Source organism: Neolamprologus multifasciatus, chromosome 10 (assembly GCF_963576455.1).
Source record: "Neolamprologus multifasciatus chromosome 10, fNeoMul1.2, whole genome shotgun sequence".
Classification (NCBI taxonomy): Eukaryota; Metazoa; Chordata; class Actinopteri; order Cichliformes; family Cichlidae; genus Neolamprologus; species Neolamprologus multifasciatus.
In genome coordinates, this window is record NC_140448.1 from 18,605,789 (window position 1) to 18,677,877 (window position 72,089).

The following is a 72,089-nucleotide window of genomic DNA, read 5'->3' on the forward strand; positions in this document are numbered from 1 at the left end:
TATGACAACTTCTATCTATTAGTGTAGGAAAACCAGTCTCGTCTTTAAGTGATGATCTATGAACTCTGCTTCCAGGTTTAAACTACCCTGTGTTTATTAAGGCTGTTGTGCTTTCAACATGTTTTAATGCTTTGTATTTTGTTCTATTTAATCTGAACAAGGCCCTAAGAAAGCCAGTGATCACTATTGGCCTTTCTCAATTTTTATTTCCACTACTCAATATACCAATATACTAAGTATATTGGGTTTCACTGTATAGGGTTTTGTTTTTTTATTTTACAAAATGCAACTCTGAATGAACTAAATATTGAACAGAAAATATATTGTAACATTCTGCAATCTCAAATGCAATTTTCAAAAAGTAAATTCTTGAAGAACAGAAAAGATATTCATTATCAAAGATATAATTATATATTATAAAAATATTAATATATTGTGGAACTATGAGCAACTATGAGCAAAGTTGTGTACAGTATTGTGTACTTAGTGCTTTGATAATAGTGACAAACTTCAGGGGAGTTCATAATGACAAAAAGCTCCAAACACTGCTGTAAGTCAGGTTTCGTCTTTTGTTTTTGTGACCTCAGCATGCTGAGAGACTTAAAGCTGAAAAAGATTTTAAAAAATGATAATTTTAGGGAAGAAATTTCTCTTTCTATCTATTTAATCAAACATTTTATACCTCAGCTATCTCATTCTTTCTATAGCGTTCTGCAAACTGTGACTAACGTGAGGAGGCTTATTTTTGGCTGCAGGTATCCCTGTATCCTTCTCAGCAGCACACATGTGGGGACCATATAACAGTTTAATAATACTTCTCCCTGAGCTTTGCTTCCTCACAAGACCAAAGTTGTCATCCTTTGTTACACAGTCTTATCGTCGTCCACCTGGATGAAAAAGCATTTACACTAAACATTGTTTTTGTTTTCTGATTCTGCAAAAAGACTGAGATCAGCAAAGGCCAGAGAACACAAGATACACAAGATCCAACAAAAAAGATACTAGCAGGGAAATGGAAAATGCTGTCTTGGTCTTACTAGATGTTGTCTAACTGGATTTTCTCTCTGTGTTTGAGTTGAACAATCTAGTTTAGAAAGTATTATATATTTATAAGTGTAAATTGTAGATTTATCTGCCAGTGTTAATTACATTTAATTACTTATTTAATTAAACAATATTTTTGTTCAAGTGGAAATCTAAAATGGATGTTATAAATACATATTAACAAATGTACTTAAAAACAAAAAACAAATCTGTGCCGTATTTGTTTTCTTCAGGTCTTCTTCCGTCTTTTTTAAAACAGAAAATATGTCCCAAACTAAAATATTTTTTCAGAGTCTTTATTTAGGCTTTTGACATTAAAACAGAGGCAGTGATGTAAAAGATTAGCAACACATGATCTCTCACGATTAGAAATATAAATTTTAATTTGACCAAAATTGTATTGATATGCAATAAAGCAATAAAAGTAAAAGAAAACAACAACAACAACTCAAAAGAAAAGTATTCAAAGAGTAAAAGAAAATCACATTATCATCAATATGGAAGCAGTTTATAAGAAATATATTGAAATAGTTATCAGGCTTAGACTTAAACCACTGCATACACATTCTATAGGAATATTACACACACAGCGTAATAATTTCACATGGGGGGGGGGGGCGGGGGGGATAAAGAAAGAACTTAAGTTACACATTCATATTGATAACATTTTTTCTTACTTTCATTACATTTTAGGCTCTATTATTGTCATCACTGAAGGGAAAAACAGAAGTTCATAAGAGAAATGTTTTATGAAAACATTGGAAACAAACATTACTCTTGTTTTCAATGGGCTGGGGGGAAAAAAGCAAGCCTAACATAGCTGTGTTAATGAATACCTTTCTTTCAGTATAACAGTATCATTCCTGTCGGTACAGGAGCAGGCCTCCTGCCAGGAACAGAAGCCCAGTGGTGAACCAGCCAATGTAGAGTGAGGCTCCCAGCTTTATGCTGACATTACTGACATGTCTGAGCATGTAGGACTCACGAATGGTGATGTTGGCCATCCAGCAGACAGGTATGAGCACCAAGAAACCTGTAATGATGAAGACAACTCCAGAAGCAAAGCCCACTTTGCGTTTTTGCCCATCATCCAACATGAAGTTAATGCGCTTGTTCCCGGCCACACCAAGCAGGATTCCAAAGATCCCACTGAGGATTGCGATAATGACAAGTGCTCTGGTAGCTTTCATGGCGTCATCTACCAGGGGTGGAAAAACCTCATACCCAACGCATTCCATCTTGCCTGTGGTGTATATTGTACAGATTTTCCATAAACCATACCAAGCCCCATAAATGTCATCAAAAGTACTAATGAGGACTTTCCAGGCAGGGAGACCACAGATCATGATGGTCCCCAATACGCCGATGATGGCTAAAGCCAAACCCAAAATCTGTCTTCTACCAGCATCCATAATGAAGCTCTTTTGATCTCTTCAAAACAGGAAGTTGGTGTGTTCTTAAGAGCTGCAGTAATGTATCTGTTCAGTAAGTGCTAAGCAGGCATCTTAAATACTCAGCGCAAATGGGTTGTGGCTTTCTCACTCACTTGGGGGTGTGTCCATATGAAGCCTGTGTTGATGCCCCTTATCATTATTATTAAGAGCAGCAAAAATTAAGAAAAAAGCTAAAATAGAAGATAAAATAGAATAGTATACTATACAAAATACAGGGTGGGCCATTTATATGGATACACCGTAATAAAATGGGAATAGTTGGTGATATTAAAGTCCTGTTTGTGGCACATTAGTATATGTGAGGTGGCAAACTCCTCAAGATGGGTGGTGATCATGGTGGCCATTTAGAAGTCGGCCATCTTGGATACAACTTTTGTTTTTTCAGTAGGAAGAAGGTCATGTGACACATCAAACTTATTGGCAATGTCACAAGAAAAACAAAAACAAACAAACAAAAACAGTCCAAAATAGAAGAAGAAGAAGAGATTTTTAGGCCCTTATTATTTGAGGCCAAACTATTCAACTAAACCAAAACAAGAAACTGATATCCAAGTGGAGCCAGGTCATAATCTACTCAGCATACTACACTATCCAGCTGATTACATTGTGTGACCCACTCAGCAGCACAGAGCTACCAAAGCGAAAAGTCCGTTTAATTTGAAGGATTTTGAACTTTCTTTGACAGCAATTATTCTTTTAGTGAAATAAATAAGCTCTGATTATGGAAAATGACACCTGATATGACGGGCACTCTTTGTATGTATTTCTACTGTCATATTGCAAAATAGGAAGTTAGAACAAGTTATTTTTCCATTTTATTAATTCCTCATATTTACTAATACTAACAATGTGAACATTGTTTCTCAATCACCATCATCCCTAACTTATTCCAACATATTCCATTATGGGAATGGCCACCACTTAAGCTCTCTTCAAGAGCAATTCCAGCTGGACTTTTTCCATCAATTTAGCACTTTTGCAAGTTTAACAGTTCTCCAGGTCACAAAATAGGCTTGAATGATCCCCTCCACGATTGTCTGTGTGTGTGTGTGTGTGTGTGTGTGTGTGTGTGTGTGTGTGTGTGTGTGTGTGTGTGTATGTGTGTGTGTGTGTGTGTGTGTGTGTGTGTGTGTGTGTGTGTGTGTGTGTGTGTGAGTGTGGTTCTTCTGTTCAGCTTTATTGCTTTTTCAGCTATAGCCTTCATGGACGATACAGTCAGAGGTCTGTTTCTTCACTTTGTCAGTGAAGCCTTTATTGTTTTATGTGTGTCTTGAGGTTTGTAGCCTTGGTACATATCTCTCTTGACTTTATTTGCCAAACTGTTTTGTTTATTTTCAAGCACCATTAGTGTAACAGTGGTGGCTTGTTTACCAAGGATGAAATGGAACAGATGGTTACAGAGGTAACATTAGTTCTATGAATGAAGGTCAATGACCCTGTTGATGTGGTCACTCAACAGGCTGGTGTGGTCAAGGTGAAAAAAACTGAAAATGATCCCATGGTGGCACAGCTGTATATATGCTATATTAACAGGAGAGTGGTTAATTTGGTATTTTATTTCTCCTAAACAGCTCACACTAGGACAGGCTGACTCATACTGTGGCATTTTGTGCTTCATTTAAAAGAAAACCCTCACAGTAACCTCTGGAGTCATTGCTCCCTTCCTGATTTCCTTTTTGTGTATGTTTGGAACGCTTAACATTTCAGATCATCTAAAATATTAAAATATTACACAAACATAACAAAGATAAACACAAAATGCAGTTTCTAATTTAAGATGTTCATTATTTTGACCCACATCTTTGCAGTATTATTGTATTTCAGCCACACTGGAGAGAGCACCAGCTAATTGTAACTGATGTCCAAATACTTTTTGAAACATATTACACATACATTTTTAAGTAAAGAAAAGAAAAGATCTGTCTATTGTTATGTGGGTAACTAATATCACAGGTCTGTCAGTGTCTGATCTTTTTCTCCATATGTTTATCTTCAGCTTCTGTCACCTACATTTTCTCCCCATTAGGTTACAGCTGAACAATTAGTTTTAAAAATCAAATGTTCAATTAGGATTCCAGCATCATGTAACAAAAGTTCAAGTTGAGCAAAAGACAAGATGTCTGTGAAGGTTCTCAGTCATCCAGGTCATCGTACTCTAAGGAGCTTGGAAAGAAAAGCGTCTGGACTTCTTGTCACGGTTCTGGGTCGGTGACAAAGTGTTGAGTTTCTTGTGTCTCAGAGTTTTTGTATTATGATCTTAGTTCTCTTTGTTGCCCCAGTTTTCTATAGTCTAGTGTCTTAGATTGGCTTTCTTGTATTCAGTTTAGTTTTCCGAGTGTTTAGTAGCTGCCCTCTGTGTCTCGTTGTTGTTTTTGTTCTCTGTGTTTCTTAGTTGCTCTCTCTCCCCTAGTCAAGTCTGCGTCTGTGCTATTTCCTGTTTTACTTTGAAGGTCTGTGTCTCACGCAGGGTTTTAATAGTTTTGCAATTTTCATTAGTTTTTATTTTTATTTAGTTTTGACTTCAGATTTTCAATTTTATATCAGTTTTAATTAGTTTTTACCAATTGTTTGCTAGTTTAGTTTAGTTTTTATTTTTTTTGAAAATCCTTAGTTTCAGTTTAGTTTTGATTAGTTTCAGTTATAGTTTTAGTTGTGTTTGCAATAATTAAGTGTAACAAAATCCCAGTTTCATCATATCAGTCATTCTCTTCTGCTTATCCTTGGGTATGTTGCTATTCCAGCTACCATACCCTGCACCCTGGACAGGTCGCCTGTCTGTCGCAGGGCTAACATGCAGAGACAGACAACTCACATTCCCACCTATGGGTTCTTTAAATAAATAAATAAAGGCAGATGAACAACCATTGATACCAGGCAACTATAAAATGTATATCTTGGCCCCAATGAGACTATTAACTCTTGCAGCACCGGGTGTTCGTAATTGTGGTTCAAGTGAATTGATAAACTTTTTGAAGGTAATTGACTCACGCAGTTGTGTAGATATCCCCGTCCTGTTGTCTCGGGATGTATCACACTGCCTTGCCTGGGGTTAGCTTCTGTTTTCTGGGGATGAGGGTTGAGTGTGCTCCCTTACCTAAGGTAAGCTAGGTTAGCCTTCTTGTGTGAGCTTTTCAAGTGCACTTTAAGGTTTGTGGGATTTTTTTCCCTTTAGAAATGTCCCTCATAATTTGTCTGTTTCCACTGCAAGACACTTGCTTTATCCAAAACACAGTCATATTCAAAGTAATCCCAAATTGGACTCTGGCGCTTTCTTCCGACTTTTCCTGACATGATTCTGCGCGTGGATGGAGCAGCAACACAGACGACCCGACTAACGTACTTGCCACCTGCTGGCATAATGAGACACAGCAAGAAAAAAATCTGGAAACTAAACTTCATTTTCACCCTTGACTATTGTATGACACGCACACATCAATGAAAACTAAACACATTTTTGCTATAAATTCAGTTAATTTTAGTTAGTTTTGTGAACACTCATTATAGTTTTAGTTAGTTTTCCTTTTTTTGTTTTTATTTTTATTTCCGTTAACGAAAATGTTTTTTCACTTCTAGTTTTCGTTATTTCGTTAGTTTTCGTTAACGATAATAACCTTGGTCTCACGTGAGTGTATCCTACTTTGCTTCCTTGTCTCATCAGTTCTGATTTCCCTCATGCTGTGTGTGATTCTCCGTGTGTCTCCTGGTGTACATTATAATTCGTTTTTCTCAGTTTAGTTTTGTATTGCTTGTGATCTGTTTTCCAGCAATAAAGCTGTGTTTTTGTTTTTGTCCCCGTGAGTTTGCATTGGACCCAAATGCAAACTCATTCCTGCCTGCACATAGCCGGATCATGACACTTCTTTAAATTGCTTAAAGACGTTTCACCTCTCATCCAAGAAGCTTCTTCAGTTTTAAGGTCAAATGGTGGAGAGTCCCAGATTTAAACCCAGTGGGAGGTTCCCCCCCAAAGAGGGACAAAGGACCCCCTGATGATCCTCTACCTAATCACATGAGCCAAGGTGTGAAAAGGGGTGTGGGTCACAATCAGCCAAGGTTTTGGGTGAGCTCATTGTGAAACCTGGCCCCACCCTATCATGTGATTTCCTGAGGTCATATGGCCCAGGGTGTCAGTCGGCGTTAAGGCGTCTGGGAAGGGATCTCAAAACTGGATTATAGATAGCAGACAGTTGTCGTAAACCACCGCCTCTATTCAAAGAGGACCATCTGTCCTCTGTCCAAAATGTGAACATTGGCATCCTCGAAAGAGTGACCTTTAAGTTTTGAAAGAGGAGTGAAAGAAGCCATTTATGTCCACTGTGAGCTACCATCTTCGGCCCACCGAGCATTTGCCCGGTGGGCCAATTCAGGCTGCAGACCCTGAATTGGGATACAGCCTCAGTTTTGCTCTCCCTGTCTCGCTAATCAAATGTAGTTCACCTGTGGTCCCTGGTGTGCTCCATCTCCCTGATTACCTCATGTGTATGTAAGTCCTCAGTTTCCCCCTGTTCTTTGTCACATTGTTGTCTTACATACTCTTAATGCTGTGTGCATCCTGATCCTTATCCTAGCTATAGTACTTCTTAGATCGTATTTTATTCTCAAGTTCATAAGCCCCTGCAGAAAAGCTGTGTAAAATTCATGTTTTGCCTCCAGAGTCCTGCACTTGGTGTCCTCAGTATGGCTGGTACACAGCCAGTTCATGGCAACAACAAACAAACCTCCCCAACCCTATGAGATGACAAAACTTAGGGGAAAAAATTATACGAATAAATGCACAATTATTGCCCTCATCTGCGAGCTCATTTGTTGACATGCTTACATACAAGTTAAATGGCTGCCAAAACCTATAAAAACTTTGCTGCTTTTTTCCTTCAAAGTTGATTTCAGTTTTATAAGTATAGGAACTCTGTTACATGTTAATCCAATGAGTGTGGGGGGGGGCGATGTCTCTCATCTTTCCCTCTTATGACAACTTCTATCTATTAGCGTATGAAAACCAATCTGGTCTTTAAGTGATGATCTATGAACTCTGCTTCCAGGTTCAAACGACTCTGTGTTTATTAAGGCTGTTGTGCTTTCAACATGTTTTAATGCTTGATCTATTTAATCTGAACAAGGCCCTAAAAAAGGCAGTGATCACTATCGGCCTCTCTTGATTTTTATTACCACTATTCATTTGAAAGCTCAGTTTTTAAAACCTTACGATGTAACTACAGCCCAGCCCATGCAGCAGTACATTTCACAGACAGTGGTCACTACTGTGGACAGCTATTCAAAGGCTGTTTTCTTGTATTTGTGTCAGTGTTGACTTGCACATAAACCACTACATTGGACACTGCCACCTACTGGTCAACCAGTGGACATGTGTAAGTGGCTCTTTTAAAAGCACATGTTTTAAAAAATGAAGTTCAAAAATCTTTTTTTATGCCTAAAGATCAATAAAAATACTTGATTGAGGTTGTCATAATTCATGCATAAAAGGGTTAAACATTACAAACAGACAGGGGATTAAAAGACATATTGGTGTCTTCTAATCTCCTATTACATCCAGCATTTCACAGTTATTGCCAATGCACAGTGCAGCATCTCCTGATTGTGAACAAATACAGTATGACATCATTTTCAATTAATGTGTCAAAGTAATTTATCAAAAAATATTGGGTTTAACTATATGTTGTTGTTTTTTTTTTACAAAATGTAGCTCTGAAGGAACTACATATTGTACAGAACTTATTGCTTTGCTGATAATGACAAACTTCAGGGGAGTTCATGATGACAAAAAGCTCCAAACACTGCTGTAAAGTCGAGTTTCTCCTTTTGTTTTTGTGACCTCAGCAAGGTTGACTTGAAGCTGCAAAAGATTTAAAAAAAAAAAAAAAAAAGATAATTATAGGGAAGAAATTTCTCTTTTAATTTTCTTTCTATTTAATTCTTTAGTGTTCTGCTCAACCAATTGGTAGAGCACATTTTCAGGCCCTATATCTAACTGAGGCTTTCACTGCAATTTGCCTACCTTAATGAGTCTTTTCTACCAATTGGTTTACATCTGTAATGCCCCAAAAATCCACCAGAAGGCACTGTGAATGTAAAAGGTTGGCTCTTCTTATCCCTCTCCCAACCAGGAAGTCAGAAACCAAAAAACATCCAACATATTTTGAGTGTTTTTGATTAAACTAAGGTAGGAAGATATAATTTTTTGATATATGATAGTGTTAGAGGACTTGCTTAACAGATGTATGTCACTGGACAGCATTAAAAAAGTGAAATTAAGTGTTAAATAATTTTTTTAAAAAGTGGTCAACCACATGGTTGATTTGTCACTTTATGGTGGTACTGCTAACATAACCTAAATGTTATTAAAATTGATTATTTGCCATAAAATCAAACCACTAGACCCATTTTATTTATCCATTGCTTTTGATAAATCACAGTAAGTGTTAGCATCAGGGGTGGATCTAGAAGGGTGGCATGGGGACAGTTTTGCATATGACAGTGTTGTTTATTAAAGTAAGATAGCATTAACAGTTTGAGTTACAGTCAACAGTGAATATAAATGCTAAAACTGAATATATTGCATAGTGTCAAAGAGTCAAAAATTGTATTTCAGATCTTTTTACAGACCAAATTAAAATAACGTGCCGTTATACAACGTTCAGAAGATGGTCTGTGTATTCAAACCCACCTCTGGCGCTGGTGCCCTACCTTCATTTTTAAATGCATATAGACACTCAGAGTTTTCAGGAGGAGCCGGGCTGCTCTCTGGCAGGAAGCACCATGCCCTCCTGTGTTTTAAATGCACTTTGGAACAGCGCGCAGCAACACTACATATGAGCAGGTGGAGGGAGGTTTGGGGTCTTTACACCCCCCAGTTCTGTTAACCGTCAGGGCTGGGGGGTTGGGAGGAGGTGCTGGCCGTCGGATTGGGGTCTGGGATGCAGAGCCTCCCTGCTACTTCAGATAAGGAGGCGGTCTGCTTTCCTCCACCCCAGAGAGAAGAGTTGCATCTCTTGGGTCCGGGTGCGGTTTGCCCCTCTGGGGGCAGGGGTACCTGGACTTGGGCTATGGAGTATGTTTGGGGAGTGTGACTTTGTGTGCAGTGTATATTTGTGTCTGTCTCCACATCAGGTGAGTGCCGAGTATTTATTTGTGTATATGGGGGTGGGAATGCACGTTTGTGTCTGCGTGCGCCTGTTCGTCTGTGTCTATATGTCAGCTTGGGTCTTAGACTCCACCTCTCTGGGAACATCTCAGGCTCTCCGAGGAATGGAGGCCTATCTCCCCTCACCACACTCCCTGCCGGTGGTTGATGCCCTCAGACGTTGGTGTGTTGGTGATTCTTGGTGTCTGGGGCTGGGCGCTCATATGTACCGACTCACTCCTGGTGGCCGATTGGCGGGGCCTGGCGCCTGTGGCCTGGCTGGGCCCCTTCCGGGGGGTGAGGTGCCCTCTGGGCTCTGGGCCTGAGGCCCGGTCCTCTCTGGCACAGCTGGCTGCTGGCAGAGCCCGCGGGCACGCCACTGCAACCTCTCTGGCCTCTTTATGGCTGCTGGGTGACCTCTCGTTTGGGGCTCTCCTCAGCTCTTTCCAGGAGGGTGGCACAGTTGCCCCTTTGGTGGTCCTCCTTGGGTCCTCATACTCTGGGGCCCCTGGATGTCTGGACGACACAAAGGCAAATGTGTCCGACAGTTAAAGGTATAAGAATATGGAATTCTCTTCGAGATAATCTCAATCTCAAATATGCACAGTTTTAAAATGTGTTAGATACTTAAAATGATAAATCAATATGAAGAACACAAAAGTAATTTGGGCTAAATATGGAAGGAACAATATTTCTTTGCCATCTAGTAGTGTTGTATATTGTTGATTATACTGATTTATTGTTTAGTTTAACATGTCTTGATATGTAACGATGCAAGAGTGTTTTTGGGGTTGTTGGCACCCTCTTGTAAGGATAATTAGATTTCAGATAGGGGGCAGGTGCTAATAAGAATTTGTTCTTCTTCCTGTTCCTTTTTCACCCATGAGTGCAGTGTTATATTAATGGGAAAGAGGATTTGTATGTAGGAAATAAAATGCAGTTTAAAGTAATACAGTTACTTTTCCTAGTAATTAATTACTTTTATAATACTGTAACTCATTTACTAACTCAGTTACTTTTTTGAAGAACTAGAAACTGTAACATATTACTTTTGTTTTTACAACACATGTAAAAACAAACACACATTTAGTTTTGTTTTTTTTCAATTATACTGCACTACAATTATACTGCTAGATAGATAAATCTCATTCCTCTCAATGGCCTCAGAGCAGTGAAAGGCAGCTTATAACGGTAAATACCAGAGTTTCATCCACAATGCGCATGTGAAAACCATGGGGGGTTGCCCAGCTCAGTCAGTGTAATCGGGAGATGGACACGCCCACATTAAAGTGAGAGTCTGCCAGAGATTGACGTAATCAGTTTTAATCAACAATAGCAGACTGTGGCCACAAGATGGCAATAATGTAAAGGTTAGATGTATCTAAGGAGAAAGATTGCTATACTTTGGTCATTTCTTCTCTCTGCCCTTGAAGGAAATATTGTTTTTCCTACTTTGTTCTTCCTGTCTGGATGCGCACTGCACGCCTGGTTGCACACATTATTTCAGCAGTACTTTGAGCTTGAAGCGGAAAGGCAGCATGTTTTTTGGGAGGAAAGGTTTTATTCATTTGATAATATAGGAATCATAACACACACACACATACATTAAGCAATCAAATAAATCAGCAAATGAATCACTTTGGCTGCTTTATTTCTGCCTTGATTATGGGTGAGATTGTGTTATATTATGAAAATTAGGATATGACATGTAAAACTTAGTTATTTCATAGTATTTCCTTAACTCTTGAGCTACCATGATTTAATTGGCTCGGTTTGCATTTACCATACCTCTACTAATTCTTTAAAATTTGATAAAAATCTAGCTCCACGGTAATGAGCAGTAAGCATAGGGACCACTTAAGGACGTTGGGCATTCAAGTCCGTTTATGATCACTGTTTAAAGACATTCACATCAGTGACCTACTGGGGAAAATTATCTCCACCTCTGTCATTCCTGTTCCTCTTTACACAAAGGAGCAGATACTGGCCCTGCCGATGAGTTAAGGACCTTCTACAGCCCTGCCCAGCTTTCATAGAGTAACTGTCTATCTCCTTGAAACTCCACTATTTTCTTTAGGCTGTGCTGGGAGACACAGCAAACCTTTTGGCAATGGCACATATTGAAGTGGCATCCTGAAGGGGCTGGACTAACTGTGTAACCTCCTGTAGGCTCCAGGTATTCCTTCATGCTACCAGTAATGACACTGACCTAGCTGAATGCAAAACTAGTGAAAAAACAAACAAACGTAAAAGTTGAGGAAGGAAAAATATCAGAGGCCTCCACCTGAAAAACTGTTTGCTGTTTTAGGGTTGCGGCTTGAGGAGGAACAAATAGTGCAGCGGACGTCATCAAGTATTGACGCCATGCGTTTGCTATTTAGTTTAATTTAATAATGAAAAACACACTGTTAAGACAAGTAAAAGAAGCTTGATGCATACTGACACAGAATCAAATAGGGTCATTTGGCTTGTACTTCACAATAATCACTACAGTAACTGGATAGTGTTAATTACTGCATGTGTTATGTTTTCTATGTGTTAAAGTATACAAGCTTTGGCTTGGTTCAGAATAATTTAAATAATTTCATCAAAAGTTGAAACATGAGGCTTTGAGCAGATGTCCATGGGCCCGCCAGGGATTTTTTATTTTTTATTTTTTTGTGACACAGCACTACCATGCACCTACTTTGAATTGTTCAGGTAAACTCAAAGCAAAAATGAAAATAGTCCCTCCCTCTTCCCGCTCCACCACAACCACCCACACATGCGGGGCCTTGGGGTGCAAGTGTGTCACTAGGGTGCAGGGGAGGCACTCCCCCTCTGTCCCCTTCTGGCCGCTTGTGCCTCAATTTCATTCTGCAACCTAGACATCCACATTACTCCCACTATGATTACACATACATATAGGGCCTTGGGGGTGGGCACGTATATGGCGTCCAGAGGACAGTGTGTGTATTCAACCTCACCTCTGGTGCCCACTTTTTAATTTTAAATGCACAGACCTTGAGGGCTCTCAGTAGGGGCCGTGCTAGACCTGCTGCTCTCTGTCAGGAAGCACCATGCCCTCCATGCACTTTAGAACAGCATGCAGCAACACTACATGAGCGGGCAGAGATAAGTTTGGGGTCTTCACACACCTCCGTTCTCTGTTAGCCATCGGGGCAGAGGGGCGGAGAGGAGGAGTTGGCCGTCCGATTGTCTGGGATGCGGGGCCACCCTGCTACTGTGAGGCTGGGGGTGTCTCCACCCCGGGGAAATGGGTAGCATCTTCTGGATCTAGGTGTGTTTCCCCCCCTGGGGGTGGTGGTATCTGGAGCTGGGGGCTAGAGTATGTTTAGGGAGTGTAATTGTGTGTACAGTTTCTTTTTGTGTCTGTCTCCACGTTGGGTGAGTGCCAAGTATTTGTTTATGTGTGCATGAGGATGGGAATGCACGTCTGTGTCTATATGTCAGGTTGGGTCCACCTCAGGCCCTCCAAGGTATGGAGGCCTATCTCCCCCCACCACACCCCCTGCTGGTGGCTGATGCCCTCAGGTGTCGGTGCGTTGGTGGTTCTTGGTGTCCGGAGCTGGGCGCTCAGGTATGTACTAAGGTTATTATCGTTAACGAAAACTAATGAAATAACGAAAACTAGAAGTGAAAAAACATTTTCGTTAACGGAAATAAAAATAAAAACAAAAAAAGGAAAACTAACTAAAACTGGAATGAGTGTTCACAAAACTAACTAAAATTAACTGAATTTATGCAAAAATGTGTTTAGTTTTCATTAATGTGCGCGTGTCATACAATAGTCAAGGGTGAAAATGAAGTTTAGTTTCCAGATTTTTTTCTTGCTGTCTCATTATGCCAGCAGGTGGCAAGTACGTTAGTCGGGTCGTCTGTGTTGCTGCTCCATCCACGCGCAGAATCATGTCAGGAAAAGTCGGAAGAAAGCGCCAGAGTCCAATTTGGGATTACTTTGAATATGACTGTGTTTTGGATAAAGCAAGTGTCTTGTAGTGGAAACAGACAAATTATGAGGGACATTTCTAAAGGGAAAAAAATCCCACGAACCTTAAAGTGTACTTGAAAAGCTCACACAAGAAGGCTAACCTAGCTTACCTAAAACAGAAGCTAACCCCAGGCAAGGCAGCATGATGCATCCCGAGACAACAGGACTGGGATATCTACACAACTGCGTGAGTCAATTACCTTCAAAAAGTTTATCAATTCACTTGAACCACAATTACGAACACCCGGTGCTGCAAGAGTTAATAGTCTCATTGGGGCCAAGATATACATTTTATAGTTGCCTGGTATCAATGGTTGTTCATCTGCCTTTATTTATTTATTTAAAGAACCCATAGGTGGGAATGTGAGTTGTCTGTCTCTGCATGTTAGCCCTACGACAGACAGGCGACCTGTCCAGGGTGCAGGGTATGGTAGCTGGAATAGCAACATACCCAAGGATAAGCAGAAGAGAATGACTGATATGATGAAACTGGGATTTTGTTACACTTAATTATTGCAAACACAACTAAAACTATAACTGAAACTAATAAAAACTAAACTGAAACTAAGGATTTTCAAAAAAATAAAAACTAAACTAAACTAGCAAACAATTGGTAAAAACTAATTCAAACTGATATAAAATTGAAAATCTGAAGTCAAAACTAAATAAAAATAAAAACTAATGAAAATTGCAAAACTATTAAAACCCAGGTATGTACTGGCTCACTCCTGCTGGCTGCTTGGGGCTCAGTACACTCTGGCACAGCTGGCTGTCGGCAGAGCCCGCGGGCACGTCACTGCAGACCTCTGTGGCTTCTGCTCCCTGGCTGCTGTGTGACCCCTCGTCTGGGGCTCTACTCAGCTCCTCCACCGAGGGTGACACGGTTGCCCCTCCGATGGTGCTCCTTGGGCTCTTGCACTCTGGGGCCTCGATCTGCTGCTTCATGCCCTGGGGGACGGGGTGTATAAATAAATTATGCTAGCTTGGACACTGCTAGCATAATGGACTGTGTTTGTTTTTGGGTTTTTTTAATAAATGGGGCTCCCACACAAACGCCCCTGCCCCAAAAAAGGCATATACCTTTGACGTTGCATGACGAACACCGTATTCCTTGTCCACATGTAAACACAAAAACTGAGTTTTCGAATATCTCCAACCTGACTGGAGTGTTGTTGTTTTTTTAAAGTCTCTGTTTTCGGTAAATCAAAATGCAGTTTTTTGTGGACAAAAGGCCCAAATGCATAGAGAAAGCTGCGTTTTCAAAAATACCCATGTAGGTGTGGATGTAGTGTAAAAGAGTTAGTAGTTTACCTGTAATTTGTTGCAGTTTACTTTTATTTGTTTAATTGTTTACTAAATGTTTGAGGTGTGAAATATATTGCAATGGAGTTAGTTGCTTTCTCACTATGTTTCAGTATTATTTTTACACGTCCACAATGGCTGACAAGTTAATGTCACAGGCGGTCAAGTTTCTGCAAAACCTCAATAGACTGTATATTTGACATAACAATCAAATTAACTTCCAAGAGCTCCCATGCTTTGCTGATTACAGAATACTACTGGATTTTTAAAATACAGCCTTCTTACTGTAAAACTGTGCTGCAGTTTTTATAGAAATTTGTTGCAGTGCTCATTTTTTCAGAGGAAAGAACAGGACCCATATTAATAAACTAGCACAGAAAAAGAAAGCGGAACAGGAGCTGAAGTGATTCATTTCCATTCTTTGGAAGTGAATCACTTCAGCTTTCAGGAGGTGATAATCACTCACCTCCTGAAAGCTGCACTTGCTGGATGCCTTGAACTTCCTGATGCCAGTATACCAACTCCTCCTTCAGAAAACTCCAACATGATAATGGCAACTATACCAGCACGAACAAGTCCAAGGGAGCGTACTCCACTCTACATTTAATATGTAGTTGTAAGGGCGTAATAGAGTGCTGTGCAGAATTCTGGAGCCACATCTCATTTTTCTGTTAGAAGTTGTCAATTAGTTTTGCAGCTGGTATAAAATAGTGATTGCATGCTCCTACTTAACATTCTGGGAGGCTAAACAGTTGTAATTTTCTTTTGCCATTAGTGTTAAAGAGGTTGTTTGGTTTGTGGAAGTTGTCCAACTCAGCTTTCAAGTCTGGATAGACAAAGGTCAAATGAAAGTTAATGTGTAGGTTTTCTGTACCTGTTTACTGTATTAGGCAAGTCTGTTTCCTGTATCAGGGAAAGCTTATCAGATAACCACTATATTAGGTTCAGCTTTGACAAACTAATCAGTATCCTTAATAAAGCAGGCCATTAAGTCAGCTTCATTGTCCAGGAAAGATTATTTAACTCCAAGGCCTTTCAGTTTTTCAGGCACTTCTGATCCCATTTATGTGTTATTTACATTTTTTTAAAGCAAATTCAACAAATGCAGCTCCATAGTCTGATTCATTCGGTGATTCTGCTTTTACATTAATGCATGGTACATGTTTTCATAATACAATGCAGTTGAGCTGGGTCAATAAAATAAAGCTTCAGACATTTCAAATGTTTAAAGCAATGGCAGGCAACAACCTTCAAGCTTTCAGCATTGAAGTTTTTAATAATTATGTATGCCGGTGTGCCCAGCCACTATATTAGATACATCAGTTGCAGCTTTGGCACCTACCTCCTCCCATACTATTAGTCATAGGGACATCATTCAAATACTAAAATGATTAACTTAGTTTTGTGACATATGCTTCTGTAGACAGAGTTTTGGCATATATTTTAAATCTCAAAGATCACAAATGCCTGCAGAAAATGAAAGACTTCATATGTCAGTCACAGCAAGTGGTATGATAACTCAACTTTGGGTTTCAAGCCAAGCTGTTCTTTCTGCCAAGTTTCTCTTTTACATCACAGTGGGTTCTAAGGAAATTTGAGGATGTGTCTAACACGATCTAACACGTCCTTTAGTTTCCATAGAACTGAAGAATGTTTAAAGAGGTTTTTATCTCAGTAAACCTGTGTGAAGCGTGTTATTCAATCGGCTGTATTTGACTTTTGATGGTGTTTTTGCACATGCCTGGATTACTTTACTAATGTTTTGAATTTCGTTTTTTTATTGATGTTTTTTCCTATTTAGAATAGGATCTTCTTGTTTGTTTGTTTTTAGTTCCCTTGGTCTTTTCTATTTAGGTTTCACACACTGTTGCTGGTATTTTGGCTCATTCCTCCATGCAGATCTCCTCTAGAGCAATGATGTTTTGGGGCTGTTGCTGGGCAACATGGACTTTCAACTCCCTCCAAAGATTTTCTATGAGGTTGAGATCTGGAGATTGGTTAGGCCACTCCAGGACCCTAAAATGCTTCTTATGAAGCCACTCCTACGTTACCCAGGCGGTGTGTTTGGGATCATTGTCATGCTGAAAGACCTAGCCAGGTTTTATTTTCAGTGCCCTTGCTGATGGAAGTTTTCACTTAAAATCTCATGATGCATGGCCCCAGTCATTCTTTCCTTTACACATCAGTCATCCTGGTCCCCTTGCAGAAAAACAGCCCCAAAGCATGACGTTTCCACCCCCATGCTACAAAGTAGATATGGTGTTCTTTGTATGCAACTCAGCATTCTTTCTCCTCCAAACACGGCAAGTAGAGTTTTGGCCAAAGCGTTCTATTTTGATTTCATCTGACCATATGACATTCTCCCAAGCCTCTGCTGAATCATCCAAATGCTCTTTAGCGGACGGGCTTGAACATGTACTGGCTTAAGCAGGGGGACACGTCTGGCACTGCAGGATTTGAGTCCCTGGCGGTGTAGTGTGTTATTGGTAACCTTGGTTACTTTGGTCCCAGCTCTCTGTAGGTCATTCACTGTGTGGTTCTGGGATTTATGCTCACCATACTTGTGATCTTTTTGACCCTCTGGGGTGAGATCTTGTGTGGAGCCCCAGATTGAGGAGATTATCAGTTGTCTTGTACGTCTTCCATCTTTTAATAATTGCTCCCAGAGTTTACCTATTGCAGATTCAGTCTTCCCAGCCTGGTACAGGTCTACAATTTAGTTTCTTGTGTCCTTCGACAGCTCTTTGGTCTTGGCCATAGTGGAGTTTGGAGTGTGACTAAGTTTGTGGACAGGTGTCTTTTATACTGATAACGAGTTCAAACAGGTGCCATTAATACAGGTAACGAGTGAGCTGGACGATATGGAAGTGAAGTTGGACTTGATTGATTTGTTTCGCACGACCTCTGTAAGTGGAAGTTATCGGGCTGTTTTTTTGTTTTTAAGGCAGACCCTGTTTTTTTTTTTTTTTTTGTCATTTCGGTCCAAACTCCATACTGGTTGGTGGCGGTAATGCACCATTTTGCTGTTTGCCAACCGCCAGTAAACCCTATACAGAAGAAGAAGAAGACTGTAACAAGTGGAGGATCCTCTAACAGAAGAAGTTACAGGTCTGTGAGAGCCAGAAATCTTGCTTGTTTGTAAGTGACCAAATACTTATTTTACACCATAATTTGCAAATAAATTCTTTAAAAATCAGACAATGTGATTTTTTGGATTGTGATTTACAGGCCTCTCTCATCTTTTTTTTTTTTCCAATTTTTATTTTTCAAATGCCAGACAGTCATAAAGCACATAGGTACACATAGAAATGATAGTCTCTTCTTTCTCCCCCCCACTCCCTTATAATAATTTAAAGATGAATATGTTACAGAAAGATGGATTAACCCATTCAAAAAACAAACAAACAAACAAAAACAAAACAAACAACAACAAAAATCAACAATAAAGTGCTAGTACTTATCCTTATAGATTAATATTACCATTAATCAACATTAGTTAATATTAATATTAGTGACTGCTTGCTTCTTGGTCGAAGCAAATTAATAATGCTGGAATATCTTAAATGAAGTACTCTTATGAGGTGGTACTGCCAGCAATAGCAGGAAAATTTGTGCACGGTCATGTGTTGGACTACAAAAAGATTTCTCGTGCTGGTAACTAAGTATTTAAGTAATGGTTTCCAGTAAGTAGGCAAAGGCAATAAGGTTATTTTGGATAGCTGTGATACAAAGGTTATTTGGTGGTTTGCCAAAAATAGCAATATGTTGAGTCGGAGTTAGATTTATACCTAATATATCTGAAATTGTTTTGAAGAATTAATGCCAAAATTCAGCCAGCCTGGGGAACGCTCTAAACATGTAAGGTTGCAAGGTGTCTGTGAGCATCTATTACATTTATCATCACATTTATCTGGATATAATTTTAATTTTTTTTCTTTAATGTAGTGTAGTCTGTGGAAAACTTTAAATTGTATTAATGAAAGTCTGGCACAACTAAAAGACGAATTAATGGCCCTTATAGCTTCCTCTCAGAAAGATGCATGTGGAGTTCTGACTCCCATTTCATCTTGGTCCTATGGAAAAGCGATTCGCTAGGTGGAGAAACTAGTTTGTAAAGGTAGGAAATATGGCCCTTTGACAAAGTAATCTCTCTCACATCTTTTTAAGTGGGAGAACTTGCACAATTGGTGGCTGACTAAATACTTTTTTGCCCCATTTGTATCTATAGAGTAACTTCTTATTATGCTCATAGATTTAAATTACTCAAGTATTATAAGTCGTTATAAAGTATTATAAGTTGTTATGCCAGAGTGCCAAGCATGTTTCAGAGAAATTCTAACAGTTACATCCTTCCAGTTCCACAAAATGCCATTACCATGGTGATTCACAGCTACACAATTGAAACAGCTGGGAAGAACTGATAGGTAACAGCCTAATCTCTGGGATTTTGACAATGGATATACAGTATAGGATATACAAACATGCCAATATTTTTGATTATCTATGCTTATCTATGCTTCAGCAAACTGGCATACACCTTTGGTTAAATTTATAAGGCACACTTATGTGGCTAATAAAGTGGCCGCCCATTTTATTAAGTATGCAATTGTGCCTAGCCACTACAGATGTTAACCTGTGTACCCAGCCAAATTATTAGGTACGCCCATGGACAATTTATCAGGTACAGGCCTTGCTACTTTTTTAAGTGCCAATTCTCCTCAGCTTTTTTAGCTAACCTATTTACTTTCAACCTTTTAGCACAGTAACAAACCCATTGCACAACCCCCAAGGGTTTTATGTCTGCTTCCAGGGAAAGAGACTTCAAAGGGTTCTTTCACATATTATGCAAGGTTCCATACCACTACACTATGAGCTCACTATTAAAAACAAACGACAAATTTTAAAAAACAGCCGTCATATCTTATCAAACGAGTTTGTCTTAGTAAATGGAATGCAGCCTGATAACTTTAACTTAAGTTCTTTTACAGTATATCATATGTATCCAGGTTAACTTCCTTTTACTAATGTTTTGAATCAGCTCCCTTTGCTCAGTTTCATATTCCAGGAAATGTAGTGATGGGGTTTGGTGTGTTTTCATTTTCTCTACAATAGCCAACTTCATTTGGCCAATAGCAGTTTTTCTCCTTTCAGGGCCCTATGAGGGTTTTCTGTGAGCAAGCCCTCTATGGGTTGCCCATAGAAAACCCTCATGGGTAAGTTGTGAACTGCTGTTTTTCTTTTGACTAGTGATTTGAGTTACTGACCTTTAAAATAAATAAATAAATATATATAAATATATATATAAATATATATATATATATATATATATATATATATATATATATATATATATATATATACATGTATGTATGTATGTATGCATGTATATATATATATATATTTCTTTGTTTTTCTTTTTTCTTTGTGGAATAATGTAGTAAATTACCAGGGAAAAAAAATATGAATATCTGATTCCTCATGCTCCCCAGCAAATGTTAATCCCATCTAAGTATCAAGCAGTAAGGGCTTGATTCATTTTAATTTTACTTTCTCTGTGTCATGGTCCGGGGTCTGTGATCCAGTGAGTTGAATTGTTTATTATTTATTTGCCACATTATTGCTGCATGTGTGTTCAGTTTCCTGTTTTATTGTGAAGGTCCGTGTCTTATGTTAGTGTGTGTTGCTTCCTTCTGCTTGTTGCTGTTTCATCTGTATTGTTTCCGCGAGTCTCCCTGTTTCCTCTGTGTTCCTTCCTGTGTCCCTCTGCATGTCATCCCGTGAGTTTTGGCTTCAGTTTCATTTGTTAGGTTTTTCCAGTTTAGGTTATTTCTTAGTTCTTTTCCTCGCCATCTCCACTTTTGTCAGTAGTTTCTTCACTCATAATTAAAAGCTCACTCATCCCATCAATGTCAGTGCCTGCATCTTGGGTCCTGATTTTCACACCCCACACACATATCAGATTACCTAAATGTCTACCCCCCTGTCTGCTAGATGATGCAACAACACTAGCAACTGTCAGTACGATTTAATCAGCAGCCACATCCATTAACATTCGCTCCCCCCGAATGATCTATGGTTTGCCAGGTTTTACTTTTGTGGCCTGGAAAATAGGCCCCAGAACCCTTAAATGATGTTAGTACTCATTCACAAGTTTTACCTTTACTTTTTAAAAAAGAACCCAAAAAAAGGAACGTTCATAAAATTAACTTTAATTGCAGATAAGCTTTTTTAATTAAGCAACAGCAAAACAAACAGCTCAACAAGACAATAACAATGAAAACATCTTAATCATCTTAAAATGTATAAAAGATTATGAAATTTAAAAATAATCAAGTTTAAAATGTTGCTAAATATCTACTACTGGTCTTGATTCTGTTGTAGAAGAGAAGAGAGAGAACACCTTAGCAACAGATGGAGTCTCTTCCTTACCATGCAGAATGACGCACATTCAAAGAACTCTGTACAAAGTTCCCAAAACTTCCTCAAAGTTCCAATCCAACATGGTGGCAGTGAGCAGAGTAAATCCCCAAAATAGTCAATCCAATTTATAATCCATGGTGGTTTGAAAAAAGAAGGTGAAATCTTCTGGGTTTCTTGCAGAAAATCCTAACTGTGAATTCCAAGGTCTTCAAATTCTCCACTCAACAACACTCTCCAACAAAAAACAACTTCTTCCATCTGCATGAGATTTTTATGCATGTTGTTGTTCTCATCTCCGCTTCCCCTCTTTAACCCCACCATCAGCCCACATGACATTCACATTGTCCCAAAGTTAAGCCACACCCTTTTGTTCTCTCTATAACCTTTCAGACAGATTAACTAAAAAGTTCAATCATTCATTAAAATGGTTACATTTTCTCATACATATACTGTATTTCATTGTACATTTATATGCTGTAGCTCAGCCACACATGAATATGTTCTTCATCATGTCTCATTCAGTTTATATGCTGTTTTACTTCAACATGATTTCTCATTAGCTCAATCACATATAAACATACTTTTTCTCTTTATGACTGTGTTATGACTCTGTCTTTGACAATCTTACACACTCACTCACAAAGAAAGAGCCAAGGATGCACTATAGTCATAACAATGCTCCCACAATCTAGGTGAAAAAGCAAGGCATCAAAATTATTTCATTACTCAAACAACATATTCTTACCCCTCATATTGATTAGATTTATTCTTGATTATACTATGATTAGAATTAAGCATGATTAACTATTAGCAAAAACACAAGTAAATAAACTCAGTTTTAACACTTTTCTGTTACAAAGGCTGAATGTTGCATCCTTCTATTCAACTTTTGGGTAAAGATAAGCTGGGGGATTTCAATCTTTCAATCAATTTTTTTGGCTGCTCTTCTTTTTTTTTCAATTTTATTCCCCCCTTGAACTTTGCCCAGGATTTCAACTTGCTCCTCCACGCCAACAATTTTCCCGACCAGCCTGGAAGCAAGCAAGCCACCATGACTCTCAGCAGCTTTAGCATGAGTCTCAGCAGCTGTACGAGCAACCAACCAATCAACTGGAAGGCATGAGAAATTAAGCAGTACCAAAAAATAACCTTGAGAAGCCACTGTGCAATAAAGATCAGTCCTTCTGGGGTGACTTTGCTGATGGGGAGATCAGCTGTGGACAACAAACACAAGCAATGACATTTAATATAATAATCCTTTATTGTGTGTTTATTAACAGCTTTCCTATAAAGCACATTGCACTATGATTTGAATTGAATCAATTATTTATTGGGAATAATCATCTGAATGAAAGTCTGGTAGGTCCGATCAGCAGGTGGAGTGAAACACCGAGATTTTTCTTTAGTTTTACATTGAACAGAACATCTTACTATAGATCAGTTTCTACATTTAATATTACTTTTTTTGTTGTTTGCTTATGATTTGTTTTGAGACTCATTCTTACATCCTCACCCCCTGCTGACGTTAACCCGCACCAGTTTGAATATCGAGCATACAGAGGATGCAGTCATCACAGCTCTCCATCAGTTCTTACAAAACTAGACCAGAAAAAACATCCAAGTGAGAATGTTGTTTGTAGATTTGAGCCTAACCCAACAATCTGGGCTCAGTCAATTTGCTGTGCATTGGGATACTGGGTTTGAATCTTGAATCTTCTTAATCTTAATCTTTTTATAAAAAAGTAAGGCTCCAAAACAGCAAAGAAAATTCAATACTGCAGCAGCAGGCCTAAGTGAATGTTAAAGGCTGTGGGGACACAGTCCTTCCTCTGCCAGTCACAATAGAGGTGCTATTTCTGAAATGTCTAAATTACCCTTTTGTGCAGAAGAAACAAGTCTTCCATCTTTACATACAGCCTATGCTTTGTTGGTGTTATCTAAGCATCTGCTCCCCAGAGCCTGGTGAGTGTAAATGGTAGGTGAAGGGCAATGCCACTTTTTGAGCATGTCTAAAATTAAAACTTCATTGTAGTTTTCTAGTCACTGGCCCATCAGAAAAAAACATCCTTACCTTGAATTTCATTAGCCTTCAGGAATTGTGAGATGTACTGTAGTACTGCATTTAGATGATTAGCCACACTTTCAGCAACCACACCTATAACCTGAAGGAAATCCTGGAAGGTGGGGAAATGGGGGTTAATAGAAGCAAAAAGGAAAAAAAGAAGGGGGTGGACAGATGGAGACATGGTAAGTTACAGCCTTTACCTCATTTATACCTCATATTGCTTGCATTTACTCAGTGTATCAAACAGCATCTACTCATGTGAATTGTCAGTTTGATCTTGTTAGACATATACAGTAACTGTGGGCCAAAACAAACACACAGTTATCTATGAAGCGGGATTACTGATATTCCATTTAGGAATGTCCATAGTCATTAAATCTATATATGCACACCGTGCATTAGCAGTGGGGTCACAGTTTGCCTCTGCCTTTTTCTATTGAGACACTGATAAAACAGGAATGGAAATTTCTTAAAAACCATGTTGTCTTTTCACGTCTTTATATAAACTGGTGATTTTGGCAGAGTAGAATTTTTTCTCTCCAGCACACATTATGTTTGCAGTGTTTCATTTACAACTGTAAATTACATCTACACATTACTCCACTTTTCACTCCCTTCAGCCAACATGGCCCTGCTCAGTGCCACTGAGTCACATGACTCCAGGTAAGCTAAACATGCCAGAGCAGGGAGTAGGAGTCAGAGCAAAGTGAGAAAACCCTACCTGAATGATGGCCCTTTGTTTGTTTAAAAAAGTGTGTGGGCTTAATGTCGACATTGATCAACTTTTATTATCGTTACTAATCCAAAATAAACTGGATGAATGAATCAATGAATTGAAAAACAATCCAAGGCCTTTTTGTTTCCATTCTTGGTAACAATTATTACCATGCTGACACCACCCAAGAGGCAAAAACCTTACATGACATTGCAGGTTTTTTCCAGCTGGGCGGTTTGTGTGCACATGTGAAGCCTTGAGAAATTCCTGAACCAATTTGATGGAAGGACCCAACATTTCACAAGGCTTCACCTGGCCATCACTACTAGACCCAAACAGCAACATTCAGAAGCAAAAGGTAAACTAGAAAGCAGCTGTATTGCTCAGTAAAGTAACAATGCAGGTCAAAACAAACAAAATTTTAAACTATAACTGTTCTTAGAAAAACACACGAGGGACACAGTACATGTCAGAGTGCAAGTGAACACTCTGCTGAAGTTGCTTATTAGCACAAAGCACCAGAGACAAAAGACGGCCAAAATAAAACAGGAAGAAGCAACACGCTGGAACAGACACGAAGAGGGAAAGATAAACAAACACAGAGAAAAAATCAAAACTTGATTCTCAGAATAAAGAATTAAAAACAAAAATAATTCCAACTACAATGAGAAAAAAATAATACAGAATCATAGCCTGAAGAAAAATTATACTAAATAAATAAATAAAGATAGTTTTTCTTTAAGATAGATAGATATAGATAGATAGCAGCTACCTTCTCCACCGACAGCAACGTCTGCTCCCCTACTAGCCTGCCCAGGTAGGTCCTTCCCTGCGAGGCCAAATCAGCCACGGTTGCCCGAATCTCCCGCATCTTCTGGGGTCGACCCTCGAACTCTGTTGCTTCCAAAACTGCAAGCACGAAGAAAACCAACGCAAAAAGTCTGCTAAAACGCCCTCGTAGGCAACAGAAGAACATTGTCGATATTGGCTTTATCGCTGACAGCTAGTAAATAAAACACACCTCTTAACAAAAAAGGATGCGATGCGCGACACTGACGTTAAGGCGCCGTTCTGACTGTAAAGCACTTTGAGGTACAACACAGGTGTTTGGAAACCCTCCTCCTAACTGTAAAAAAAACTCTGAATGCCCGCCTCTTTTTTTTAATCTTCATTTTCCATGAGTGTAATCACCTAACGTTTATTCGACCAATTTGAATTAAGAGAAATATCTGCCATCTGCTGGACCGAGCCTGAAACTTCCTTTTGTTTCTCTTACACACACACACACACACATATAGATATAGATATTTATCTATCTATCTATCTATCTATCTATCTATCTATCTATATATATATATATATATATATATATATATATATATATATATATATATATATATATATATATATATATAGATATATATATGCAAAAGTAAAAATTTAGATTAAACACGTGTACTGCAAACATGGCTGCTTATTTGAATCATGTCACTTTCCTGATTGACAGAAAATGATGTGATTTCTGCTGCAATACAATTTTCCTGAGCGTACAAATAAAATATCTAATTTGTTGTTTTACCCGGGCCACACAAAGGAGGTAAAAATCTTTTTTCTTGTTCTCAATAGCAGGTTGTGCATTTAAATGTAGGACTTACACAGGGCGGCTGTTGGAGTACCTAACCTCACAGTCATTGTCATTCATACGAGGATGGGAGCTGCAGAGGAGGCCTCCTCCCAGGAACAGCAGTCCTGCAGAGCCCCAGACGATGTAAAGCGATGATCCCAGCTCCCTCCTCTGAGAACTGATCAAAGTTGGGTTGTAGAAATTCTGATTGATAATGTGGGCTGTCCAAGTTACAGGGATTAGGAGCAAGACACTCGCAATGATGACGATAACCCCAGAAGCTATAGTCACATTGCTATTTTGACTTTGATCTATCATACAGTTACTGAAGCTGTACCCAACTACACCAAACAGCATCCCAAAGAACCCTAACAAGATGGTGATGATGATGAGTGCTCTGCTAGCCTGCAGTTCTTGAGGTAAGGTCAACATCAAATCATAGACCTTACACTGCTTCTGGCTCGTACTCTGGACCACACAACTCAGCCACAAGCCCTCATGGATTGCCTGTGCTGTGACGATGTTGGAACGAATGAAGGGCGTCACTCTCCACATTGGGAGCACACAGGTGATGATGCTCCCCAAAAAGCTGATGATAGCCAAGACCAAACCCAGAAGCTTACAGTCAGCCATCGTGATGAGCTTTGCTTATCTCGTCAAAGAGGAAAGATGGTGTGTTCTTGAGAGCTGCAGTAATTTATCTGCATGAAAGGACTCAGGCAGGAAGTGGTTTTTAGGTGACTGTAATAATTAAAGGAGAAGTTGACTGCGTCTTCACTTCATGGTTACTTAGAAAGCCTGAAAGCACTGAAAGTAGGTTGAACTATATAAAGAACAGCTTAGAGATAACCGCAGTCCAAACAGCAAGTGCCACAAACGTTTGTAGCAATGGTTTGATGCTCCCTTTACTTTTTCATTTCAAGCTATGCCTAGAAGAGAAGAGTAATGAAAAAGTAACAAAGAAAATAAAAATAAGACGTCTTACTTTGGCTTTTCTTTTATTTGATTTTTGATTTGAGGTTTTATCATTAAAGGATGATTGTGTGTCTTTAATAGGCTAATAATCAGACCCGGCACTAAATTATATTCTAAACTGGAAAAGAAGTGGCCTCATAGTGGTTCCTGTATTTTCCCCCACTTGCAAGGCTTTGCCTTGCAGATATTCTGTGTCATTGCTATTATTCGCATTATTATTATTACTACTTTTTAAATTTTCATTTAATTTAATTTGTACATAATATGAATTCCTAAAAATATTGTTAGTTAAAATAACTACAAACTAAGATATGATTAAAAGCCCAAAGCTAATTTTAGCAAGTTAAGTGTTTAATCAAGCCCTTCCCTTTCTGAATTACTTTGCAGGCTGTGTGTTTTTCTATATTTTTACTTTCCTCATTTGTTCTTTTCCAGTCATCACTGCCATCTGATTAAGTTGACATGTTCCTATAATTGCTTTCGTTTCCGTCGTTTAATCACCAATGGTTATTGGTTCCATCTCCTTTGTATCACACATCAAAAGAAATAAAAATGACTGTGTGTTTGACTTTATTCAGGGTGATAAAATTTACCAGAACTGTAAAAAGTGTTGGACATTTGGACCCATTTTAAATTGAGTAGTTTTAACCAAAGATTTGAACCATTATTCTAACCCTATAAAACCTGAACCATGACATAATTGGTAGAATTTTTTAATGCTGAGTCTCTTCAACTTTGTGACAGAATTTAAAAAAAAAAAAAGAAATTTCATAAATTGTATTAAGTTTGATAGATGCTGAACACGAAACAAAATGACTATTGAGTCTTTTTAACAAGTGTGTTCTAATAAAACTTGGAAATAAGAGCTAAGTGTGGTAGCGTTGTCTTTCATCTTTCATCTCATTCTTGAATAAAAAAAAGTCTACAAAACTCATTAGTCTTTCAAAAAGGGAGAAGTCTATAAACACAGAGTTGTTCGCTCATTTTATTTCACCTTTTGACAAAACCCCCCACCATGATAAAAAACAACAACACATGAAATCACCTGCTTGTAAAAATGCTTGAGAATTTTTGCTGCATATGCATTACAACAAACACAAAACAAATACAATCTGAAAACTATTCAGCTAGAAAATGCAAATCTGTGACATGATCATTAATATTGAACCAGTTAATTACAGAAAGACTAAAATTCATGTACTAAAAACAAACCAATAAAAACACAGAATATATTTTTAAACTGATTTCAATTTAATTCGCATCTAGTCCCATAAATATAAGAAATACTCCATAAACTGAAAACATGAATTACTTTTTACTCTGTTTATTATACTCTTGAAAAAAAGAGCAGCTATGCTAAGATTAAAAAAAGCAAACACATGATCTTATGTGCTTCTGATGTTTACCTTAATTTTATATTACATATACATTATAAGAAAGACACAAAAAACAGAAGAAAACTATTCAACAAAAAAAGAAAAAACAGTCAAAGATGAGGCCTAGACTTCTAGACTTTAATCACTGACTACACAGTCAGATTTCATGGCAGTTTCTAATGCACATCCTTTGAATTTCCTAAAGAGCCCAGAAAAAAAAACTCAGTGAAATTAACCTATATAATATATATTACACAGCGTGAAAAAAAAAGAAATGTTAACTAAATCTCTATCATGGTGTAAAATATATTAGAAAATGTATTGTAATTTGCTGTATTTGAATCTCTTTAAGCACACAAAGAGATTCAAAACACTGAACTGTGTTCCCTCAATATATTCTGGATGCAAGTAAAAAGTTCAGTAAAGTTAAACACTTGTACTGCAAACATTGCCGCTTATTTGAATCATGTTACTTTCCTAATTGACGGAAGTATGATGTGATTTCTGCTGCAATACAATTTTCCTAAAGAGTACAAATAAAATATCTAATTTCTTGTTTTACTCGGGAGAAAAACAGGAGATGAAACTTTTCTTGTTCTCATTAGTTTTGTATTTAAATGTAGGACTTAAACAGCACGATGGTTGTTGGAGTACCTAACCTCACAGTCAGTGTGATTCATACGAGGAGCTCCAGAGGAGGCCTCCTCCCAGGAACAGCAGTCCTGCAGAGCCCCAGCCGATGTAAAGCGATGATCCCAGCTCCCTCCTCTGAGAAGCGGACCAGAGTGGGTTGTAGAAATCCTTAATCATAGCGTGGGCTGTCCAAGTTACAGGGATTAGGAGCAAGACACCTGCAATGATGACGATAACCCCAGAAGCTATAGTCACATTGCTATTTTGTCTTTGATGCATCATACAGTTACTGCACCTGTACCCAACTACAGCAAACAGGACCCCAAAGAACCCTAACAGGATGGCGATGATGATGAGCGCTCTGGCAGCCTGCAAATCTTGAGATAAGGCCAACATCGAATCATAGACCTTACACTTCTTCTGGCCCATACTCTGGACCACCCAGCTCATCCACAAGCCCTCATGGATTGTCTGAGCTGTGACGATGTTGGTACCAATGAAGGCTGTCACTCTCCACATGGGGAGCACACAGGTGATGATGCTCCCCAAAAAGCCGATGATAGCCAAGACCAAACCCAGAAGCTTACAGTCAGCCATCGTGATGAGCTTTGCTTATCTCGTCAAAGAGGAAAGATGGTGTGTTCTTGAGAGCTGCATGAAAGGAGTCAGGCAGGAAGTGGTTTTTAGGTGCCTGTAATAATTAAAGGAGTTGAAGTTGACTGCTTCTTCACTGATGCATGCAAAGTTACATATAAAGACCAATCACCCCCCAAAAGAACATTTCATACAGAAAATCTGTATATTAGATATTAGCAGATTTAAAAAATCAATCAATCAATCATTTGAAAAAGACATGGAATTATTTATTGGATGATGCACACAGACCTTTCAAGAAATCTGTGAAATGATAAATGGACTGATTCTTCTTTTCTACTTTCCCAGAGCACTCAAAGCGCTTCAGACAACATGCCTCTTTCACTCATTCACACAAGCACTTTTTTCTGTTCTTAAGTGCTTTCTAACAGTCACACACATTCAAAGTGCAATGGATGCATCCCCTTGCGTTAGATAACTTTCTGGCACTACTCCATAACTCTCTGAGCGCTGTTCCCAACATCAATCATTTTAATTGGGTCCTTTTGACAGTTTTAAGGGCAAAAGTCAGATATCAAACATACTGCAGAGAGAAAACAATGAATCCTCCTGACAGCTTTGTCAGGTTTGCTGCCAGGGGTGGGCTACTATATCTGTTAAAGAAGGGTTTTTCACAACTTTGGCAACTGGAGACAGGCAAAAAGTGTCCCAGGTGCACTCTCAGGTGGTCAAAATTTGTTTACTTCATGGGTTAGAGATGGGTGGTTCACCACCTTCTGGCAGCGGAGAGGCTCCCAGCTGCAGCTTAGTGGGACCAAGTTTATTTAACTCTTTGTTTGGACTAGTTACCACTGGCCATAATACAATCAAAGGTTACTTTTTGTTCCTAATCACTACACTTCAGACAGTATTGATCACATATGCTCATTCAACAAGTGGCACAAACTTCCTTAATATACTTGTGAATAATATTTGATCTAAAAGTGTGGGTCTTGTGATCTTAAACGTGCAGGTTAAATGCTTATCACAGTGATTCTATTAGATAAACACTCAAGTGTAGGTATGTATACAGTGTATACAAGTATATATGGTGACATAGTATATATGTGAGTATATGTTCAGTGTAAACAGGTATATATGTCATAAAAAATCCACAACAGTGTAGAGAAAAGAATTACAACTCTCAATAACTTCTAGTGAGAGCTACAGTAGATTTTCTTAAAATAATTTGTGATCAGCTGACCTGCTGCTTTTTGTGGATGTACGCACCTGAATTAATCCAGATGTCAGAAGATGTTATATAAGTTGTCCTGGTTGATTTCCATCCTCTACACCGAGAGTACACTGTTTATACTGTCTTTATATTGGACACTCTAAAGTTGGTATGAAGGTGGAATTCAGTGAATGGATCTCAGCATCATCACCTAAAATTCATATGAATATCTGCTGCACTTGATGTAACACAACTCTGACCCAACTCTGCGCACAGGTGATGATGCTCCCCAGAAAACTGATGATAGCCAAGATCAAACCTAGGATCCGCCTACAGCCAGCTGTCATGATGAAGCTAAGCTGATGGTTTTTCTTGAAAGCTGCAGAAAAGACTTCTGCAGGAAGTGGCTGAATCTGGGTTCCTCACTTAAGCATTACATTTTTTACTTTACACTCTGAACCACATCTCTGTATAACCAACCTGAGTGCCTTCTTGGTAATTACCATAGTGTTAAACTATAGATTATCTGTTTCAAATTATCAGTGTGACGTTGTCAGGTTTTTCCCTATAATTGTGAAGCTTTCAGACTCCCAATCACCACACCACTGCCTTTGTGTTTGAAACATCATCAACAAAAAGTATAGCAAAAACAAAAATCCTAAACAGCCACATTAGCAAATGCAGACCTTGATTAATAAACAAATTTAAAAAACAAATAAATAAGCAAAAAAAAGAAAAATATTTTCAGAAACAGACAATCAGATAAGACCGTGCAACTTAAGATAAATATGTATATTAAAAAATATTGTGTATTGTTATGACTGTTTTTTCTTTACTAAAGAAAGGCATAATTAAACCTGCTCCACTGTATCTTTTTGATGCTTACACTTACACATCCAACTGCTACTACATCATTTTAATATTGAAAATGATCTATACAAGAATGTGTGTGTTTCCTTCCACCCCTATAAACAAAACATCAAAATAGTAAAAAAAAAAAAAAAAGGTAAACTTTCTTTGGAAACAGACAAACAGCAATAAACAAATTAGATCAGTCAGTCTTCACATGTAAATGCTGGGTTTGATTCTAATCTGTTGAAGCGTGAAACATTTAGCAGAGGAAATAAGCACTGAAAGTAGGCTGAACTATATAAAGAACAGCTTAGAGAGAACCGCAGTCTAGTGATGGGATTTCCGGCTCTTTTTAGAGAACCGGCTCTTTCGGCTCGGCTCACTAAAAAGAGCCGGCTCTTCAGGTTTTTTTGTTGCTTTAATTAATTTATTATTAACAATAATATAAAATTGTGCACAAAAGGAATTACTAATGTAAAAAAAAAGTGGTTTTATTTATATATGTTTATATATAAATATTTATGGTGGCCCCTAAAGCACGTACAAACTCCAAAACACATTTCTAGCATGAACTGAACTTCCAAAACTGAGCTACCTAGATCACTTAAATTACAAAATTGAAAGCATGAAAGCATATGTGTATTGTTTGTGTATTTATACACAAGCACTGTATATATTCAAATAATAAAAAAAAAAAAAGTTAATTTACCTGTTACTACCACACACCAAATCGGGTCGTTGGTACTTCCTGGCTTTTGTAACCACTAGGTAACAAAAGCTCAGCACTGCCCCCAGCATCCTGGAGCACTTCTGTTGTGTTTCGTACGTGTTTTGAAGTTTGTACATGCTTTGTCTCTAGGGGCCAACGTAAATATACTTTTATTTATTCACTCCACATAAAAATAAATAAATCATATAATACAAAAACCAACTATTCACAGTTCAACTTTTAACTAATTAAATTTTCAGCTTTGTCCTTTTAAACTAATTTAAAGTGAAACAACACAAAACACTGCAAACCACAACACAATTAAATATAAATTAAAATGTGAAAACAAAAAGAAGACGCATATTCTCTGTCATATGGGTCTGCATGAATAAACTTTCTGAATCCTTTATCATCCGCAACTGAAAATAGTTGTGGATGATTACTATACCTTTCTAATGTGACCCTGGCTCTCTTTCTCTCTCTCTCCCTCCCGCTCTGTTCCTGTGCTACTGCGTGTGTAACTACCGCCCCTCCCCCCTCTGCCCAGCGCAAAGCACAAGACTCGTGTGCGGAGAGAAGCGGAAAAAAGTGCGAGAGAGAGAGAAGGTGACAGAAAGAAAAAGAAAAAAACCACTGCTCGCGATAAGGAGCCGGCTCGCCTCGTCCACGTCAAAGATCTGGCTCTAGAGCCATTTCGTTCGCGACCGACACATCACTACCGCAGTCCAAACAGCAAATGTCACAAATGTTTGTAGCAATGGTTTGATGCTCACTTTACTTTTTTTATTTCAAGCTATGCCTAGAAGAGTAATAAAAAAATAATAAAGCAAAGAAAAACATCTTACTTCAACTTTTATTTTTGATTTGAGGTTTTCTCATTAAAGGATGATTGTGTCTTTAATAGACTAATTGTTAGGTTTTGTAATGTTGATTGTCATTTATGCTTAGAAATATCTACTTATATATGCTTAGAGGTGTATAATCAATTGTGTAGTGATAGGATGTGTGATCTTTAGCAGGCTGCAAAGGCTTGGTGTGCATTCAGAGTGTTCTGGAATCCACACCTACATCCTGGGAGCATGGGAAGAGGTCGTACCTTGTTTTATTGTTTTATGGTAGGATAAACGTGGCTATATCTGTTTTAGGCTAAGTGCCTTTTGTAGATAGACTGCTGGACTTTCCAGACCAGTAGGTTTAGTGAAGTCATTTATGGGGTCATACTCTGACCCCACACACACACACCACACACACACACACACACAGTATTCTTTGTTCACATGTATACCTATGTAAGATGTTATATGTTAATGACCCTATGCATATTCATGTAACCACAATAAAAGGAGTGCTATGGGGAACCTGGCTGAGAGTCTGACGGAGGTCAAGTGATGGAACGACACTTGGCTCCAGGCAGGTCTCCCTCATGCATGAGTAACATGAAGAACTTTGTCTACTTCGTGTCTTGCTTTGCTGTGTAATTATATTGTCTTCAACGTTCCAGCGAATAGGTTCAAGCTACAAACCTATCATTAATTGGTCCTTCGATGCCGGATCCCTGGAGTCGACATTCACCGAGGGGAGAAGAGACACACTGAAAGACTGACGTCAGCCAGGAAGTTCCTGTGGATGAACTGTCTGTCTTTCCTCCTCGATGAATGACGATCTGCGGGATCCTAAGCAACACCGAGTAAGTTTAGAGTCCAACTCTATAACTGTACGTCTTCGCCGCTCAGTGGGGCGTTGTCCGTGGCCGCTTAGTGGGGCTAAAATTCACATAACTGTACGTCTTCGCCGCTCAGTGGGGCGTTGTCCGTGGCCGCTCAGTGGGGCTAAAATTCGCCGTCTTAGTGGGGCGATGTACAAAGCCGCTCAGTGGGGGTTTTTTGTACAGAAGCATTAAGTCGCAGAGTTGCGCAGTTCGAACTTTTTTGGTTCGCCGTCTTAGTGGGGCGAAATGTAGACCGCTGTGTGGGGTCCGCCGCTTTGTGGGGCATTGAGAAGTTCCGCGGGGTCCAGATTGTGCTGGACAATAGGCCTATTCTTTGTTGTTGTTCGTTGTGTTTGTGTGAGTGAGTGTGGAGTAGAACACGTGGTCTGAGACGCCAGCTGTTGTTCTTATCATGGGTTCCTAAGCAACCAAGAGTGCGTCAGAGGGTGACAGATGTTTATGTTGGACTTCGCTCCTGGCAGCGCAAAGTATTTAGTATTAGTAGTATTCTTTTTAAAAGAGAGCGACGGCTCCTTAGCTGCGCGCGTACACGCAAGCACGGTCGCGCGGGTTTCACGCGGACCTGAGCCGTGCGGTTAATCGCAGGCTTATAAATGGAAGAGATTCAAATGTTAGAAGTTTTCAGAAAACACACCAGCCTTGAAGAGAGTGTGGAGAAGGCCAGCCCCCATCAGCAGCACTTAAGATATGCTCTGGTGAATGGCTTTCCCCCACCCCTTGCTGACACAAAATGTTTATTCTTTAGCTTGCCCTGATCGAGAACAGCCTGTGCTCCAGACCATAGATTTAATTGAGGTGGATAATTGTTAAAAGAATCTGCATTAAGCTTAGGGTTGTTCAAATTAAGTACAATGACATATGAGATGAAGTGATATAGGCAAATATTTAAACTAATGACGTGCATAGAGGCACTTGAACTGTTTGGAAAAATTGTCATCCTAATATGAGCCATTGTTGAGATATAGAGCATGCCTGTGAAACTAATATGCTGAACCCTGTATGAAACAGCTAAAACTACTTGATGGAGAAGCTGAATTGAATATGAAAGTGCAAGTCTTTGCCACTGTGGGGCAAAGCACGCAACCACTGTGTGAGGTTGCGTTGTGGTCTCTTCTGAGCTGTTGATCAAGCTACACATTATCAGATCAGGAGCTGGCTGAGAACTCTTCAAAGAGAGGGAAACAGAACTATGATAACTGTGATAACTGGAGTGTGCAGCGTTTCCGTGAGCAGTTTTCCTGCATCTTGACTCATGTGTGTAGAGTGTTCATAGCATCAGCATCATGTTTTTGTTTATTTGTTTTGTTGGGTTGAAAATAATTAAAAAAAACTTGTGATCTTATTTATGGATCACCATGGCACATGCCATTGGCCAAATTATTTATTTACGCAGATGAAAAAAGTGAGTGTGAATGTGTCTGACGTCACAGTGTTTTTGTGCGCTGTGTAAAAGTAATTGCCTCTGATTGTGAGAACGGTGATTCTGCAGGTCACCAGCTATTGAAAAAATAAAGAGTACAATAGAGACAAAATTTACATTGTAGATGAAAAATAATCATAGGAAAAAGGTTTTGTGTTTATCAGCCAAGAACAACTACTATCTCATTTTCTGCTTTTAAGAAAGGAGAGTTCACAAAAACAGAGAGAGAGATGTGTGTTGATTAAGCAGTGATAATAATAATGAAAATGTCTTAGTTTGTCACTTTCAGATGAAAAGCAGACCTGAATCAATTTTCCACATGCAGCGGTCGGAAGAAAGTTATAGTTTAACATCATTGGAAACGTTCAGGCCAAGTTTTTGGCTAACTTATTTACAGCTCCACGTGTCTCTCAAACTCACAAGCGAGCTCTCACTCCTCCCTGAAGACAAGGAATGCAGCTCCAAAGAGCAATAACATGGCAGATAAAGAGACAGCAGCAAAGTCCTGAGCAAAGACTCCCAGCAAGCAGCAGCAGTGTGGACAAACAGCATCAGAGAAGAAGAGCAAACCCATCATCCTGCCTGATTGGATGAATGGCACTGTGTTTCCAACAAGCTGCAAATTCACTGTGCATGTGAAAAGAACGTTTGAGGAGAACTGAGGAGACTGTTGGAGTTTGACATTTGCCACCTTTGGAGTAAAATGGCAAGAAGAGACAGTGAAACACAGGACAAAGCTGAAGAAGAACTGCCGGCTGTTGGACTGTTGAAGTGGGAGAGGACAACAGAGTGAGAGGAGTGGTGAGAACACATAGGAATTTTGTTTTTAATATGGGAAATCAAAATTTGGGTTAGCAAACCGGGGGAAAGAAAACTGACTGCTTAAGTTGGAAAATTGTGAAGGAGTCTGAAACACTGCAAAAAAAACATATACAGAATCACACACACAAGCAGAACATGCATTAACCCTACTAACACAAACACAAGAGAGCTCATGAAGATTAGACATCTTGAGCATGTGAGTCTGTTTATCATCTTGTCCAAGTCACTTAGTGTGATGTAAAGATCAGTGGACTCATAGCACATTAGTTAAGAAATGATCAAATTATAGCAGAGAAGTGTGTAGGAAAGGCAGCTTTAAGAACATGCTCTGCTGGAGATGCAGCTCCACAGACATTGATTAAACCTGCCTAATAACACAAACACCCATGCAATGAAGATCAGCTTGTTATCTTTCATCAGTGTTAAAATAGTGTTAATTTAACAGACACTTGTTATCAAATGCTGAATTTATCCGATGCTGATAATTAACTCTCTAGGTTGCAGGACAACAGTTTAACTTTTGTGGGAAAAAAGATTCTGGTTTGACCACCCAGTGATCAGACAATGAATTTAGTTGTTAATATAGTAAATTGGGAGATGCTTCCTGCTTGATTGATGCAGCACAAGTAATTAACTGTATGAGGGAAATTCTATTTTTGTGATAACATTTTGAACATGCATTTCTGTTGTCCTGTCAACTTAGTGGGTTAATAGCTGATATGCAAATTAGTTGATCGTTCTTAGATTAAGGAAAGGTGACTGAATTCTAGCACGAGTGAATGGGATGTGTTGGAGTTTGTTGTGTGTTGAGTGGAGACTCTAAAACACTGAGTTTCCTGTTTTGATGTGCAAGTGAATCCTGTACCTAAATACACAATTCTGAATACGTCAGAACAAACTTCTTTTGTGAAGTGCATGACAACATGTCATATGTTTTATGATGAAGGGAAAAAGGAAAACTGAATAAAATCTGTGGCCTAAATGAGGAAGAGCACAGACTTGGGGATTAAACTCATAGCTAATATGACGTTAGGCTTATGTTGTGTGTTGTGCAGCTGATGGTTGGTTTGGAGTGAATCTAGCTGATGATTTTTCTTTTGTTGTGAAGGTGAGCCTGCCAAATAGTATGATGGTATGATAAACCATGCTGATGGTATGATTTACCCTCCTGAGATGAGGAGCTTGTGTCATGACTTAACAAGGCCTTTTTATTTTGTCACTTTCACCGTGCACTGAAAGTTTTGTTCGATAATCTCTGTTTGAGCAGATCAGCACGATTAGAACAGAAAGCGCTGTACGACACGTCGTCAAGAAAATTGTTACAAGTGAGCTTCTCCACATTAAAATGGGCTCAGGAGAAAGTCACTTATCTGGGGACAAAGTAAGTTCCTGTCCAAAAAGGATTCAGCGAGGTAATCCGAGCTAAAGTTCTTCTTTTTCTTTTTGAAATGACGTCATTTTGCTGAGAGTGGAAACTAAATGCGACGATAGGTTCCACTATCAGCAAAGAAAGAATGAATGCATGAATGAATGAGTGAAAGAGAAAGAAAAAAACCTAATTGGTAAAAGCTGACGAAAGCTGACAAGACTTTACTGATGTAACACGACTGTGCGAAGTTAACCCCCAACTGACAAAGGGGTGGATGAATCTATGTGTGTTTCTTTTTACAGGAGCAGAAAGATGCCAGCAACATTCGAGGTTCCGTGATGGTTTAACCTTTTAAATGCCACTTTCTGTGTCTGTGCATCTACCAGGGGTGTTATTCACTACCTTGTGTTGCTCACAGAGGAAACTGTGAGAAAGAGTGTATACATCTGCGCAGCGCTAACATTTGCATTTTCTTTTCTACAGCATTACAGTTCTTCATGTGAATTGATCATGTGATTTATACCAGGACAGCTGGTTGATGTTTTTTCCTACTACAGGATTTCTGGGTTCATGTATGAAGAAAACTGTGTTTATAGGTTATGAGTGGTGATGCTGTTACACTATGTTTTTGGGAAAATGTGAAGGTTACTTTGACAATGTGAATAACATGTGAGAAATTTCCTGTGTTGAAAACTAGTGTCACTTCTTTCCACAGCTATGGATGGTTAAATTTATGGTCCTTTTATAGCACCTCTGGAACCTGTCGACCTGTGTCTGACTACCGGGATGGTCAATGTGTATTGCTAATGTTTGTTTTTCTAAGAGTACATGTAGAGAATTCAGCAGATGCGGACAAGTGACATGAGAAAAACAAATAAGAGATGCAGTGTTTATGGAATAGTTAAATATGGAGCTCATTAGCTAGCCACTTTTGAGCTCCTAGTGATACATGAGTGGAGTGACTTTGCTTAAGGGAAGTCACCGATTACATTAATGTTAACTGAGCACATGGGATGATCCATGTCTGAGGCGAATTATGGAAATACTTGTAGTTTACTGATTTGAGAAAACCTGCACATGACACTTGTCTTGCTGATGTTGAATGCTTTATCACTCTTATAATATAATTGTTTACAAGTGTGAAGTTTGATTTCACTTCCAGATCTTGTTTTCCAGGCCATGATGGTGTGTATGCAGGCTCCTGGTGGAGCCAGGTGTTAAGCAAACTTAATATGCAAAACACACTAACATCTTTTATTGCAGGGTTACGGAGCTACTCTGGAGGAGACACCCTGATGTTGCCTGGGACGTGATCTAGCTAACCTTTTTCTTTAAGACAGGAATCTAGGTTTGATGAATTGTCTCATGGGAGTGTCCATGCGTCAAGAGGAGGGGTCCAGGATTAACATGAAACAATGTTTTCTATTATTGTTGCAGTGATTTGTGTGATTAACCGTTCATTTATGGGTATTAAACCTATGCAAGTGGTGCATCCATGTTCAGATCAGGCTTTGATGGCCTATAAGTGAAGTTCACTGAACTAAAGAATGTGGTTTGATGATTGTTGACATGCTCTCCAAATAGAAGTTTTTCCTCCTAGCAAGGAAATACAGGTGCAGCAGTCAGAATATTGCTGAAAGGAATCTCCTGAGAAATCTTCAGAGGCCCGGTGAGAAGCGAGAACCATTCCAGGCATAGCTGACAGCCCAGGCAGTGGTTGAGGTCAAAGGTCGAGCTGTTTGGGCCCATCATGAGATCAGACTTTGGAGCCACAGCAAGGAACTGAAGCTGCGTTGGAATGAGAGCTGTGCCAAGGGGGCTTTCCAGAGGCCAACAGAGGAGATTGTGGACAACAGACAGGCACCTGAAGGATGAGGGGAGCGTGCCAAGCTCCATCGACAGCGCAGAGGGAGTCCAAGGATGGCATCATGATTCTGTGAAAAGCACAGGAACCATAAGCTATGGTGGTGATGACAGCAGTTTCCTATGAACATCACCTAATGCTGTGCCACTGTACTGTGGATATGATGACACTCTGAAGGCTGCTGGGATCATAACAGCAGTAAGATAACTGGACCCAGCACCCTTTCCACAGAGGGGTTTTTCTGCAGAGCATGGACAATGGAGGAGTCATAAGTATCCCCCTCGCAGGACGAAGGCCTGAAGTGAGGTGATGGGGGTTGATAGAGGCCATAAAACTAGAGTGCTGACGAGGCCTGCAGCTTTGGAGATAACTGAGACCCATGTTGACAAACAACAAAACCAACTGGTATGTTTGAATGTCTATTCTACATACATTTGGACTCTGGTCCTATGGACAATGATGGAAACAACTGGAAGAGACATTCATGACGCCCTGCCGAACTAAAACCACTCTGCACAGATGATGGGTGATCACCGCAGAGCTGGGATGTTTTTGAAAATGTTACTTTCTTATTTTAACTATTAACTTAACAATTCGTTTGTTTGCTCGTAGGATGCAGTTTGCCATTGGATGAGATCAATGAGGAATGGGATAACTGCTAATACATTTGTTAAACTGTGTACTTTTACAGTAATTTAGGGTGATTGACATATGCTGTGTATAAAAATGTTTGCATTGACACTGTCAGACATGAGGTATTCATAACTGGGAACTTTTCTAGCATAAAGGTCAAAAAGGGGGGAATGTTAGGTTTTGTAATGTTGATTGTCATTTATGCTTAGAAATATCTACTTATATATGCTTAGAGGTGTATAATCAATTGTGTAGTGATAGGATGTGTGATCTTTAGCAGGCTGCAAAGGCTTGGTGTGCATTCAGAGTGTTCTGGAATCCACACCTACATCCTGGGAGCATGGGAAGAGGTCGTACCTTGTTTTATTGTTTTATGGTAGGATAAACGTGGCTATATCTGTTTTAGGCTAAGTGCCTTTTGTAGATAGACTGCTGGACTTTCCAGACCAGTAGGTTTAGGGAAGTCATTTATGGGGTCATACTCTGACCCCACACACACACACCACACACACACACACACACACAGTATTCTTTGTTCACATGTATACCTATGTAAGATGTTATATGTTAATGACCCTATGCATATTCATGTAACCACAATAAAAGGAGTGCTATGGGGAACCTGGCTGAGAGTCTGACGGAGGTCAAGTGATGGAACGACACTTGGCTCCAGGCAGGTCTCCCTCATGCATGAGTAACATGAAGAACTTTGTCTACTTCGTGTCTTGCTTTGCTGTGTAATTATATTGTCTTCAACGTTCCAGCGAATAGGTTCAAGCTACAAACCTATCACTAATGATCAGACCTGTTTGGCACTAAATTATATTCTAAACTGAAAAAGAAGTGGCCTCGTGGTGGTTCCTGTATTTCCCCCCACTTGTGAGGCTTTGCCTCGTAGATATTCTGTGTCAACAATGTTATTATTATTATTATTATTATTATTATTATTATTATTACTTTTTGGCTTTTCATTTCATTTGTACATAATGTGAATTCCTAAAAACATTTTTGGTGATTAAATCACTACAAACTAACATATGATTAAAAGTCCAAAGCGAATTTTAGCAGTTTAAGTGTTTAATCAAGCCCTTCCCGGTGTCATTATGAGGACTGTGAAAGTTTTGCTTTTTAAATCACCCACTACACCAAGGGTTTCAAACTGAAATGAGCCGTGGGCCACGGCTGGTACCGTCATCTCATTGGAGGGCCACTTTAGTGTTCAAGAAGTATAAAAACAAACAAACGCCCACAAATATTTCTGAAAAAGTAGTGTTTTGTTTGTTTTTTTAAATTTCGATTATTGTATAACAAAACAAAACTGCAAACATGAACACAATTTCTTTTTCTCACTCTTAACTAACCGAAGGCCTTTCATTGAACTACCAAATAAATACATTGGTGCTCTCATTCTGGTCAGACACGTGGCAACACTTCTGCTATAATTTTGTTTGTATTTAACAAAATAAAAATGCAGACATAAATGTACACGTTAGTTTTTGACTGTATTGTTTTCTTTAGAAATAAGTCTCTCTCTACTGAACTAACACTGCGAATCCCTCAACAGGTTTGTGCTCTCTGCTCATATTGCATTCATATTAATTTTTTTTCTTTTTAAGAACTTATTTTAACATTGCACTCAACGACAAACAAACTCTCGTAACAAAAAAAGTAACTTCAAGTACCAAACTGCATTATATTTCGTCACGTCAATATATGGGCTGCAAGTACGGGTGACGTGTGCCACAAGTGGCCCCCAGGCCACATGTTTGAGGTCCCTGTATTATACTGTATTCCATTATCAGACTATTTGTAAACAAAAAACATGAAATACATCTTTATGAGGGCACACACTACTGTTGGCTATACTATTATTGTAGCACAAAGTACCTTGAGGTACCTGCATAAATAAATACAACTGAACTGAATTGAATATTTCTCTCTCCCTTGACCCACTCTTTATGCAAAAATATACACAACTCCTTAGTATCTTATAAATGAAGACATAAACACAAACACAAATTGTAATCAGACTCTTTATTTAGATGTTTGAAAATAAAGAGCCACTGCCATCAGATGCAACAAAGAAATGTGTGCTCTCACATGCTCTCACATTTAATGTACATTTTAATGGTACATGATCACACATTGAACAGACAAGCAAAAACCAAATATAAAAAGAAGTATTTAAAAACAGCAAGTAAGACAATAATCCAAATCATTATCAATATTGAACCAGTTTAATAAATCACAGATTTAAACTTGTGGCTGCTCAGTCAGATTTTACAGAAAGTTTAAATACACAAACTCTGGATTTTACTACTCATCCAAATTACACATTTAAGTTTCAAAGAGCTTTTACTCTTTCTAATTAACTGCTTTTTCTTTTTACAAGACCCTGATTTACACAGAGGGAGGTTGGGAGTACTTGACATCATAGCTAGTCTCCTTTTTGAGTGGACGGGAGCTGCAGAGGAGACTTCCACCCAGTATCAGCAGCCCTACAGACACCCACCCGATGTGGAGCGCAGCTCCCATTCTGTATTCTTCATTGTAGGATTCATGAGCTATGGTGATTGTGGTCCAGCAGACTGGTATGAGCACCAAGACACCTGCAATGATGAAGGCAATTCCAGAAACACAGGCCTCTTTAGTCTTTTGCCTTTCATCCTGAACATTGGTGGTGCAGTTGCCCCCTACCACACCAAGCATGATACCAAAAACACAGCTGACGATGGCCATGATGGTGAGCACTCTGGCAGCCTTCAGTTCTTGAGGTACATCCAGAGAAATATAAGCTTCACATGCTGTCCTGTAGTAATCGTCCCGACTCTCACAGTACTTCCACAAACCCAGCCCATTATTCTGAGCAAATTTCCAAGTGGAGCCGATGCAGATGGCCATGCATCCAAGAGAGCCGAAGATGGCAAAGACCAAACCCAGAAGCTGCCTTCCACTAGCCTTCATTATAATGATTTCTTGGCGTATTCTTGAGAGCTGCAGCTTATCTGTGAGCAAAGAGCTGAGTGGGAAGTGGTTTGTAGGTGGTTTTTATAATCAGAGATGTCTGTAGCTTCCTCAATGAGTATTCACATATTTAAAGTTGGCTGATTATTTAGTACTACCCTTTAGCTAAAAAAGTGTTTCTAAATGAAACACAGAGTTACAGAGATGCATGTACCAAAAGAGGCACAACGATATAATTGCTTATTTTATCATTTGAAATATTTTGAAAAAGCTCTTTTTTTAGTTGAATGATACTAACTATTCTAAATGAACTGCTATATGTCCCCAACAGATAATAGTGGAAAAAATAACACTACCTCAGGGGTACTTTAGTTTCAATGTCAACTTTTCATTTATTCAGAATTGAGGTGATAAAACACAACCAAAATCAAATATGTTTCACTAAAAAGTGTGAAATTTATTCACAGCAGATGCTAAAGTTGTGTGTGTGTGTGTGTGTGTGTGTGTGTGTGTGTGTAACAATCTGGAAGCAAATCATGTGTGGCAAGGTAAGGACCCAGGAGCAGGTGACACAGGAAGACAGGAACTTAATGAAAAGTGAAGACATGTGCCACGAGTAGAAATAACTCAGCAGGAAAAACCACGACTAAACTAAGTAACAGAAAACTAAAACATAACAATACAACAGAAAGAAATCATAAACTCAAAATGCTGGGTCGAATGACCCAGAACCATGACAGTGTGAATATCAGTCTTCTTTAAAGAGAGAATGAAAACACTAATGGATTCTCACACAAACACTTTCCTCGTGTTTGACAGGTAAACACACTCACATTATAGACATTGTAGACTTCTAAGTATTTATAAAAAGTAACCAATCTAATGTGGTAATATATGCTACTATAGGTATGATTTCCACCAATGTGCGATCTACAGTAATTTCTTTATTTTTGTACAAGTTTCTCCAATCCTGCTTTAAAACTGGAAATGCCACATTTCCCTGTGGGTAAACTAATATAGGTTAAGAAAATGCTATAATTTAATTGTTAAATATGAATTAAACATTTCACAACACATTTATTTAGAAAAAGACAAACAGACCATCCAGTGTCTTTTTTTCTATGTTTGCATTCAGAGGTGAAAAAACACCAGCATCTCACACACTGAGGTTATAATTTGGCATTTAAATGCAAAGGCAAACTACTACATGTTTTTAAAGTTAAAAAAAAAATATCTACACAAGAATTTTTGTGTTTCCCCTCACAACTAGAACAAAACATAAGCATTAAACAAATGTTATCAGTCTTCACATGTGAATGCTGGGTTTCATACTAACATGTTATTTCATTGTGAAACATTTAGCACAGAAAATGTGTGCAGAAAGTAGGTTGAACTATTTATAGGACAACTTGGAGATAGCAGCTCAATGTTCTGTGGCAGTGGTTTGCTATTTAATGTCAGTTTAGTTTAGCTTTGCCTAGAAGCACTTTCAAAGTAATAAAGCAAATTAAAACTGACTCTTCTTTTATATGATTTTTAATTTGTGGTTTAATGCATTACAAAATAACTTTCTTTAATGTTGAACTAGACTGCATATGCAACTACATTTATTAACTATGATGAACATTTGTTTCCTGCAGTACATGTAGCCTGTTGCTTGAATGATAAAGCGTAACCACAGACCGACACACACGTATACAGATACTAATTGCTTGGTTTTTACAACAAATATTTTACACTGTAAATTAGAAATGCAAAAAATGAAGCTCAACAGTGTTGTCTTTATTAAAAATATTTTCCTCTCCTCTTGATCTTCAATGATTAGTCTCATTAGTCTTTTAAATCATGAGAGATCTACATAAACACAAACACATTCTGATTATGTTTATTAAACCTTCACAGAAAAAGATCCATCATGATCAGATAAAAAAAAGTAAATATACACCATCACTTATTATAAAATTTTGCTGGCATGCAATCTTACATAAAGAAGGAAAAGAAAAGAAAAATGAGGACACTATTCACACCGTGGATACAAATCAGTGACAGCACTCAACAGTTCAGTGATGAAAGAGTAATGTCAGACTTTTTTGAAATTTGAAATGAAGAAGACTACCTAGAAAAACCCCTGTTTCTATACCTATAATATAATATAAAAAGAGACTAAAAGAAATATTTGTTTTACACACTTACACTGCAAACATTTTTGCCTGTTTTGGTCACATTCCATGCTTTATTTTTTTACTCATTCAAGAAAAATACAGTAAAGCTTTTCTAAAACATTTCTCTTGATCCCTAGAGACTGTATACATTTAAATTTATTTAGTTTATAGAAGTATTTATATATTTTTACACAGAGCTAGGTTTGGAGTATTCAACTTTAAAGCCATTGTTCATTACTGCGTGAACAAAAGAAGCAGAGGAGGCTTCCTCCCAGTAACAGCAGCCCTGCAGATGCCCAGCCGATGTAGAGTGAGGCTCCCATCAATGGAGGTCCATAGTAAGACGCTCTCAACATGGTGAGAGTTGTGATGGTGCTCCAGCAGATTGGAATGATCACCAGGACACCTGATATGATGAAGATAATTCCAGAAGCTATAGCCGCTTTGCTATTTTTCCTCGTATTTGACACCAAGTTGGTGCAGTTGCCCCCGACAACACCAACCATGACTCCAAAGATCCCGACAATGATGGCGATGACGATGAGCACTCTGGCAGCCTGCAGGTCTTGAGGTAAGTCCAGCAGAGAATCATAAGATTTGCACTCTGTTGTTGGTCGTGGATAGTAACTATAATCAAAGTTACAGGACTTCCACAAACCCTCTGATTTCCTCCACTCAGGGGATCTCCATGTGGGGAGAGCACAGCTGATGATGCTCCCCAGGACTCCGAAAATGGCCAAGACCAAACCTAGAAGCTGTCTCCCGCCAGGTTTCATGATGAAGTTTTCTTGACCTCTTCAAAGAAGAAAGACAGTGTGTTATTGAGAGTTGCAGTAATTTAGAAAAGAGCTGGGCAGGAAGTGGTTTTTAGGTGTTTTTCATGATCAGAGGAGCTGACTAGTTTCCAACTCACTAATCATGCTGTTAAAGGAAAAGACAGATTGTTGCCTTTAAGCTGAAAATGTTCTCTGAAGGAAACCCAGACTCTCAGAGAGGCATAAAATGTAAAAAGTATAATTAGAAAAAGGTTGCAAAGGAAATCGCATATATTTGTTAATTAAATCTAAAAAAAATTACAATTGGATTATATATTTTTTTAAAATGGTCTGTGGCAATCCTGGTTTAAGTTAATTAAATTAAAGTCTTTAATGATTCAGCATTTTGTGACTAAATACAAACAAAATCAAACATTAACCTCTTAAGCCCCAACGCCCCCTGATACGGGGGCAAAAGGCAGGAGATCAGGTAAGCTTGGGGCTTAAGAGGTTAATGTTTCCTCATAAATAGAGGAATATAAATTCCTTCATTCTCACTGAAATGTGAGATTTACTCATAGCAGATGCTAATGTAGAGTTCCGAGGAAGAAGATGTGACTACAGAGTATCTTCATTACCAGTAGATACTTGTAGTTCAGTCACTGATATGTAGCTGCAACAATGATAACAGACTCATCTTCATCACCGGATGTTCTCGTTGCAATTTGTTGCTTTGTGCCTGGTTCAACTTGTGATCATGTGTTTTAAATGAAGTGGCATGTCCTTTATGCTCAGTTTACTTAAATTTAGAGGGGAACATCCACATGGTCTGAAACTTTTTTTCAGTGCAGTTTACTCATCTGTTGGCTCGTACTCAGATGAGATCATCTAATGATCTTCTGTAATCCATGTTCTTCTGTATGCTCACATTGGATACGTTTTAAAAATCTTCTTCAGGAACTAAAGTTGGTTAATGTGATATGTCCAACAAATTTCTGTCATAAAATTGTTTTTATTGAAACTATATCATCTATACTCAACCTATTCAAGATGTACATGGTGAGATTAGTTGTCTCACCCACACAGAACAACCAAAAGTAAAGGAGCTGCCAGTATACAGTGTCTCTGACTGTCTGTCTTTTTTCACTCTCATTTTGTGTTTAACTCTCTTTTCAGTTTCAGTTAATTTAGTGATTGATAGATTTATTTGTATATAGGTAAACTGATGATGGCCGAGGCCAAACCAAGAAACTGTCTTCCACCGCTTCAAAGAGGAGGGGTGATGTGGTCTGAGTGCTCCAGTTATTTAACAGTGAGCGACAGCTGAGCAGGAACTTGTTTTTATGTGGTTTTCGACCACTCGATTGGCTTCCTTACTCGCTCGCTCACATTGCGTGAGAAAGCACACATTAGATTGTACTGATTCTGCAATCTCCAAGCCACAAAATAAATAAACATATATATCTTAGAACATGTGAACACTAACGTTGTTGACAGCCATAAGATGCATTTTTAAGCAATAAAATATGACTGTCTTAAAAAAACGTTTTGACTTCTCGGGAATTATGGATAAAAGATGAGCCTAGTATGAGAATGCAGGTAAAAACAAGACCTTTGTGCAGTAACTTTTCTTTTGCATGAGAGTTGAAATAGGTTGATAGAGCTCTTAGAATTTGCATATCGTGTAGAACTATCATTTACACTTCATGCTCTCGCTGCACTGTTCTTATCTGGTATCTCAAACTGCATGTATTTACACATGCAGCCTCCTCTTCTCACACTGCAAGGCCCACGTCTCTGCATATAGGACATTTAGACAAGCTGCAGTGCACTGGACGATCAAAGAAAAGGTGGAGGAGAGAGGGAGAAAATAAAATAAAAGATGGAGCTATATGGTGGCATGCCATTCAGGGAGCAGATCAGAGAGCAATTGTTAATTATAGCAAAATATATCATTTTAAATCAATAAAATTGTTACAATATCCAGGAATTGGGGATGCAAAACTACATATTTCCACTAATTTTCCTAGCAATATTTCTAACAACAGTAGATCATAAAACATATCTACATTTGCCACAGATATATATTACATAATCATTAACATAAACTGATAAAGTGTGCTTAAGGTTGATTATAACCAGTGTTCATTAGTAAAGTTCTTTGCATCAGTACAGTTCAGCTGGGATAAGTGATGGATGGAGGGAACTTTACAGTATTGGTCCAAGAGCAGCACAAATTAGTGACTCAAAAATCCAGTGTGAGCTCAGGTTCCACGCAAGTGTTGTTCTCTTTGCAAACAGCTGCCAACTCAGATAAAAGACAGGAGGATGACTGAAAATCAACACGCTTATGATTTAAGAAATAGCTCTTCTAATGTAAATTGCCGAGCACTGTGCAAAGGGTCTTCAGGATTAAGACTTTATCTTCGACTTTGATTAAGAGTTATTCCAAGGTGAGCTGCATCATTATCAGTGTTGGGGAATACATGTACCGCCGTTACGTATTTAAAATACAAAATATGAGTAACTGTATTCCGTTACAGTTACTGTTTAAAAAGGTGGTATTTAGAATACAGTTACTTTGTTGAAATAAATGGATTACACAGCGGTACTTCCCTGTTTCATATTGTGGCGGGTCAGGCCTGTTTGGGTTTTGTTTGACAGCTACGTTCTGTTGTTCCAGGTGGCAGCGTTACGTTTGTCCTGGTTACAGGGTGACGCTCTCTCTCTGCGTGTTTCCTGGGTGAGAGAGGCCTTTTTGTTGTTGTTGTGCTAAGCTAATAGGCAGAATGCTACCGGTATAGCTCTAAAGAATGTAGCATCATAGGCAGTGTAGTCCGTGCTGCAGGGAGAATGGACTGCCATACTCGTTATGTGTCTGTGAGCGAGGGAGGGAGAAAAAGGAAAAGTACGAGCTGTTATCGAGCAAAAACGGGAGCTGGAAGCATGTAAATATAATAATAACCACTGCAGCCAAGAAGAGTGCCAGACGAGCCCAGTTGTAAGCTATTAAGACTCGACTGTACACCGTGTTCGTGTTTTCCTCCAAAAACAATAAGTTCCATTGGAGCAGCCTTTCAACGCCTCTCTCTGTCTCTCGCTAGCAAAGTTGACCCAGACAACAAAGTAAAGCTATTTTTCAGCTACGAGCCCAACAGAGAACCCACCGTATTAGCCAGAGGTCCCTTTACTACGGTTCGCAGCCGTGAACCTTCAGTAACAGTAATAAATCACAGCAATGGTACATTCATGTAGTTGTAAACAGCATGATAATATATTAAGTAATCCAAAGTATTCAGAATACGTTACTGTCATTGAGTAACTTAACGGAATACGTTACAGAATACATTTTGGGGCATTTATTCTGTAATCTGTAATGGAATACATTTTAAAAGTAACCTTCCCAACACTGATCATTATAAACTATCCACCATATAAACCTGAAATTTGTGTGGAACAGCTGATCAAAAAAACACAAACACTATTTTCCATCAGACCACGAGCCATTGTATGTTTCTGTGCCACATGTGTGAATGTGTACATGCCTTCTTAGTTTTAATAGCACACTGCAAGAATCAGCTTAACAAATATCAGCCAACAAACAACTTGTATGCAGTGAGTTGCACATTATGTCTACTAAAGGTCCTGCTGCTGTACGTCCTAAGGTGAGAAAAGAATGAGAGCTAACTTCAGCTGATCACAACTTGTACACTAAAAAAGTCTTCTGGAGATAAATAATAATAATGTATATTTTATTAATCCTGTAGGAAATTAGTCCTCTGCATTTGGACAGCCACCAATCTAGTACTCTAGGAGCAGTGTGTAGAGATAGTAGTTTGCTCAGGGGTACCTCAGGGTAGCCGTTTGGTGGATTTGAACCCCCAACCTTCCAATCATGGGGCAAACCGAGTGCTTTTTTTAGACATATAATTTACACTGAAATAAAGTTTGCAATTCCATGTGCTAACATTTTATTATATTCATACAGCGCGAGGATCAGTTTGTGTTGCACAAAAATGACTGGTAGAAATGTCCTCAGAAAAAAAAAACTTTTACTTTCTTAGAGTACATTTCTGAGCATGCACTTTTTCACTTTCACTTGTCTAAATAAGTTGAATAAGTATTTAAACTTTTACCAGAGTAGCTGTACTTTTACTTATGTGCAGTGTCTGTACTTTTGCGGCCTTTGGTCAAAGCTACATGGGAGGGACCCAGAGAGAGTTTCTCTCATGCTTTCATCCAGAAAGTACTGCTAGATTTGTACTTGCATATTTAAAGTTTGCAGTGATATTTTGTTTGGATTCTCCTACCTTCTACATCCTACCAAACTGCCACTGGCAGCTTCTGCATGTTGAGGCAGCAGGCTGGCGCTCCATGGAGCCCATATCTTATGGTTTAATTTGCAGTTATAGTTAAATCCCCAGGTGATAGCTTTACTTATAGGTTAAGCCTGTTCTGAACTCTGGTTCAGAAATGGTTTTTGTAGGACACATCATGTTTTGAAAATCTCGGCTGAAGCACCTCTCCCCGCCTCGTTGTCACATGAGGTGGGAAGTAACAAAGTACAAATATTTTGTTGGTGTACTAAATTACAATTTCCAGGTACTGTACTTTCCGTGAGTAGTTTTTACTTTTTATTTTTATTAAATAATATTATTATTCATTTTCAAAACAGTCTTGTCACTTTTGCTTTAACACATTTGGGGGTAATTATTTTATCATCACGTCAAACCTATTTGAGCCTTAACAAACCAACAAACATTAGCAAACTGCACACAAATTGTTTGTGTGCAGTTTGTCACAGTGTGTTGCTAACTAAAGGTCCAGCTGCTATATTTCACAGGAAGAGAAAAAAAAGAGAGCTAACTTCACTCAGAGATGGAGAAAGATAAGAAAGCGCGCAGGAGAGGAAGAAGAGAGATTAGATTTAAAGATAAGGACGGTTTATTTAAAGCTTATGTGTAAGTCCTCATGTTTTTAAATCAGATGTGACATTATGTTTTTTTTATATTGTGAAACATGTTGCAAAACAAGGCACACTAACAGCTATTTAACCCTTTCATTATGATAACCTCAATATGGATTATTCATCTTATGCATGGAAAGATTGTAGACTGTACCTAATCAGTTTCAATATTTTATTAGTGTATCGGTACTTGTAGCTGAGAGTGCATGATGGATTTGATACAGGGCAGGAAATCAAAACAAAATAAAAATAAATGAGTGACATAGATGTAACCATTTTACTGTGCAGAGCAATGCTTATAGCCCGTGCAAAGGACATATGTTGTACAGTAGAGAGAACTTATTAAACTCTACAAAGACATTTAAAAAATTTTTTAATGAATTTTGACAATGTGGTGGTTGGCACTGTTGCCTCACAGCAGGAAGTGCATTCAGTGATTGTGTGTGTAAGTTTCAAGCTATAAACCGATCGCCTGCTCAGTAGATTCCCGGGTCACACACCAAGCTTGGTATTGCCATCTCCATCACAATTTAATGGCTGAAGATCACATTTAATAAAAACAGATGATGTTGTATTGTTTTCCTTCCCAGAGCTCTGCTCTAATTTAACCTGTTTTTCTTCCTTTCATCAACTTTAATTCATTTCATGAAAGTGTGCAGTGATGTTTTTTCTCCTAATTTTTTTTTTTACAGGATCAGGATCTCTGCAGTCTGATCTCACTCAACAGATTTCAAAAACCTCGGGCATCTACCTAGAGGACCAAGGACACACCGAGGTGAAGTTATAGCCATCATCAAAGTTTAATATCTGAAACAGCTTAAAGAAGCATTAAAGAATTGCACTGTTATGCTATATAGGTGAAAGGTTTTATTGCAGATATAAAACTAATGGTTGTGACTGATTCTGTAACACAAATTTATACAAATGCCTTTACAAAGTGGATAAACATACTGCAGAAATGTATAGGTCATACCTAAAAGGGCATTTAAACTACCATTATGACTGGCAGGGACCACATCCTCAGCTGGACTGAGAATATTTCTTCAAAGACATGTAGGATGTAACAGAAACCTGTTACTGTGGTTACGTCAGTATGACAGCAGCTCCCAAGTTAGACAGATCCTTTATTTTGTTTTATTTTATTTTAAAAATTGATTTCAAGGATCCTAACAAGCTCATGCAGCAATTTTCCTTGTTTAAAAAGTATACAACACAGTATGAAATGTGGCAACCACAGTGGGCCAAAAACGGCTATGGCCAAGTTTTATCACACCAATTTTACACCTTCTACACAATAATTTAACACCCTTCACTCAATAAAATACACCCCATTTATCACGGCACACAGATCACCTGAGAGTATCAGGATCTTCATGATCATCATTAGTATGTCTACATTTTCTTTTAAAATCAACAACATCCAATCCTTTAATCAGTAAACTGTTAATGAACTCCCCTCCTTCCTGCAGGTGCAGTCACTTTACCCCGATTACCTCCAGTGCTTTCACTTCACTCTGTGCTATGCACATCAGAGGGATCGCCGTCATCTGTGTTTTTTAGCTGCCAATATTTAAGACAGGGAAGAGGCCCTAAGCCAGAAGGACAGTTGTGTCTTGGGTTAGTGTAGGCAAAATGTTGGCCACTATCGCAAGTGTGTTTCGAGTGACTGCCCAGAAGAATGTAAGTACTGAGTTTTTTATTTTATTGTGACCTGAGTTAAAGGCTTTGTGTTTTGTTCTTCTTGTTTTTATTTAAACATTAAAGCTTTAGCCCTAAAATGTTGTTATTTGTGCTGGATAAGAAGAACTTTTAATTTGTTTCAGATGATGGCTTGAGACTACTGGAAACTGTGACAGTCTGCTTAAAGACTGTTCAGTGCATGGCTTAACTATAAACCTGGTTCTACAAAGGAGAAATTCTATTGGCTTGTTGGGGAAAGAACTAGTGTTTTAGTTGCATTGAGTGGCTAATGATTAATGGGAACAGCGCTCAAGAAAAGTCTCGGAAGCATCATGATCTCTGTGGCTATCTCAATATGACATGCATTGCTTTTAAAGACTAAGTGCTTAAATTTGTTTCAACAGGGTGCTGCACTGATTATGTCAGCACGCGCATTTACTGATTTCACAACTCGGGCTACCTTTGAAATAAAGGTAAGATTGACATTGAGGTCTTGAACACAGACTGGCACTTGGCACTTTGACTCATGAGTATTTGCTTCTCCAGAAATGTGACCTCTTCCTGCTGGATGAGGGCCCTGCCACTCAGGTGGTTCTGACTCGTGATGAGGGTCTGCAGTACTACCGCACAATGCAGGTCATTAGACGTATGGAGCTGAAGGCAGATCAGCTGTACAAGCAGAAGATGATTAGAGGATTCTGTCACTTGTATGATGGCCAGGTTGGGTTTTTTTCTTCATCTACAATGAAACTCAGGGCTGGTATACATTGAATACCTGCTAAAGATATGAAACTGGCTTTGAACAGCAATCTGATGTGAAATTAGATTGCAGTAACACAGTATTATTACTGTAAAATACTTTTTGGCTACTCTTCAGAATCTCCCTTTAGGTCCAGACATGTGAAGTTGTTTTCTCATTATAGGAAGCCTGTGCTGTTGGTCTTGAAGCCTCAATTAACTTGTCAGACCACCTGATCACAGCATATCGTGCCCATGGCTACACTTACACCCGGGGAGGGACTGTCAAGGAGATCATGGCTGAGCTCACTGGTGAGTTGTTGAAGACTAAAGATCAGTAAACATGGGAGTCATTTTGACGACTCCACTGTGAACGTGGCAGTTGTAAGTGTTCAGTTCTTGCCAGAGTAACTTGACAGGTTTTTAATATTTCCCAAAAGTCAAGCTATTGAGGTTCAGAAACTTAAAGAATATCCTAAAGAGCCCAGTACATGGAGTACTAAAGTTACAAGATGATGACAATAGAAATGTCTCCCTAATTGGATGAAGGTGACACAATTGTGGTTTATTCCCTGAGATTAAGGCTCTAAGAAGTTTTTGGCATCACTGAATCAAGGAACAAATGGCAATAAGTACTCTGAGATGGAAATACTTTCGTTATGTCAACTAATGTTTTCTATGCACAGGCAGAAGAGGTGGAATTGCAAAGGGCAAGGGCGGCTCTATGCACATGTACTGCAAAACCTTCTATGGTGGAAATGGAATTATTGGTGCTCAGGTAAATGTCATCTACGTGTCTTGTTACTGGTCTTTTTGCCTTCTATGGTTTAAGTATGTCAGATGTCATTGTTTGGAACTGACACTTGTTGTACATTTAGACTTTAACACTAATGTCCACACAACGTGGGATTTCTCTAGGTTCCCTTGGGTGCTGGTGTAGCATTTGCCTGCAATTACCTGGGCAACAATGAGCTGTGTGTCTGTCTCTATGGTGATGGTGCTGCCAACCAGGTATGTAGTCTTTATTTTCAACGTAAATGGGTTGAAGAGCAACACTTGGCTCTGCACGGCCAGTATCTGTCAAATATGTGCTAAATGCACAACATGACTAAACTCTAGGAAGTCTTGAAGCTGTAACTTCACAACTTTGCAGGACAACCTTTAAAAGCCTTGTGTATATTCAACAGGGCCAGATCTTTGAAACATACAACATGGCTGCTCTCTGGAAGCTGCCTGTTATCTTTGTCTGTGAGAACAACCGGTATGCCATGGGCACCTCAATAGAGCGAGCTGCAGCCAGCACCGATTACTACAAGAGAGGAGAGTTCATTCCTGGTCTGAGGGTAGGTGGTCTGGCATGCTTCGGCATATCTCTCATTACTTGTAGAATAGTGCAGCTTAAAATGACAGTTGCTCTCATTTTGCAAAGCCTGATGTCTTGAACTCTTTAATCAAAATGCCAATTATTAAATCTGGGTTTGTTTAGTTACAAATGCATGCCTGAACTGTTTGTTTCAAACACAATGCACACTAGCTGGAAGTGAGAGAAATGCTGTTTGGAGAAATGGCAGCCTCAAATGGTCAGGTAAATGGCCTGTATTTGTATAGCACTTCACTAGTCCCTAAGGACCCCAAAAGCACTTTACACATTCAGTCATCCACCCATTCACACACACTGGTCTAATGTTGAATTCTGAAGTTCACTATCAGACTGCAATACAGACAAGTATACCAATTCTGACTCATTGTAGGTTTGACTAATTTAAAATGTGCCTGGTGCAACCATGGACTTGCATATGGACCCTGTCAGTCTTTTGTAAGATGAGATTAAAACTCAGTAACTGTGCACAGGTGGATGGAATGGATGTTCTCTGTGTCCGGGAAGCAACCAGATTTGCTGCTGATCACTGTCGCTCTGGGAAGGTATGTTTAAAATGCTTAATTGTCATGTGCAGGATATGAAACTTGTCTCTCTGAAATTCTTTGTCCTTTGCTCAGGGTCCTATTCTCCTGGAACTCCAGACATACCGCTATCATGGACACAGCATGAGCGATCCTGGACTAAGGTAAACGTCTAATTGAGCCAGCTTAAGTTGCAGCAACTTATGTTCTTGTTTAATCTTACAAATGTCCTTTGCCATGCCTGTGGCTCTTACCTCTGCTCCTTGGTCTCATGTATGCCCTCTGTAGTGGCTAGTTCTGCCTACAGATACTGAAATTCTGTATCTTCTGCTAGATTTCTCAATTTGACAGACTTGATGCTTCAAAATAACTTTAGAAATTGATAAACTTAACACTTAATCTGCATAGAAATGGCTTACTGAAAATTTCAAGGCACTCATTTTTCACTTTGAGCATCTAAATCACTTTTAAATGCTCAAAGAACATTTGTTGGCAACCATTGTGCATCCCTACAACTCCTGCACCATCTCCCCCTCTAGCTACCGCACACGTGAGGAGATCCGGGAAGTGCGCAGTAAGAGTGACCCCATCTCCATGCTAAAGGACCACATGCTCAGCCACAACATGGCTAATGTGGAGGAACTCAAGGTAGGAGATGCAGAAATCAAACTTATGAGCAACACTTCTGATAGTTTAGACCTTTTCTTTGCAGCGAGTAATGAAAGTCTGACTAGCCAAGCATACTAACATTTGTGATCTCACTTGAACTAGTATTAATGGCATGCTTTACATGTGAGGATAACGAAAGGGCTGAAACTACATTTAAAATGAGATCCTCCAGGTTTCATCACATGTCTTGGAGAATTGCCTCATACTGGAAGATGCCTTGTGTAACTCATTTCTGTAGGGAATTGATGTGGAAGTGAGGAAGGAGATTGAGGATGCAGCTCAGTTTGCCACCACAGACCCAGAGCCCCCACTGGAAGAATTGTGCAACCACATCTTCTACAATGAACCGCCTTTTGAGGTGCGCGGAACAAACCCGTGGACCAAGCTGAAGTCTATTAGCTAAAGCTTTTGACAACCGCCTGTCCTTAATGCACACCATGTACTCTAAACTTGTGCCTCACACCAGAGCCAAGACAACATCAGATTCACTTTACTTCCTCAAGTCTTGAAATTGCTACAGTGAAGTGTTAATGTTATCAGTATAAGACTTATACCTACATTTATGCTCTCCACTCTTCATTTATGCTAGTGATTGGCTTCTGGTAGATTTCATCTTTTTACTTGAGCCACATTCCTTAAATCTCTGACTAGATTATTTGCTGTGTAATCTGGTAATTTTTGAGGTGCTGTAAATGTTTAGTGTCACAGGATGTATGACCTTAACATGGCTTTGTGCTCCATATGCTTAATAAAGAAGTAAACTTGAGAAAGTGCTTGTCTTCACATGGTAACTTTTCTTGACACAACTGTCTGAGGTTTAATCTGACTCAAGTTGAGCAGCTGTGTTTGCATAGTACTCAAATCCTGAGGCCCTTTAAGAGTGGATTCATTTCAGGCTTGACTTGAACTAGAAATGTGAACCCTAACATTGGGTGACTTTATATATACTTTAACAAACTGAAGGCGTCAATGTCTTAAGATTATGGATGCAGCTCTGATAAAGAACACAATGGTCTATGAATGTCTAGTCTCAATACTACAAAACTAAGAGGAAAATGGCTTTAAACTATTGCATGAGCAAATATTACCAGAATGGTCTATGTAGCCTTCTCTAAGGGCCACTAAAGAAATGCGCTACTTGATCCCTTTCCAAAGAAGTCGCTAATTTTTGTAGCATAAGCACACCAGTGCTTGCGGTTTAGTCCCACTCATCTAAACTAATGTGGTTGTATGGTGAAAACCCTCCAGGTTGCAGCTATCCTTGCAGCCACTTTAATGTTTTCTTTTTGCCTGTGGGACTTCCAGGTGCTTGCAGCTATTCTCAATGTCTACAGCGTCACCTTCTGGTAGTGGATTCTCCTCAGGCCTGATTACCTTTAATCATGATTGAGCCTTTTTCTCAGTTGCCTGCAGTGAAGTTGGACCCCTTCCAAACATTACACAAGTCCCTTTGGAGACTGGGCAGAACAGGTAGCTTTGAAGCCAAACAATGAAATGTACAATGGGGGGGCTGGTAGAGGATCAGTATGAGAACGGAAAACTAACTTCTCAGCACAACAATAACATGCATTCACACCTCAACACCATTTAAAAAAAAAAAAAAAAAAAAAAAAAATCATGTGACAAGCAACAGGGGTGGGTATGTGGTGAAAGTTTCTACATCCAGATGAACAGAATCAACTTTTGGGGAAACTGCATTTTTTTCACAGTTGGTCTAATGTTATTGATCACCTGGTCTATCAATTTCTCATTGAAGAGCTGTGAGCTTCTCCAAGATCTTATCCATATTGCGTTCAATGAGCACAGTCTGAGTACTCATGGCCCTTCCCATCGCTTGGATCGACACAGCCAGCCTTGTGGTTTTGAACAGCTGTAACTGCTTTCTTCAATCTTCGATAAGCCAGGGCCCAGCCAGTTCCAATCAGCAGGAACCCTGTTATCATGGCTCTGAATAGGTATAAATCTTCTATGTCCTCAATCAACAGTCCTCCCAGGCACACAACGCACCAATTCCTTCACCCGTCCATTGTGTATCCGACAGGAAATGTCCCTGTAGGACGGTTGGGCTCTTCCGAACCCAGGCTTCTTGTCGAAGAGAGTGTGTCAATTGCATTAAGAGACCAGTCAAAATCTTGTTGGCTGAATTTTGGGGGGGTTTTTTCACCCACAGGACACAGTGAGAGTGTAAAGAAGTATCCAATTGGCAGTTTGCTTCAGTGCTTACAGTTATGCAGAATTAGGAATGGAAAGGCTGCTCTTTGTGACAGGTGGGTACTGACATGCATGGCTGCAGCTGCCAGCTGTCTTCTAGGCTTCACCTCTGCTAATCCTGCATCTCTGAACTGGACCTTGTCAGTGTTTGGGGTCTCATAAGCTCTCCTGTGATATTTAGTTTGCATACTTGGATTATTCAAATAAACTTTTAATATATTATGCTAAATCTATACAGATTTTTCTACATCGGATATGATGGTACGAATTAGTCAACCTGTATTAAAGTCTCCCTCTACAGCCTGTTGTTTCATAGTTTCAGCAATGAAATTCTGTCCCCTAGGCATCCACCAAGATCCCGCTGTCTACAGTCATTCAGTAACACTCAGAACAATATGATGATCACTGGATAATGTTAATAAATATCTTTTCCAAAATATGAAAGTTTTCTACATGTCCTAGTTCAGCGGTCCCCTACCTTTTTTGCGCCACGGACCAGTTTGTGCCCGACAATATTTTCACGGACCGGCCTTTAAGGTGTCGCGGATAAATACCATCGTTCATTATGAAGCTTTCTTGATCTCTTCAAAGAGGAAAACTAGTGTGTTCTTGAGAGTTACTGTAATTTACCTGTGAGAAAAGAGCTGAGGAGGAAGTGGTTTTTAGGTGGTTGTTATGATCAGAGAATAACTTGACTGTAGCTTGCTCACTCACTAATCAGTCAGATTGTCTAATGTGTTCTCTGAGCTGAAATTGATTTCTAAAGGAAACCCAGTGTCTCGGAGATGCATAAAAATTCACATATAAGGACAAACAAAGTCACACAGATAATCCTGTATATTTGTACCTTTTTGAAAAATATAAGTATTAGACATTAATTAAGTAAACAGAATCTTATCAAGTAATCAACATTGAAAAAAAATGCCACTGATATGTTTTAATCATAGTTACATTATTAATTCTTTATTTATTAAAAACTTTGTGACTTCACCATAGATTACAAAGTCAAAACTCCTTCAACATCACCGAAATAGATTATAATATATCTATAATCTATTTTTCATCTATTTATAATAATAATACTAATATTAATTTAAATCCCAGCAGATGTTAATGTACAGTTTTATGGAAGAACGCATGACTTCAGAATGACACCAACACCAGGAGATATCATATCTTATGAGACTCATATTAGTTACTGGATGCTCTCTTTAAAATTTGTTTCTTTATCATTACCTGTTCAGATTATTATCTCCTTTTGAATGAGAATACATGTTTTTCCTGTTTGTTTGTTTGTTTTTTAAATAAAAAAACAAAGCCAACGGTGCTCAAAAACAAACTAACAAGCTGTGTTTCACCATGACAAAGCTCTGTCAATCTCTTTAGAAAGGAGAGATCATGTGGTCTGAGAGCTGCAGTAATCTATCGATGAGAAACAACTGAGAAGGAAGTAGTTTAAATGTTGTTTTTTAAACTTAAAAGACAAGTTGACTGTGGCTTCCTCACTTGCTAGCTGACATTGCCATGCACATTATTGTCACCCAGATTACTTTGTTGCAATCTGTCCCATTTGGCCCAAAAAAGACTCCACCCACCGGCAGTTTCAGGGATACAGGTGGGCGGCTCCATCACTATGTTTAAGCCTTGCTTGCTATTACCAGTCACTATTTGTTTTAATCAGGCTTCCTTTACACTTAAGGCACTCACTGACTCAGGCACCGAGCAAAACCTCTTTGATATGGAATTAGTTAAGAAACTAGCCCTTCCACTAACACCATTAGAATCACCCAACTCTGCCATCGCAATGAACAGTCATATGTTCGCCATGATAACCCGTCAATCTAAACCTGTCCACCTAATTCTCTCAAGTAATTAGTTTGGCCAATATGATCACAAAATTGGACGTGACGATTACCACTTGGTGCGCATGAGAGAAGGAAATGAGTGGAAAACTGCATTATGGGAGGACTGCAGATTATCGTTTTTTGAGGATATGACCAAGGAGCGTGTGTCACAATGCAAAATGTTCCACCCGATGATGAAAGTTTTGTGGCAACATCAGGTGAAACACACATTGGCCCACCTGGCAACGCTTTGATTCACATGGAAGGGAAAATGGCTAAGCTTTACAGATTCACAGGAGACGAAAAACTTAATTTGTGAGAACATTGAGAAGATAGTGAATGACGAGAATAGGACAGATAAGACTTCACGGCCCGGAAGGCTTTTACACTGCCATGTTTTGTTTTGTTTTTTGATTTATTTATTTTTTTATTTTTTTTATTTTTTTTTTGGGGGGGGGGGGGGGGTCTTTTTTTTCTTTTTTTCTTTCTTTGTTGAGTTTATATTGTTCCGAGAAGGTGTTTACAGTGAGGGAACAGTCAATGTTGTGGTTACACTTGCACCGAGATGCTTTGATATATTGTACAGTAGACTCAGGTATTTAAGACAATATTTATTCATAGATATAGATTAGATGGCCGGATTGTGCTGGGAGGAGATTTTAATCAGGTTCCATTTGAGTATATGGATAGGAGTGGTACAAGTCTAGGCCCTAGTGCAAAAAATAAATCTGCAGCAGACATCTTTAAAGAGAAAACTGGGCTGGTCAACATCTGGAGACTGCATCCTTCGGAAAGGGAATACAGTGATCCCTGCCTCCTGTACAGTACAGCTTGTCAAATTTACATAAATCTTTGATCGCTAGCAGTGTGAATCTTCTCCCCAACGACAATGTCTCCAATGTCGACAAAATGTTTTGCACTGTCAAAGGCATCTGCGGTTGCCTTTGGTTTCATTCTATAATGCTGGACTTATTTTTTTTACAAAGGTTTGAACTGTGAGAAAAGTGTCTGTCTGAGAAAAGTATACTTTTCTCATACGGGTACACATTTTATATATATATATATAAAGTGCGTAGTTGATTATTTTTTATAATCGTGTCTGATTGTTGATTTGGTTGTGAACTGTGAAATAGGTATAATCGTAATATCAGATCATGCCTTAGTAGAATTAAATATAGACTTACAAGGTGAGAAACATAATCGGGGCAGGTGAAGACTAAATCCAAGTCTTCTACGGGATGAACAATTCGTGGCAATATTAAAAGATGATATTAACTTTCTCTTGGATGTAAATATTGGGACCACAGAGAGATTGGTTACAGTATGGAATGCCCTAAAGCCTTCATTAGAGGCAAATGTCTGGGATATAGTTCCAAGAAGGCGAAAGAAAGTTAAAAAAAAAAAAAAAAAAAGCAAAACAGACTTTGGAAAAACAGATTAATCATTTGGATACAGTGGCTTGCAAAAGTATTTGGCCCCCTTGAACTTTCCCAAATTTTGTCACATTACAGCCACAAACATGAATCAAATTTATTGGAATTCCACGTGAAAGACCAATACAAAGTGGTGTACACGTGAGAAGTGGAACGAAAGTCATACATGATTCCAAACATTTTTTACAAATAAATAACTGCAAAGTGGGGTGTTGCAGTATTACAAAATTCACGTGTTGTTTCTCCGTTTAACAGGTGTAAGCTACATTTGTGAGTGTATAAAAAAAACTAATAGAAAAAGACTCATGGAGTCATGACAAACCTGATGTTAGAATTTAAAAAAAAATAGATCTTATAAATTGTTTTGACCAATCGGTCATTTCATATGACCATTGAAAGTTTATCCAAGCTGTACCTTTTGAAGTTTCCTCCAGTGAATTATCACAAAACAGATGTCATCCAAGGTACCCATGTTTGTTTCTGTTAATCTGTGTCATGGTGCAACTTTTGCCCCCCAAAACATTGTTTTACCGCTTCCCAATAAAAGAAAGACGGGCAGAAAGAAAGGCGGTGGTCAGAACCAGCTGGGTTTTTTTTATGGGTGATTTTTATGAAGAATTATTCTTTTTTGTACCCAAAACTAGGTTCTAAAAAGCTCTTTATTTTGACTTTCTTATTCACCCATTCAAACAAACACTCATGCACAACCTTGCATGGTAGTTCCATAACAAGGTGTTCACCTGAGTAGTAATACACCTGCACTTTTTTTGCCCCCCCCCCCCCCCCACCCCCCCCCCCCCCCCCACCCCCCTCACCCCCCTCACCCCCCACCCCACACCTCCCACCCCACACCTCCCAGACATTGAGGAAACAGGACCTCCAGACTAGGTGTCTTTTGTCTCTTCGAGAACTCTGGGAAGTAGCTTGGGGAGTGTGAACCTTAAGGTGTGAAGCAGTTGTGTACTGAGGCTAGACTAATTTTATAAATCTGACAATATCTCAGCTTGCTGCGATGCATGCAATTTATTTTGAAAACGGCACAAGTGGGAATTTCTTCCGAATGGGTAATGACGGCATGTTCACAAGCGTTTTATTTAATCAATCCCCCTAGTTTTAATTTAACTAGTTTTTTTTTTGTTGTTTTAATGTTTTACACAAAAAACTTCACATTTTTATATTTTTAAATGAAAGTCACATGCAAGGATATTTTTCTTTAGTGATGTTGCTTCAGCAATCTCAAATACTAATTATTCTGGGAATTTTTATGGTCAAACTATGTGATTTTCCAAATGTGTGTTTGTGTGTGTGTGTGTGTGTGTGTGTGTGTGTGTGTGTGTGTGTGTGTGTGTGTGTGGAGTAAAATGACCTTCTTCTTATGATGTTGTCACAGTGAATCATTCAGGATTAACAACACAAATTGTTTCGATAGCAGAAACAGTCTGTCTTATAGTTCTCACACGTTACCACTAGTTTTACAAACACAGTCTTCTACAGCTCTGTTTATGTAGCTTTTATGAAACTGATTTTCCATAGTACACCTAGAATTTAAGTTTTCTTTGCTCTCCAGTATAAATGCAATAATTTGCAGGCGTTTTACTGAAACTCTCACAAATGTAACACTCAATGCCAAAAACAGAGTTGATTAATGTTTCTATGAACACTGCTGCGTATATCAACAGCTCTGAAACCCCCCTTTATTTTTTTTTAAAGTAATGCAGGACAGGCTCTCTGTTACTCTCTGTGTCTCTAAAAACCCAACCAAACTGGCAATCGCCTTGTAGAGGAATTTCTTTCATTTATGTATTGATCACTTTGTTTATTGGTAATGCTTTTAGGTCACTGTTTTAGCATGTCTGCCTCATACTCCATTCAAACAGTTAGACAGATGGTGGGGATCTGGTAAGAAAGTTGTCTTGATTAAAGAATGTTAGCTACCGCTCATCGCTTGTCTGCAGGCTTTATTAAATGGAAAACTTCCACAACAACCTCTAAACAATGGTTTATGGATTTTTATCACCTGCATCACCATGTAACACTTTGATGTTAGATCCTTTGACCAGTCAGTGTTGTTAGCCCCAACCCCCCAGGCCCCAGGTTTCTGAGCTCTAACCCTGGCTGCCAAATGTGCCTCCAAGGCCCTTGTGCCTCTTACCACCAGACTAAGTTTGTAGACCTATTTACTAATATTATTTTATTATAGCACAAGGTTCAGTTAGGTTACTACTTTGACTTACTCACTTTGAGCACATTCCTGACCCGATACTTTATCAAACCTATACTCGAGTGTTTTTGACACTAGCAGCTGTACTTCTACTTAAGTAAAAATTGCCTGCACTTTTGCCACATCAGTTGCCACTTTTCTGGAGTTTGTACAGTTTTTATATTGACACTTTCAACGTTTTACGTGTTATCCTTGATCACAGTTCTAAACAAATTAACTTTCTTGACATCAAAGTAACCCAAAAAAAGCAACTATATGTGGAGTTCTCTTTACTCCAAAACTAGTTTAAGGCTATTCTGTTGTCGTGATATGGCCATACAAATAATATTAAGTTGAATTATTCTTAAGAAAAATATGGTTGCTTCATGGCTACCTGTTCAGAGAATTTGCAGGCTTTTATGGAAACTGTCACAATGTAACACTCACACTGTAAAAACAGGGTTGATCCATGTTTCTATGAGCACTGATTCATATATCAACAGCTCTGAAAATCCTTTTCTTTTTTAAATAAAAAAATAATGCAGGACAGGATCTCTCACTCTCTGTGTCTCTAAAAAACTCACCCAAACTGGCAATCACCTCTAAACAAATGGAAGTAGTTTATAGCTCTTTATCACCTGCAACACCATGTAACACCTAGATGTTAGACTCTTTTATCAGTCAGTGTTGTTAGCCCCAACCCCCCAGGCCCCAGGTTTCTGAGCTCTAACCCTTGCTGCCAAATGTGCCTCTGAGGCCTTTTGTGCCTTTTACCACCACACTAAGTTTGTAGTCCTATCTACTAATATTATTTAATTTTTTTTTATTATAGCACACGGTTCAGTTAGGTTACTACTTTGACTTTCTCACTTTGAGCACATTTCAACTTTTTACTCAAGTGTTTTTGACACTACCAGCTGTACCTCTACTTAAGTAAAAAATTGCCTGCACTTTTGCCACCTCAGTTGCCACTTTTCTGGAGTTTGTACAGTTTTTATATTGACACTTTGAACGTTTAACGTGTTATCCTTGATCACAGTTCTAAACAAATTAACTTTCTTGACATCAAAGTAACCCAAAAGACATATATGTCCAGTTCTTTTTTACTCCAAACCTACTGATCGGAAAACATTATGTGATGTTGGAAGTTTTTATCCTATCCACCTCCAAAACAAGTTTACCTGTAAGCCAACACATTAGACTTAAACAAATTTGTGAAATTCCTGAACAATATGTTTTGTGCAGTAGCAGTAGTACTAGAACTAGTGCTAGTAGTCCTAGTACTGTGCAGCAACCAGGCTTCAAGAGTGATCACTATTCTGGCTTGTTGGTAAATTTTAAAAAGGAATTTAAACTTCAGGTTTGGCATAGACACAGACTTTATTAATGCCACACTCGGGAAATTCACATGTTACACATGATTTAGCTCACCTGCTAAATCCCCAGCGCAATAACCACATCAGCATCATTAGCCTGAGTCTTGATCCTCCAGGTGAGTGAGTGGAGTTAAGTGTGTGTGTGTGTGTGTGTGTGAGATCAGAGGTGAAGCTGCTTTCTGCAAAGTCTCATCAACAACATCTTTAGAAACAAACATCAACAACCAGGAAGAGTCTAAAACTTTACAAGAATCAATGTAATTATTTGTTTTACAAACAAATGTATTGGTTTTGTTTTACTTGAAATAAAACTTTTTTGGAAACCTTGTACATGAAGGAAAAAGGTTTTTGATGTTGTAAGTTCTGGCTTTAATATTTTCAGCTGATAAGGTGAACTTCATACAAACTTTATGTTAGAAAATTCAAACTGTGTCTCGTGAGTGTGTATTGTAGTGTATCCTAACCCTAACCCTAATGCTCCAATGTATAATTTGACTTGTGAGGTACACACAACAAGGCCAAGAAGAAAAAGGGGATAGTTTACTACGTGCTTTAAAAACACAATCCTTAATCTTTGATCTTGCAACTTTATCTTTCTGTTCTGGTTTTAGAGTCATTGTTTTAATGACTCATACTTTGGGAATCACCCTGTTGTGAGAAAAGGGTAAGCTGGGAGAGAATACAGCATTATACAAGCAGAGTGTTTTAGCTGTATCCGTAGATCTAAGACATAAACCTGTGTTGAGACAACGCTGGTCTCTGCGATTCTTTTGGTCCTGGTAGAGATCACGCTGAGATGTTTCCATGTTTTACACAATCCTTTTATTACCCATTATTCTTACAGATGCATCTGGAGATCAGCACACTGCAGTCCTATTGTGACCTCTGTGTAGTGTCTTCTCTGGTCTGCATTCACAACAAAAAGGCAATGGTTAGAATGCTCTTTTTAATGTCGTGGGCAATCAGCACAAAATCTCGCAGGAATCCTCCATTATTCTGAGGATTACATTTCCACTTGCAGTGTGATCGTATAGTGGTAAATTTATACAACCAAAATAGAAAAACTTCAACACCATTAACATTGCATGTTAAATTTCCCAAATGAAAGGAATATTCTTTGTCGGGGCCATGACCACTGCACACGCCAGACTCATGCTGTATGATTTGCTAGACAACTTGCAGCAGCGCGTGCTGTATTGTGACACGGACAGTGTCATTTTCACAGCATGCCCTGGCGAGTGGATGCCTCCTCTAGGCCCGTTTCTGGGGGATCTCACAAGTGAATTAGACTGTGGAGAGGGTGGTGTGGAGGATTACATAGCGGAATTTGTTTCCGGTGGGCCAAAATGCTACGCGTATCACACATCGTTGGGCAAGACCCAGGTCAAATGTAAAGGCGTGACACTGAACGCACTAAACTCAAAAGTTGTCACCCATGAATCCTTGAAAGGTTTAGTCCACAAGTTTGTAACCAATCAGACATCAGACGCACACCTAGTTGCCGTGTCTGATAGCATCAGACGCGATAAAAAGAAGCTTCATTTGAAGAATAAAACCATTGTGAAAAAAGTTAAAGTTGTTTACAATAAGCGCCGTGTGCTCCCAGACTATACAACTGTACCTTATGGATTTTAAATTAGAACAGGGGTTTGACGCCCGGTTGCAGCACCCGTTCAGTATGGTGGTCAGCGGTCCCAGTAACTGCGGCAAGACTTTTTTTGTTAAAAGCATAATTGAAAATTCTTCCCGGATTATATCATGCAGCATTGACAATATTGTATATATATACTCATGCTGGCAGCCATTATATGACCAGCTTCTTAAGATAAGAGACATAAACTTTGTTAACGGTATACCCGAATCTCTTGCTGATGACACCCTTCTTCCTGCAGAAAAGAACAATTTGTTAATTATAGACGATGTAATGAACGATGCAGCTAACAATTTAGAAGTTCAAAATGTGTTCACAAAGTATGTGCATCATAGGAATTTGAGTTGTATATATCTAGTTCAGAATTTGTTTATTCAAGGAAAATCCAGTAGAACCATTTCCTTGAACACTAACTATCTAATATTGTTTAAAAATCCGAGAGATAAATATCAGGTTATGCTTTTAGGTAGGCAAATGTTTCCGGGTAATACTAAATATTTTATAGAAGCGTTTAATGATGCCACATCCACAACATACGGGTATCTTTTAATAGACTATAAAGCTAAGACCCCGGACTATTTAAGACTCAGAACAAATTTACTATCAGAGCGTCCGGTTGTTTACATTCCAAAACAAAAATCAGCAATACATTAAAGGCTATCTCACACAGCGCATTGATAAAATCTAAGTTTGAATTACTAATAATAACTCTGCGTAGAGTAGGAGGAGCCCTGTATATCATCTCCAACAGAGACAGATTCCTCCGCATGCGTGATGACATCCTTTCACCTCTTTGCTGATTTTTGTTTTGGAATGTAAACAACCGGACGCTCTGATAGTAAATTTGTTCTGAGTCTTAAATAGTCCGGGGTCTTAGCTTTATAGTCTATTAAAAGATACCCGTATGTTGTGGATGTGGCATCATTAAACGCTTCTATAAAATATTTAGTATTACCCGGAAACATTTGCCTACCTAAAAGCATAACCTGATATTTATCTCTCGGATTTTTAAACAATATTAGATAGTTAGTGTTCAAGGAAATGGTTCTACTGGATTTTCCTTGAATAAACAAATTCTGAACTAGATATATACAACTCAAATTCCTATGATGCACATACTTTGTGAACACATTTTGAACTTCTAAATTGTTAGCTGCATCGTTCATTACATCGTCTATAATTAACAAATTGTTCTTTTCTGCAGGAAGAAGGGTGTCATCAGCAAGAGATTCGGGTATACCGTTAACAAAGTTTATGTCTCTTATCTTAAGAAGCTGGTCATATAATGGCTGCCAGCATGAGTATATATATACAATATTGTCAATGCTGCATGATATAATCCGGGAAGAATTTTCAATTATGCTTTTAACAAAAAAAGTCTTGCCGCAGTTACTGGGACCGCTGACCACCATACTGAACGGGTGCTGCAACCGGGCGTCAAACCCCTGTTCTAATTTAAAATCCATACGGTACAGTTGTATAGTCTGGGAGCACACGGCGCTTATTGTAAACAACTTTAACTTTTTTCACATTGGTTTTATTCTTCAAATGAAGCTTCTTTTTATCGCGTCTGATGCTATCAGACACGGCAACTAGGTGTGCGTCTGATGTCTGATTGGTTACAAACTTGTGGACTAAACCTTTCAAGGATTCATGGGTGACAACTTTTGAGTTTAGTGCGTTCAGTGTCACGCCTTTACATTTGACCTGGGTCTTGCCCAACGATGTGTGATACGCGTAGCATTTTGGCCCACCGGAAACAAATTCCGCTATGTAATCCTCCACACCACCCTCTCCACAGTCTAATTCACTTGTGAGATCCCCCAGAAACGGGCCTAGAGGAGGCATCCACTCGCCAGGGCATGCTGTGAAAATGACACTGTCCGTGTCACAATACAGCACGCGCTGCTGCAAGTTGTCTAGCAAATCATACAGCATGAGTCTGGCGTGTGCAGTGGTCATGGCCCCGACAAAGAATATTCCTTTCATTTGGGAAATTTAACATGCAATGTTAATGGTGTTGAAGTTTTTCTATTTTGGTTGTATAAATTTACCACTATACGATCACACTGCAAGTGGAAATGTAATCCTCAGAATAATGGAGGATTCCTGCGAGATTTTGTGCTGATTGCCCACGACATTAAAAAGAGCATTCTAACCATTGCCTTTTTGTTGTGAATGCAGACCAGAGAAGACACTACACAGAGGTCACAATAGGACTGCAGTGTGCTGATCTCCAGATGCATCTGTAAGAATAATGGGTAATAAAAGGATTGTGTAAAACATGGAAACATCTCAGCGTGATCTCTACCAGGACCAAAAGAATCGCAGAGACCAGCGTTGTCTCAACACAGGTTTATGTCTTAGATCTACGGATACAGCTAAAACACTCTGCTTGTATAATGCTGTATTCTCTCCCAGCTTACCCTTTTCTCACAACAGGGTGATTCCCAAAGTATGAGTCATTAAAACAATGACTCTAAAACCAGAACAGAAAGATAAAGTTGCAAGATCAAAGATTAAGGATTGTGTTTTTAAAGCACGTAGTAAACTATCCCCTTTTTCTTCTTGGCCTTGTTGTGTGTACCTCACAAGTCAAATTATACATTGGAGCATTAGGGTTAGGGTTAGGATACACTACAATACACACTCACGAGACACAGTTTGAATTTTCTAACATAAAGTTTGTATGAAGTTCACCTTATCAGCTGAAAATATTAAAGCCAGAACTTACAACATCAAAAACCTTTTTCCTTCATGTACAAGGTTTCCAAAAAAGTTTTATTTCAAGTAAAACAAAACCAATACATTTGTTTGTAAAACAAATAATTACATTGATTCTTGTAAAGTTTTAGACTCTTCCTGGTTGTTGATGTTTGTTTCTAAAGATGTTGTTGATGAGACTTTGCAGAAAGCAGCTTCACCTCTGATCTCACACACACACACACACACACACTTAACTCCACTCACTCACCTGGAGGATCAAGACTCAGGCTAATGATGCTGATGTGGTTATTGCGCTGGGGATTTAGCAGGTGAGCTAAATCATGTGTAACATGTGAATTTCCCGAGTGTGGCATTAATAAAGTCTGTGTCTATGCCAAACCTGAAGTTTAAATTCCTTTTTAAAATTTACCAACAAGCCAGAATAGTGATCACTCTTGAAGCCTGGTTGCTGCACAGTACTAGGACTACTAGCACTAGTTCTAGTACTACTGCTACTGCACAAAACATATTGTTCAGGAATTTCACAAATTTGTTTAAGTCTAATGTGTTGGCTTACAGGTAAACTTGTTTTGGAGGTGGATAGGATAAAAACTTCCAACATCACATAATGTTTTCCGATCAGTAGGTTTGGAGTAAAAAAGAACTGGACATATATGTCTTTTTGGGTTACTTTGATGTCAAGAAAGTTAATTTGTTTAGAACTGTGATCAAGGATAACACGTTAAACGTTCAAAGTGTCAATATAAAAACTGTACAAACTCCAGAAAAGTGGCAACTGAGGTGGCAAAAGTGCAGGCAATTTTTTACTTAAGTAGAGGTACAGCTGGTAGTGTCAAAAACACTTGAGTAAAAAGTTGAAATGTGCTCAAAGTGAGAAAGTCAAAGTAGTAACCTAACTGAACCGTGTGCTATAATAAAAAAAATTAAATAATATTAGTAGATAGGACTACAAACTTAGTGTGGTGGTAAAAGGCACAAAAGGCCTCAGAGGCACATTTGGCAGCAAGGGTTAGAGCTCAGAAACCTGGGGCCTGGGGGGTTGGGGCTAACAACACTGACTGATAAAAGAGTCTAACATCTAGGTGTTACATGGTGTTGCAGGTGATAAAGAGCTATAAACTACTTCCATTTGTTTAGAGGTGATTGCCAGTTTGGGTGAGTTTTTTAGAGACACAGAGAGTGAGAGATCCTGTCCTGCATTATTTTTTTATTTAAAAAAGAAAAGGATTTTCAGAGCTGTTGATATATGAATCAGTGCTCATAGAAACATGGATCAACCCTGTTTTTACAGTGTGAGTGTTACATTGTGACAGTTTCCATAAAAGCCTGCAAATTCTCTGAACAGGTAGCCATGAAGCAACCATATTTTTCTTAAGAATAATTCAACTTAATATTATTTGTATGGCCATATCACGACAACAGAATAGCCTTAAACTAGTTTTGGAGTAAAGAGAACTCCACATATAGTTGCTTTTTTTGGGTTACTTTGATGTCAAGAAAGTTAATTTGTTTAGAACTGTGATCAAGGATAACACGTAAAACGTTGAAAGTGTCAATATAAAAACTGTACAAACTCCAGAAAAGTGGCAACTGATGTGGCAAAAGTGCAGGCAATTTTTACTTAAGTAGAAGTACAGCTGCTAGTGTCAAAAACACTCGAGTATAGGTTTGATAAGTATCGGGTCAGGAATGTGCTCAAAGTGAGTAAGTCAAAGTAGTAACCTAACTGAACCTTGTGCTATAATAAAATAATATTAGTAAATAGGTCTACAAACTTAGTCTGGTGGTAAGAGGCACAAGGGCCTTGGAGGCACATTTGGCAGCCAGGGTTAGAGCTCAGAAACCTGGGGCCTGGGGGGTTGGGGCTAACAACACTGACTGGTCAAAGGATCTAACATCAAAGTGTTACATGGTGATGCAGGTGATAAAAATCCATAAACCATTGTTTAGAGGTTGTTGTGGAAGTTTTCCATTTAATAAAGCCTGCAGACAAGCGATGAGCGGTAGCTAACATTCTTTAATCAAGACAACTTTCTTACCAGATCCCCACCATCTGTCTAACTGTTTGAATGGAGTATGAGGCAGACATGCTAAAACAGTGACCTAAAAGCATTACCAATAAACAAAGTGATCAATACATAAATGAAAGAAATTCCTCTACAAGGCGATTGCCAGTTTGGTTGGGTTTTTAGAGACACAGAGAGTAACAGAGAGCCTGTCCTGCATTACTTTAAAAAAAAATAAAGGGGGGTTTCAGAGCTGTTGATATACGCAGCAGTGTTCATAGAAACATTAATCAACTCTGTTTTTGGCATTGAGTGTTACATTTGTGAGAGTTTCAGTAAAACGCCTGCAAATTATTGCATTTATACTGGAGAGCAAAGAAAACTTAAATTCTAGGTGTACTATGGAAAATCAGTTTCATAAAAGCTACATAAACAGAGCTGTAGAAGACTGTGTTTGTAAAACTAGTGGTAACGTGTGAGAACTATAAGACAGACTGTTTCTGCTATCGAAACAATTTGTGTTGTTAATCCTGAATGATTCACTGTGACAACATCATAAGAAGAAGGTCATTTTACTCCACACACACACACACACACACACACACACACACACACACACACACACACACACACACAAACACACATTTGGAAAATCACATAGTTTGACCATAAAAATTCCCAGAATAATTAGTATTTGAGATTGCTGAAGCAACATCACTAAAGAAAAATATCCTTGCATGTGACTTTCATTTAAAAATATAAAAATGTGAAGTTTTTTGTGTAAAACATTAAAACAACAAAAAAAAAACTAGTTAAATTAAAACTAGGGGGATTGATTAAATAAAACGCTTGTGAACATGCCG

The 72,089-nt window shown here is 38.7% G+C and overlaps 5 protein-coding genes, 1 long non-coding RNA gene and 1 pseudogene across 6 annotated transcripts; 1 reads left to right on the top strand and 6 right to left on the bottom strand.

Annotated features, from left to right (window-relative positions):
* Positions 1-1,314: 1,314 nt before the first annotated feature.
* On the bottom strand, positions 1,315-2,701 carry LOC146510063 (claudin-4-like). The gene has a single exon (XM_085174578.1). The coding sequence runs from the start codon at positions 2,454-2,456 to the stop codon at positions 1,902-1,904; it is 555 nt and encodes a 184-aa protein (XP_085030704.1). The 5' UTR covers positions 2,457-2,701; the 3' UTR covers positions 1,315-1,901.
* An 18,421-nt stretch (positions 2,702-21,122) lies between these two features.
* Positions 21,123-25,412, bottom strand: LOC146510064 (uncharacterized). Its single transcript, XR_014876431.1, has 3 exons — positions 24,902-25,412; positions 23,421-23,523; positions 21,123-22,563 (listed from the first exon to the last, which is right to left on the bottom strand). It is a non-coding gene; the product is annotated as an uncharacterized LOC146510064 (long non-coding RNA).
* Positions 25,413-25,657: 245 nt separating this feature from the next.
* Positions 25,658-26,389, bottom strand: LOC146510065 (claudin-4-like). Its single transcript, XM_085174587.1, has one exon. It carries the CDS (start codon positions 26,384-26,386, stop codon positions 25,781-25,783), a length of 606 nt encoding a protein of 201 aa, XP_085030713.1. The 5' UTR covers positions 26,387-26,389; the 3' UTR covers positions 25,658-25,780.
* Positions 26,390-28,516: 2,127 nt separating this feature from the next.
* On the bottom strand, positions 28,517-31,216 carry LOC146510066 (claudin-4-like). The gene has a single exon (XM_085174576.1). The coding sequence runs from the start codon at positions 29,332-29,334 to the stop codon at positions 28,771-28,773; it is 564 nt and encodes a 187-aa protein (XP_085030702.1). The 5' UTR covers positions 29,335-31,216; the 3' UTR covers positions 28,517-28,770.
* A 10,736-nt stretch (positions 31,217-41,952) lies between these two features.
* Positions 41,953-43,208, bottom strand: LOC146510067 (claudin-4-like). Its single transcript, XM_085174577.1, has one exon. It carries the CDS (start codon positions 42,904-42,906, stop codon positions 42,343-42,345), a length of 564 nt encoding a protein of 187 aa, XP_085030703.1. The 5' UTR covers positions 42,907-43,208; the 3' UTR covers positions 41,953-42,342.
* A 492-nt stretch (positions 43,209-43,700) lies between these two features.
* LOC146510068 (claudin-4-like) lies at positions 43,701-46,180 on the bottom strand (annotated as a pseudogene).
* A 6,126-nt stretch (positions 46,181-52,306) lies between these two features.
* On the top strand, positions 52,307-56,548 carry LOC146510069 (pyruvate dehydrogenase E1 component subunit alpha, mitochondrial-like). Its single transcript, XM_085174531.1, has 11 exons — positions 52,307-52,469; positions 52,874-52,942; positions 53,016-53,189; positions 53,393-53,519; positions 53,894-53,985; positions 54,126-54,218; positions 54,395-54,550; positions 55,059-55,130; positions 55,206-55,273; positions 55,649-55,757; positions 56,017-56,548. Exons 1-11 carry the CDS (start codon positions 52,422-52,424, stop codon positions 56,179-56,181), a joined length of 1,173 nt encoding a protein of 390 aa, XP_085030657.1. The 5' UTR covers positions 52,307-52,421; the 3' UTR covers positions 56,182-56,548.
* The last annotated feature ends 15,541 nt before the right edge of the window (positions 56,549-72,089 follow it).

Excerpts from the sequence above, each read along its gene's own strand:
- LOC146510067 (XM_085174577.1), bottom strand. The coding sequence starts at position 42,906 with ATGAAGGCTAGTGGAAGGCAGCTTCTGGGTTTGGTCTTTGCCATCTTC.
- LOC146510069 (XM_085174531.1), top strand. The coding sequence starts at position 52,422 with ATGTTGGCCACTATCGCAAGTGTGTTTCGAGTGACTGCCCAGAAGAAT. Across the intron at positions 54,551-55,058 it reads AGTTCATTCCTGGTCTGAGG|GTGGATGGAATGGATGTTCT; the intron begins GTAGGTGGTCTG and ends AACTGTGCACAG. Across the intron at positions 55,758-56,016 it reads CTAATGTGGAGGAACTCAAG|GGAATTGATGTGGAAGTGAG; the intron begins GTAGGAGATGCA and ends TCATTTCTGTAG.
- LOC146510066 (XM_085174576.1), bottom strand. The coding sequence starts at position 29,334 with ATGGCTGACTGTAAGCTTCTGGGTTTGGTCTTGGCTATCATCGGCTTT.
- LOC146510063 (XM_085174578.1), bottom strand. The coding sequence starts at position 2,456 with ATGGATGCTGGTAGAAGACAGATTTTGGGTTTGGCTTTAGCCATCATC.
- LOC146510065 (XM_085174587.1), bottom strand. The coding sequence starts at position 26,386 with ATGGCTGACTGTAAGCTTCTGGGTTTGGTCTTGGCTATCATCAGCTTT.